The 72089-nt window shown below is 42.3% G+C and overlaps 2 protein-coding genes across 2 annotated transcripts in view; both read right to left on the bottom strand.

Annotated features, from left to right (window-relative positions):
• Positions 1-21749: 21749 nt before the first annotated feature.
• On the bottom strand, positions 21750-54350 carry BBOX1 (gamma-butyrobetaine hydroxylase 1). The gene is made up of 7 exons (XM_009480236.2): positions 53967-54350; positions 52156-52270; positions 34326-34524; positions 26262-26367; positions 24413-24609; positions 23574-23740; positions 21750-21910 (listed from the first exon to the last, which is right to left on the bottom strand). The coding sequence occupies exons 1-7, from the start codon at positions 54348-54350 to the stop codon at positions 21750-21752; spliced, it is 1329 nt and encodes a 442-aa protein (XP_009478511.2).
• Positions 54351-71746: 17396 nt separating this feature from the next.
• Positions 71747-72089, bottom strand: part of FIBIN (fin bud initiation factor homolog) — a 627-nt gene continuing 284 nt past the window's right edge. Inside the window, exon 1 of the mRNA XM_075713240.1 lies at positions 71747-72089. This exon is cut by the window's right edge and continues 284 nt beyond it. Coding sequence (XP_075569355.1) covers positions 71747-72089 — 343 coding nt within the window.

Genomic DNA, 72089 nt, shown 5'->3' with positions numbered 1-72089 from the left:
TAACTTCCCTACAGCAGTCTCACGAGGATGCAACCACAGCAGGGACTGACTGAGGTGCAAGCCCTAGGATCATTTCTAATATAGTTACAAGATTCTGCTTTCCTTCATTAACCTTTGCCCTCCAAATACCTGGGTTGCAAGTCCCACTGAGACATGGCAACGTTGTTTGATAACAGAAGAAAGCACAAGGGGAGTTAAAGCTGCACTCTCAGTTGTCACCACCTTGTTTGCCAAAGGCGTGTGGTGATGGTCAAGGGGCAGGCGTTGAAAACACTATAAGGATTTTTCCCAAGGCAAAGCTAAGCATGAGAATAAGGGGGATGTGTCTGAAGATCAGTTTTGCTTTGCATGTGTTAGCAGTGTGTTAGAGAGGATGGAAGTTGGAAATGAGACTCTTTGGCTGTCTAGATATCTGAGGAAATGTAAGATGTACTATTTTCTGACCTATGCTTTTGGTAAGATGTGTTTTTGTGGGCAAATTCAGACTTTTTTGTTGTTGTTAGAGAATGCAATGTTAAATTACACACAAAATTGCTGTTATGGTAAGCCAGCAAAGTAGCGGTATCTCCATCGCAAATCTCAGTTCTTCAATAGTGGTATCTTTGTAGCTTTCTCTCTTTTCCCTCCACCTCCCCGCCTTCCCCTTCATGTTTGGGGATGTGGTTACCCTTCACCTCTGCACTACCCGTTTTGTCCTACTGCACTGGGGCAGTTGGATGGGGCGATTCAACTTAGTTTACTGCCTACCAGGACAACTGTCTGAGGATGAGGCAAACATGGTAGCTCCATGCTATACGGCTCTTGGTTGCTTATTTTGGATAGTGGGGACATGTCCAGTACTCCATATATTTTGGATAATTGTAGAGTCCCCTTGGGCCCTATGATATATGGTGTAGAGTAGATTGATCTGCGGACTGCCCTTTTTTATACTGGCTGCTGGATCAGTGCCTGAAAACAACCAAGGCTGGGAAGCACAGTTGAAATCCAAAATTTGGGTCTTGGGGCAAAGCTGTCTTCTGATTTTAAGCTGTCTTCCATAATTCACATCCCTCCAACTTGAGTGAGGTTAGAACATGGATCTGGGTAATCTATTTTCCAGGATTTTTCTTAAGTAGTCAGAACTGAGGTAATACTCTCCAAAAAGCGTCAGTACTCCATAGGGGCTGTTTTAGAGAGGATGTGTCAAGCAGAAATCTTGAGAACTTCTTTCATGTTGCTATTCTTCCATCAAAGCTTCCCATTATCCTACCATTCAGATTAACATACCATCAACATAATTTCTCTTCTGTCTTCTTTAGATATTGTTGCATTTCATCCTGGAATTAGTGCCCAGTGCCACTAAAACTCTGTTCATTTATGTTCTGTTTGCCAGAGCAACTCTGATTTTTGATTGAAGATGTTCTTGGAGTTATGTCAAGTTCTGTAAACAGTTTGTAGCAATCGCAAAAGCAGTGAGACCAGATTAAACCCCACTGAAGTTAAGAGGAGGGTTTCTGGCGATCTGCTAATCTCTGCATCTGCCCCAGCGTACATGGGAGTTTGGAGTTTGCGGTATGGTGCGTGCTCTATGTCAGGAATGAATAGCATGCAGTCTTTACATTGTATTTAGCCTCCTCCACATGCAGGAATGAGAGCCCAAGTACCTTGTCCCTTATCTTATGTGTTTGTCCCTTACTTGTCACTGTGTCAATTGTCAGCACTGCTGGTCTGGCTCACTTTTTAGATGGCTTCTTGACCTTTGACTCTTTAGTTGACATATCTGCAAATATGATGCTTTGGTAGAGAGTTTCACATACTTGGGATCTGAAACAGAAGAAAAACTTAGGGACTGAATGCAAGGCATTGAAATGACTTTAGAATTTTTTTCTTATTCAAAAGTTCTTTTTATGCTATATGAAAATGAATAAAAATATATATTTTAGCTTTAGCTCTTGGACAAACCTGCCCAAGAAACCTGGAATAAAGATTTCATGTGAATAAGTTGGTGATCTATTATTCTCTTGATCTTTCTTTAGCACTGAACTTATTTCTGGATTTTTATTTGTCTGGGTGGGGATTGATAATTCCCTTGATTTAGGGGTGAGTGTGTAACATTGCCTTTCAAGTGTAACCAGATCTGCACCTCTGAGGTACCATGTTTTCCTCCAAGTCAGAAGGAGTGAACTGTTTAGCAACTGCTGGTTCTTCGTTTACTAATTGGTACATCTTAGATGAAGATTTTCACTGTTTTGTTCCAGATTGCTTAGCCAAATTCTCGTATCTGGTCAAGTTCCTGTATTTAAGTGAACTGTGTTCCATTCAGCATGCCAGTTTCTAGGACAGTTTTTGAAAAGAAATACTTCACAGATATTTCTGTTTTGAGGCATACGACATTCAAATCTGTTCAGGGTATTGGAGCATTGACATTTGTCATTCCAGGGCTATAAAACTTTTAAAATATTTTTACGTGGTACTACGCATAGTAACTAACGTGCATTTAGAAGGCAGGAGGAGGCAATAAACTTGCTATGCCCTTATCAGGGACAGACCAAATGCAAGCTTTTGCTCTTTCTTGAAGCATTTAGGGTTAAAATGTTCTAGGCAGCTTCTAGAGAAACTTTTTTCGCCATGTGCCTACCACTGTGTGTGTATGTGAGCCCAAATAAGCAGCAGAGCATTCTTAATAGGCAGTCAGTCTCTTAAATATTTCCCTTTTAATCAAGATCAGAAAGTTCAACTGGATGAAAATGCATTTAATTTTTTTAAAATAATAACATTCTAACATCAAGTGAAAGAAAGTAGTGAAAGACATTTCAGACAGAAACCTGCATGCTAACTGCAGATGAAAACTTCTGAGGACCTCCTTTGACACTGCTTTTCATCTCTTCACATATTAAGACAGAGCAATTTGCTCCATCATTGAGCCAATCATGTCAAAAGTAACATCTCTGCCAGCAAAGAACTTCAATATATATGATCTCTTTTGAAAGCGATGCCCCACTTAAAGGATTTTTTTTTTTTTTAGGTTCCATTGTTCTCATCTGTTACAATTAGCCATTTAGATTAAAAAAAAAACCTCAGAAAATAAATCAACTTAAACCAAATCTTTAAATGAACCAGTTTTAATGTTGAGAGACTCTTGAAATACTTCATGTTCTTGAAAACCAAGAAGAAAAAACCCATATCCTTGAATCTACAGAATGATTATTTATTTATCTATCTATTTATTTATTTATTTATTAAGCTAAAGCACTTCTTTCCCCCAAATACCTACCCCAAAACCACTTCATGGGAGAGCCAGTTAATTATTACTGCTTCAGGGAGCTTTAAATAAAAACACTGAGGCTGTTTTAACAATCTTATTGCTGAAAACATATGGTTCTATTGTCTGTGTCTTGCATATTAAGTCCCAAGAAAGTTCTGATGGATTGTGAAAAACAAGTTATTACAACTAACTTCGTTGGAATTCCACTTATTGCGACAGTTGTTTGAGACTATGTTTAGCCAACCAAAAACCATCATAAATTTTAATAAAGTTTAATTAAACTCAGTTATGCTTGTTGCTTCTTGGTGTATTTAACTTTCCAACAGATAAGATATATAGATAAATATAAAAATATGTGTATGTATGCTGTATCTATATGCAGATATATCTGCACACACAATTTAAATTTGTGGAAGAGTTCTAATAAGTAATTAACACATGAAAGTTACAGTATATAATTATTACTGCCCAGGTAAAAACTGTTACAGAAAGGTATTGCAGAAGTCATTCTACACTGTAGTAACCTCCCAGGTACACTTTTGCACTGTGGTGACAACTAGGTATCCTATATGTAATACATATCTGTGCCCATACTGCTGACTGCTATCTCCTCTTCTGATGATAAAGTTACTTAAAGAGAGAAGTGGTTGCAGACATCCAAACAGCACGCCAAGTTTAGGCTCCGAGTCATGCTTCTGGATAGACAATTTAGCTGCAAGTCTATGATGGGAACCAACCAAATGGTATAACTGTATCTTCCTTCTCATACTTCCCGCCTACAAACAAGATAATAAGAGCTGAAGAAACTCTTTCTAGCAAAGAAGTAATGTGATTAACTCATATAATTCACAGTTAATTTGCGAAGCACTCAGAGATGGGGAATGGCACCTAGAAGTAGGACAAAGCATAAGCCACGGTCCCTTTCTGCTGGCTGTTGTGCATCCTGCCTTCCAGGTTAGCCCAGTCTTTTGCAAATTGTAGCACTTGGCTTTTTCAGAGACTAGAACTGAACTAAGTAACATTTCTCGTTCTACATTCCCGAGCTTCCTCATCTACACCCAAAATCTGAGGATAACACAAATTGTTTGTTTTCTCTCAGCCTGATTATTGATTAAAACCTGTCTTCTATGCTTTTATGTGTTACCCTGCAATGAAGGGAAAAAGAACTTGCATTTGAGTCTAAGTACAGTTTTTTGAATTTATTCATCAGTTGAAAGAATGGATGATTATAGTTTGTGAACCTATTTAAGACTCAACTAGATTTTTTAAAAAAACACGTTATGCAATATGTCAAGCAGAAAAGTCAATTTAAAGAAAACACAATAACAAAAACCCTCCCAGGGGGATGAAGACTGCTACAGAGGGCTGCCATTTGATGGCAACATGATTTTCCAGTGATCTTGAATACAAAGAGTGAGGGAACACTGAGCAGTAGACTGTCTCAGCAAGTGCTTATGAAATATGTTTTTTCCTCCCCTGCCCAGTCAAAAGCTCATGCTATTCACACCCCCTGAGGGCAGTTACTTGAAAAGACATTTAACTCCCCGCTTAATCCTCATCAGAGCGTGTTTCTGTAGCTGAGGCGCTTGTGGGCAGGACTCGGCAAGGCTGAGAGTAAGCGCGTTGCTTTAAGTTTCCCAGCTGCCCAGGGTGGGTGGAGTGATGGCAGAACAACGTGGGGCAATCCTGCATGGCCGTCAGGGTAGCGAGAGGGACAGGCTGCTAATAAATACCTGAAACCCAGTGCAGTGATGTGAAGCTCTCCCGGTTGTTTCACACGTCCTCGCTCTCACGCCCAGCTGCAGAAATGCCAGGCCTGCCCGAGGTGCCAACACACCAGTTTTATATCTTCAACTGATATGCAAGTGTCTTCCTTCTATATATACACTGGCTGAAACCAGCTAGGTTTATTTATAGTTGGTTTCCTTCCTCCCCCACATTTGTTCATCCTTACCAAACTCACCCTTTCAAGCCTTTCGTGAATCTTGGGTGCAAATAAAAAATGGCTTAAGAAAGCAAAAGCTTTGCCCTGAAACTCATGGTGTTACCGGTAAGCACGCTTTGGTTCTGGCGAGATCCTTGGAGCAGGGACAGTCTCAATTTTTGGCAATGCTGCTAGTGCTTCTGTCATGCTAAATGTAATCCTGGTATATCAAAAGACCAGCTTCTCTGCTCTGAGCTTGAAGAAATTTTCTTATAATAAATAACTCCTCAGAGAGGTGAAGGTGGCCTAAGTAACTCAGAGAGAAATCCATTTTCTGCTGCTCCCTGAAAGATGGGAGCGCTGGCACTCGGCCACCTCAGTGATGTGAGCTGTATAGAGGCTTATCTGAACTTTCCCTAGTGGAAAAAATGCACTTCTTTGCTCCCGCTTAATAAAACGTACGATGTGAGATGTTCAACAGCACTATCGACTCGGGTTGCGTCTAAGAGAGTAACAACGCATTCAAGTGAGGCGGTAGGATTGTGCAGCTGCTGGGCCAGAGCTTCCGAAATGCAACTGCCAAAGGACTGACCCCGTCTCCTCCCAGGACAGGGACCAAATGCTGCTCCCCAGCCACACTGGGCACTGTGCCGATGTCTAGTTTTAAGCTGTTGAATAAGCCTCCTGACTTCAGGGAGGTGGTTCTGGGCATGCAGATGAAACGTATGCTCAAATATGGTGATGCAGAAGAGTCCTGATTTCCTTGGGAGCTCCCATGGGGAAAATGGCAGAGAGCATGTGCATGTGCACGTTAGCATTGCGTGGGGTAAGATACAGCACCACAGACCCACGGCGTGCCTTTCTGCAGCAACTCTGCTCCTTGCAAACTGCAATAGGGAAGTTTTGTAAGGGCAATGAATGCCCTCCAGTGGCAGAAAATAGGGAAATAGATCGGTTCAATTTGTTTTTCATAATTGTTATGGAATTGATGTATATATTTCAATTTCAATTTATGCATGTGTCCACCCACAGTGTAGCGGTGCAGTATCAGTGGGCATCCTTGTCTCTGGTCTTGCAGGTCACAAGAGCACACAGAAAAGAGCTGAACCTTGGTCAAAATCTTTAGCAATAGTTACTTTTATAAAAGGCAATGGACCTCAGGATACTCTTAGTAACAAACTTGTGTCAGTGAGGGTCATGTAATTGGACTGTCCAGCTTCATGAGCTGCCTCTTGATACAGTTGTGCTTGCTGGAGCACATAGCGGAAGGAGGGGCATCCAGCATGCTGCAAGAGCCAGGCAGAGATGGGGAGAATGGGAAATGTGGGGTCTGAATGCGTGAATCTCTTGCACAGCGAGGTTTTATGCAAGTGGTGGGTTTTTTTCCGTGTTGTTTTTGGTTTTTTTTTCTTTTTAAACAATGCTGTCGTAATGTGTCCAGGCATATTTATGGGTCGGAGAGATTAAAGTACTTCCTGCTGGTTTATAATGTGAAAACATCCTTTAGAGGGCATCAAATATGTTGTAGCCTATTTCCATGTTTGTCATGGAATAATCCTCTTGTAATAAAGAGGCGATGTGGGATGGAAATGTGCTTGATCACTCTACTTTCCAAATTCAGAACAGGTTTATCAACAAACAAGAAGCTTTTATAACCATAAGCCAAAACCCAAAGGAGGGCTTGAATACCACCAGAGTGCTGACCCCGATGTGCCTGTTTGCTGAAGTGCCTTCCCCAGCCTGCAGATAGCTCCTGCTGTGCGAGCACCAGGGAACTACAGGGCATGTGCACCGGGGCCAAACAGTCATGTTTATGTCAAAAAGTCCATAATACTTCAGTGTTGTCTTAGGACAAAGTTATCTATGGGTTCATTAGAGAAAGCAAACCTGGAAGCCGTTAGCTCCGTTGTTCCTGTGTCCAAGGTTGGTGTATGGGAATGCATCAATCTGATCACACTGTTTGTTGGTGGGCGCTTTTTCTTGTTCCATGTTTTAGCTTGTTTTGATAGCCAGGCACCTAGCGTGCAGCCTTCTCCCAGTATAGGCCAATAGCCTGGAAGCGGAAAATTGGCCTCAAGGACCGAGTCCCGCCCAGCATATTTTCACTCTGAGTTGTCCCAGAGTTTCAACATCTGGAAATTACATTACCATGAGCATCTTTAAAAAGAAAATTAAGCAGTGCATTTTTTTTTGGCTATGTGAAGCACAACCCTTACAAATATTCTGCAAATACTCACCTCAGAAAGGGCTGATGCTAACATGTCTTTTCTCTCTGGTTGCCCTCTGCCATGCCCGGTCTGGCCCACGCTTGATTGCTCTGTGGTGGAAAGACAGTGGTCTTGATCAAGGCCTTTTCAGTTGGTTTTGGTAACTTTACCTTGTTATTTGCAACACTCACAGTGTTGCAAGTCTTCACTCAAAACAAAAAGGTGATGCCTGAGCTCTAAGGTAATATTTTTGGGTGATACAGAGGCTGTTCTTTTGGAAAAGAGATTAAGCTGCGCTGCGTGTACTATGTGAATATCGGCACAGGTAAAAGAAGTAATTTGTACTCTAGCTGACCCTGGATGTTGTCTTGGGAAATATTGCTTTTCCAGAAAGAATTTTTTGGGTTCATCATCATTTGGTGATGGCCCAGGAAAGAGTGAGATCAGAAACTGATGCAGGCGTTAGTGCAAGACACATGACTCTGTTGTAAACTGTGGCTGGTTTGCTCTATAAGTTTAGTACATGTTATTTCGCATTTCCAACATCTCCATGGGTGCCTCTGTACAACCAACTAATAGGGGACTGTTATTTAACCATGCATCACTTATGAGGATTACACTTAAAATATCTGTAGGAACGAGACTAATAGTGTTCATATTATTTACGTTAGTTCTCAAGTGCACTAAGAGGTGTGCCTTCCTTCCTGGTTTTAGCAGATCATTGATTTTACATTTCTTCAAATATTTTGCTCAGTTCAACAAGCAAATATACAAATAAATTTTTTATTTTATTGTAGGAAATGCAATAATCTATTGGATTAAATAAATTACCAGCGATACTAATTTAAAGAACTGGTTATCCTTCTTTTGAAGGATATTCTTCTTTTAAATGATTTAGCAAAGTCCATGAAGATATTAAGAGTGGTATAGACCTAATCAGTGCAAAAAGAAAGGTTTTTTTTAAGAATCATTTATTATTAATTTTTTCTTCTTTAAGGCTGGTATTATGAATGCTTATAACACATACATAAATGTATATGGACACACATAATATTAGTAGCAATTCAAGAGTAGAATAGATCCTTCATTAAAGAAAAACATATTTTTCTGCTTTCTTCAGATTGATTTCCAAAGGCAATTTCCACCTTGATCCAAATGATATTTGTCTGCTGTTGAAGGTGCTCACGTTAGAAGTCAGAAAACGTTCTTCACAGGATGCTCTGACAGAGCTGATTTCATGCTTATGGGTTACAGCTGAAAGTTAAGTTTTCAGTTTTCAAACACAAGTTATAACAGCCTGTTCATTCTGCACAACTCAAATAATACAAGTGTCCAAGAAGTAATTCATGTTGACTTTCCTGTTGAAAACTCATGTTCTCAAACTTCATCAGTCAATATTGCCTTGTGTGCGTTTGTGTGTATTGACAGGGTGTCGGGCTAAGAGGAAAACATGAGCTCGTGTTGACACAGTGTTACGCGGAGGAAAAGGTACATATCTGCTGCAAGAGTCATCTTTAATGAGAGAAGTGGCATTCGACACCATTACTCATGTGAAATCAAGCACCACAGTTAATTTGTTCAAACAGCAGGTCCACAGCCTCCTGTGAATTCTTGCTGTGCCATCAGCCTGATCCAGCTGGGCTGGGTGAAGTAGTAAAGGTAGTAAAACCAGGAATCTTTGCCTTGTTTGGTCCTAATAACCCTGTCCAGGACCTGGCTCTGGTGGAGACATGGTGCAAAGCTTTCAGGCAGTGGCATCTCTGGATGCAGCACCACTGCCTCTGCTCCCTGCAGCCCGAGAGGGAGGATGCGGGCTCTGAGCATCAGCTGGACCAAGAGCCCAGCACCCTTTGTCTTTAACCCTGCTGAGCTCCGGCTCCCAGAGCTAAGGGCTCCTCCTCTAGCATCGACCTCCTGGTGACAAGGTTGTCCTCTCACAGGTACAGCTATTGCTCAGACAGCAGCACAAAGTTGCAGCTGTCCCTGTCTTCAAACATACTGTACGCTTGCGTTCCCTGCAGTGGTTATCACTGGGATTCATAAAGTCTAAGTAAGTTTTAGTGAGCACTTATCTGTATATCTAGCCAGCTTCAGGGTCATGCTGGTACCCTGATGCCAAAGGTTATGTTGACCCAGAAAGGACCTGCAGTGCATCCTAACTCCTCTGCACTCAGCTCACTGATGTATTCAAATTAATAGGGAAACTGCAGCAACCCTGAGTGTTGAACACAGGGGTTTTCATTCCTGGTTTAATGTCTGTGCTTAACACTGTGATAGCCATCTCTCACAGTTTTGTGGTTTACGATGTTTCCCTTGCCCTTTACTGAGCAGTGTTGTAGCCCTTGCACAAGTCCTTGTGTCAGCATCTGTGAGCAAGAGCATGCAGGGGATCTCAAGTGGCAAGAGGCAGCCTTGCTGTTTCAGATCTTTCTTGTCCTTCATTTCTCTCTTTTACATTCTGAAACAAGCCCTGTGAAGGAAAGGAATCCATGAGCTCATGCCACTTCTATGTTCAACAGCCCTTTTTGAGAGAGCACTTTTCCCCCTCCAGAAGGAGCAGTGAAGGATGTGTTTATGAGCCAGGATGGTCGTGCATGGCAGCAGAAAATCTGAGCTCATCCCATCTCTCCTTTCCTAAACAAGAGCCTAAAAATACTGCCAAAATAGCTTGCTGCAAAACACAGAATACAGCTCCTCGGCCATTTAAAAGCTGACTGGAGCTCTGCCTGTTCAAAATGCTTTCAGATTTATAGGCTGTGTGGACTAAACGAAAATACTTGGAAGGAGAAAGGAGGCTTTCAAGGATTATTGATTCTTTGCCTTATTCTGGGCCAATAAACCTACGGGTTAAAAGAGAATAGAAATGTGTTTACTCAGATGAGACATTTGATCTGATAGGGAGAGGCAATTGCAGAACCAAACTCGCCCTACGTGCTGTCTAATCTCCAGGAGATCTGGGCTGCAGATCAGATCCATTAGTCAGTCCATAACCCCGGTGAAGCCTCCTGTACAAGGTAAAAAAAGGTCAGAGAAGACTGTGGCAACACTTACCAATCCTTAGCCTGCACTATGGTGATTTTTTCAAGTTGGTCCATGACTTGGAAACCCCATTTCTAACCTATGTAAGCCAATGCTAGTACACACCAGGTCATCGGCATCTTCAGCAGCTCTGGGCTTTTGAGTGTCCTGCAGCGGGGACTGGAGCTCTGCATGGCCAAAAGGCTCTGAGAGCAGAGCAATGCCAAGACGGATGCCAGAGCTCCCCCTGCTTTTAATGAGAGACAGTTAGTGCCTAACATGGGTTTCTTCTCCCTGCTGGGGAGGCAGAAGCAGGTGTGGATGGCGTTTTGAACACCTGCATGGGTGTCTGGTACAGCACCTGAGCCTGTCGGTGTGCACCAAGCTGCTGGGGAGGCGTCTACTGGTTTTGGCCCATGGGATGGTGCTGGTACCACTCTTCTCTGGGATGCTGGCAGATGAGGTAGGGTGTGGTGTCAGGGGCACAGGCAAAAGTGGTTCCGGGCATGCAGGGGAACTGAACTTGGGAGAAGGTGCCTTGGGAGCTTTGAAGTCAAACAGTGGGATGGGCGTGTCGTGAGTCTGGGCACCTTCCTGTATAGGCAGAGGTGGGGAGGCTGTTAACCAAAGTTCTGGAGTGAGATGCTGAAGATCTCTGGTGGATCCATCTCTGGATTACACCTTGCAGTCTGTCCCCTGTTGTGTGTTTCCCGTGACTCCATATGCGCAGTTCTGTGCCGCTCCAGCTGCTGGGCTGCAGCCCTCTGGGCACCACATAGGGAAAGTCCTGTTTCTACCCACTGAACCAGGATTGCTGGGTTAGGTTCCGGGCTGTTTGACTTTATATCTCACTTTCCCAGGATGAATAATGTTAAAAGTGGATAGTTTTACGAGGGGAATGTGCATCCATAATTTAGAAGATTATTCCCGAGGTACCTAGCATTGGGTTTCAAAGGGAATATTTCAGTGCAGAGACAGATATGTTGTTGTGCTTGCTCATGGGAATGAGTTGCACATGTAGAAAGGAAAGATTGATTTCTTTGCTGCTGTTGTGACCATTCAGCTTGGAGCTTGAGTGCAGACTAGGGCTTCCTCAGAGAGCTGATGCTCAGGTGAGGTTTGGTCATGCACCAGAGCATCGTGTGCAGATGTGTCTATGGCTGCTAGTGCCAGCTCAGCACGGTGCTCTCCCACAAGCAGGTGGGTGAGCCCAAAGCTATGTGAGTAAAAGTACGAACCCTGAAACTACCCTCACTGAAATGGAGATGAGTCTGGCTGAAGTATCTCTTCTTCATCTAGCTCACAGAAATCCAGTTGCAAATGAAATGCTTGCTGTATGGACAGCAGGATAACATGGGAAAAGTGGAATACTGTTACAGCTCCTCAGCTCTTCTGCTATGACCGGTGCCACATGTGGAAAGAGAAATACTCTAAGTGGTCATTTGCAGTGATGTTGAAACAAGGATGTAGCCAGGATAAAGAGCCCAATGGGAACACAGGATTTCTGGATACATGCTCAAGCAGGAAACAAGTCTCATCCTCACTGAACATGCTGTTTCTGAATGCTCTCCTGTGTCAAATGTGGAGGCCACACTTTCTGCTGTCACTACCACTGTATCTGGCTCCCCTGGGGAGTAAGCAGGACCGTGCCCAGCCACCACCTTCCTCTCCAGAGAAGAAAGTAAATTGCTGGTGGAGCTCTGAGTGTAGGACCACCAGGAAATCAAGGACTGCAAAATGAAGCATCAGGTTGGGAGCATGGTGTCACCACCCACAGGCCCAACCTCCTTATAATTCATGCTCAAGAATTATCTCAAGGGGAAATCCATATTTCTACATATATTCAGGCTGAGAGGGGCATTGGGCAAGCTTGGTGCACACCTCAAATTACTACCAGACTAGGAGGATAACTTTGCTGCTAACGCAGCAGGTATGACCAAAACCAACCCTGAAGAGCTTGGCCCTGCAACAGAAACTGCATCCTTCCTCCTACTGTGGTTTGATTGGCTCCTTCCAACCATAGGTTTCTTAAAATATTAATGGCTGAGGTTGCCTGCGGTGGGGTAAAGGAGTTTCTCAGTCCAAATGCATCTGGGTTGCTGAGGCTGTGGGCTTTCCCCAGAGCTGCTAGATGGAGGTCCTGTCTCGTCAGCTGCAGCTAAAACTGAGGAGGCCACCTTAGTATAAGGGAGACAAACCAAAATTGGTACTCGGACCTTGGCACATGATCCAAGTGGTACATAATATTAATGGGAGTCTTGTCCATTGGCACTGGTGGCTTTTCAGCCCCACACAGAGGAAGTCCAAGGGCACTGGTTGCTTCTTTTTTTCCACTTGTGTAATGTGCTGGTCCCAAGAGGTCTTGAAATGCCTGCTCTGGTGAAACAAAATACTTCCAGTGCTGTGGGTAGTCCTTCCTATCAGCCAAAATAGGCCACTCCACTGCATTTTTAAGAGGGGGAAAAAAAAAAAGTCAAAGCTACTGGAAGCATGTATATTTCTAAATGGCTACAGGCTTTTTATTCTTCTTTAGCTTTTTTTAAACATTTTCCCATGAGGTCATCAATAGCACTTCTTATTCACGATTTCGACAGTAGGTACTAGAGGCTTGTCCTGGGCTGGGCAGTCCTGGTTTCCCTGTGGGGTAAGGGAGTGCTCCTGCTGCAGGGAGAAACTGTCAGCAAGTTGCCGGTCATCCCTGTCAGCAAGTGATCCTGCGAAGAGCTGTTGGTGCTAATTTGATTAAAAATTGTAGTGTTATGATTAAGCCAATCTGTACCCCTTCCAAACTTGGGCCTCTGCTGTTTCTGGGCTCCCTCTGCTGTCGCAGTACGCAGCAGTGATAACGGGAGGGAGACCAACCATCAGGAGCATCCTAGACCAGAAACCCAGCTGACTGCAGAGAGATGTGCAGTGCAACCTGCTCCTCAAGTGCAGCTCCCTGGCAATGCTGCGGTCATCATTAGTTGCCCCAAAGTAACTCTGCAACTTCTCTGGCTTAAACCTGTCCTTGTGATGGCAGCTGGTGCTGGGAGACTCACTCGCCCGCAGAAGGCAGGATCCTGCGAGCACCTCGGGAGCTGCGCTGCCGCCCGCATGCCTGGGCAGCTGCCTGGACAGCCCCTCAGCCCGCATGGCGTTCGGCTCTAAGGCTCTGCGGAGGATACATACGCTGGCAGCCAGGATAAACCACCCCTTCCTCGGTGATACGGCCATAAATGGAAAAACCTGAAGGGAATGCAACAAATCTGTCCTAAATTTTGCTTGGTGTTCTGGCTCCGTGATACATCCTGGGTCTGTCTGCGAGGGTACTGCCCGCGAGCCAGGGGACAGTGAAGGTTTTCGCCCCCTCCGTGAACTGCTTTGAACAGTTAACATAGAAAATGTCAGGGAGGATCACCCAGCTGGGAACGTTAGTATTAAGTGGAAAACTTTCAGGGGGCTTTTCAGCTCCTTGGCACATTAATGTGATAAATCATCCGTAAAGTGCTTTTCCAGCAGACGTGGCTGTGCAATGTGCAATGCATCTGACAGCAAACATCTGTCTGGGCTGCAGCAACAATGTGGTCTGTTTTTCCTATCATATTGGTTTACCTTACTCATCTGGTGGAGATGAAATTCCCCTGAACCTTGGCTTCCCCTTGGCTGCTGTGCTTCCCGGCTGAGCACCCTCCATCCCGTACAGCACAGCAGGGATGGTGAGCAGACCGAGGGCCACTGTGGCCGGGTTGCTGCTCTGCTGCTGGACGAGCCGCTGGCCAGGGATCCACACGGCTTCCAGCCTTGGGGGGGATTTGAAGATTAAAACTTAGTTATGAGAATTTAACTTGGCTCATCTTGAATTGGGTTGCAGGTTGCATCCAAAAAAGGAACGGGGCTTACTGTCTTCCTCCACCTGGGCTAAAGCTGTAATCTCACCAGCCATACTTATTCTTGCTGGACCTTAGCAGACCTCCCATAAGATGTTGATCTCATTATGTTTCCACAAATTTCATCTGAATTCCCTTAAAAGCAGCTGAACACCTGATACCCAAGGCCCCAGTTTAGCCGCAGACGTGTCCTGCACATTAGCTTTTGGCCTTTACTTAGTTTCCATACAAAGAAAATGGCTTTGTGCTTCAGCTTATGTTTGTTTTGTTGCTGCGATGAGGCTGCAAACGCTGAGTCCAGGGAAAGAAATTCAAACAATGAAATGGGAATCTGCAAGGCTGGTTAAATCCCACAGAGTGGTAAAGGAGCTCTCCCCACAGTAGGTGTAGCCACAAGCGGACTCTGAAATATGTGGGGTTACCCCTCTGCTGCATCTTCTTACTCCAAAAGAATTAATCTGACTGGGGGGAAAAAAAAAAAGTCAGAAGTAAGTCCTTAGGTCTGGAGATGAGTGAAGTGCAGTAGGGGAGATGATGTTTTGCCCTTGGACACTGATGGTTCCTTTAGCTTTGATAGCTACTCATTATGAAAAAACAATTAAATGATGCTTTTTAAATTAATAATGATGGAAATAATGGCAATGGATAAAAAGTAAATAGTACATAAATCATATAACTTATAAATAACAATATCCAGAGCTAAAGAATCTAGCGGATTGCATGCGTCTGGGCAAAGGGACAATGTTGTGAGGGCAGGGGAGTGACGAAGTCAAGGAGAAGCTGCACATGCAACACACAAAACTGCCTCCATTTCCTTGCACGCCGTGCCTGTAAGAGAACCGCTGCCACGTGGCGTTGGGGAAAGGCCAAAGGATGCGGACAGGCTCTTTCTAAATCTTTGCAGTTTCCCCCTCGAAGAAAAAAAAAGAAAAAAATGACGCGACTTGGCCGTGTAGCGTTTGTTATTCTTGGCAATCTTGTAGAGGAGCCAAGCAAGTGAATGGGTAGGGTTTTCCTCCTACCTACCCTGGTCTAGTGTGTTTACTTGTCAAAGTGAAAACAAAGTTGCAAGGGAGCAGTGTGGGAAAACTGAATCGTGAACAGGGTATTGAAGACAGCAAAGGGCTGGCGATAGCTGTGCACTTGGGTGGTTAGAAGCGAGAGTCGTGTCCTGCTGTGTTCCGGACACGCTGTAGGGCGTTAACCAGCTCCTCTGTCACGAGCAGCGTTTCAAAGGTATGCTGCCGCAGAGCTCGCTGCGGCAGCCTGCTCCTCACCCGCTTCCTTTCAAGGGCATTATATGGCCCTTAGCACATTTTTGTAGCAACATTCCTGTTTCATTAAAGAAAAAAAAGCAAGCCAAGATTTCAGAAATTGAGTATGTCATACTCTGAAAATTGCTGTATCTTCTCCATGTCCATTGCTCTGTGATCTTTGCTGCTTTGAATGCTTCCAAAAATAACTTGAAAGGGATGCATGGCTCGATTATTGCCGACACGGGTAGTTATTGATCTAGATGACTGCTTGGAAAGAAAGGACGATAGAGAAGCCACACTCTGCTATCCACATGTTTAGACCTCCTGTCTCATTTTGCTTGAGCTAATGGGGAAAGGCATGTATCATGGCATGGCAACAAAGAAAATCCTCTGCCTGCTTTAAAGTTATTGGGCACTTTTACATATTAAAGTCATTACAAATACCTAAAACATTTGACTTCAAATATATTTTGCTAACTAAACCAGCTCATATCCTACAAAACACCCCAAAAGCAGCTCCTAATCCTTTGGTTGACCAGATGCCCTTGACACAATGCGGAGCAGCCTTGGGGCCACTCTGAACTGCTGTGGCTCTGCGGAAGGTCCTTTTAAGTAGCTGGGGAAAAGAGCAGCTCATTGGTTGCTCCAACCACTCTTTCTGTTCCCCAGGACTGTCCTGGAGGATGTGTTGCAGGAGGCGAGGAGATGTGCCTCCCCGCTCCCTCGTGCCCCCGGGAGGAGCTGTACCCCGCTCCTGCCCACACCTTGGTCCAGCACCAGGGGGGAAAGGGTGGCTGCAAAATGCCCTCTCTCCCTTCTCTTAGCTCTCATCCCATGTCCAACAGTGAGATTGGTTTCAGACAGAAACATCCCGTATAGCTGCCATGTCTATGCTTTAGTTAAAGTTTGACACTGCTTTGGCTGTTTGGAGGTACTGTAGCTAGGTCCTTGGCTTTGATCATTTCCTTTTCTAGACTTTAATCAGACATTATGTGGAAAAATGGGTTTCATACTAGCAGCTGTGATTTACTTTCCTTTTTGTTTTGGTGTGGGGTAGATTTTTTGTTTGGTTGGTTTTATTTTTTGTTTAAAGGGGAGGTGCATTTCTGTGCTCCTTCGCCATCTTGGTCTTTACCATCTTTTTGGCGCTACTGGACTGGCATAACACGGTGGGGGGATCTTTTGCTCTAAGTTTAAAATGTGTGTATAAAATATACTTATTATGTGAGCTTTTATCAAAAGTAATTTCAGATTTCCAGCATGAAACTTTCAAATATGGACTTGCCCTACACAGCTTTATAAATGTGTAGATTAGAATAAAAACTCATGTGCCTTAGGGAGAATTTGAGACAAGATCGCTAAGCACTTTCTCTGATTTGTGTCAGAGAAAAACACACTGTAGAATAAATACATATTTTCCAGGAGTAATGTATTGCACGTGAGATGAAAGGCTGCATTTAATTTGCTGTGAATTTACATAAGTGTGAATCTTAAACAGCAGTATGTGCTCTATACTCTGTCAACTTGTACAAATAACTTAGAAGCTGAAGGTATTTTAGAGTAAGGAAGAATCAGTCACGAAGTGATCATTATTTTAATGAGTATAACTACTTCTCCAACTTACAGTAAAAATGAATACAGCATGAAAGTACCAATGGAGTTTGAGCCTAATCACTGAATGTCTTTTTGCATAGAAATATCTGAAGAGCATTAGGGAGCAGCCAGCGCCTGTGTTTCCCGCTGCTGCGGAACAGAGTCTGTTGGCTGTAATGTTTTCTCATTTGTTACCCCACCATCATCAGTGGGAACTCTGCTTAAAAGATGCTGGTGTGATGTGACCCTGCAACAGCAGCCACATCTGTTCCAGGCCTTCGTGTCGGAGACGCAGAAGCTGTACGCCCTGCGGTGTGTTAGACAAAACCTGTACGTGAGCGTAAGCCTTCTGCACCTTCTCACAGCCAGTACGGACCCAATGTGAAATAGGACGGCATCTGTCTTAATGCCTCTGGGCAACATGACTCTGTGTGTGTGTATACGTATGCATACATTACATTTTAGATATATCTGGACATATATATAGCAATATATTTCAACTTGCAAAGCTGGGCAGCTAATTCGGTGTTCTTCCCACAGTAGGCACTTGGAAATCTCTCTGGACTCGGGTTTGCTGTCCACCCAGCCAAAAGAAATTGGCACGCGCTGCAGGTAGCTCAGCAGTGGCTAAACAGGAGCTGTGCTGAAGGGATCCACAGAGGTGTGAGTCTACTGGTACACCCAAGACACTGCTTGCTTTCAGCATGCTTTAAAAACTAGCTGGAAATCTGATACATAAAAAATACTTTAAAAATTGTACATGAAAGCAATTCCATGGGATTGGATCCAACGTCCATTTTTACAAAATGCCATGGGAGGAGAAGAAAGCTAGGACAAAAGAGAAAAGGCATTTGCAAATAATAAAACGGATACATATTTTTCCTGTTTCTCCACCTGTGCTGCGATCCCACGAGGTGCAGGCAGTTGCTGACCACAGGCTGGATAGTTGATGTATCATGAACAGCACTAAGTTAATGTGGCATTATAGCTTTGGACTACAACCAGCTAAGTGAAATCCTGTCCACTAGCACCTTCTGGATACAGCCCAAAGCTTCTTCAGAGTTGTCCTGCGAACACTTGTTAACCAGCTCATTTTTCTTGCTGCTATAAGAGGGTAGGGACAGTTGGGCTTGGTAGTCTATGGCCCACACGTGTCAGTGTTGCAGGCAGATCAGAAACTAGACCTATCTGAAAGCTTTGCAATGTCATTCTTTGGTGTGGATTTGGAGACGAAGGGGAAATAAACCCATCTTGGGTGTCCTGGTTTTGGCTGGGATAGAGTTAATTTTATTCCTAGTAGCAGGCACAGTGCTGTGTTTTGGATTTAGTAGGAGAAGAATGCTGATAACACACTGATGTTTTAGTTGTTGCTAAGTACTGCTGATGCCAGTCAAGGACTTTTCAGCTTCCCATGCTCTGCCAGGGGCACAAGAAACTGGGAGGGGGCACAGCCACAATAGTTGATCCAAACTGCCCAAAGGGCTATTCCATACCATACAGCGTCATGCTCAGTATAGAAACTGGGAGGGGTTGGCTGGGGGGCAGCGATCGCTGCTCGGGAACTGTCTGGGTATTGGTCGGCGGGTGGTGAGCAATTGCATTGTGCATCACTTGCTTTGGATATTATTATATGTTATTATTATCATGATTATATTGTTATTATTATCATACTATTTTACTTTATTTCAATGATTAAACTGTTCTTCTCTCAACCCAGGAGTGTTTCTCACTCTTACTCCTCCAATTCTCTCCCCCATCCCACTGGGGCAGGGGGAGCGAGCGAGCAGCTGCGTGGTGCTGAGCTGCTGGCTGGGGCTAAACCACAACGTCGGGCTTCCTCCATTATTTAGTCTGACCAGGTACCAGTATGGTCATCAGGAGACCTGCTTTGCAGACAGTTACAGAAATACTCTCTTTTCCCAGTATGACTATAGTAATATGCAAACATGTCTAAAATTAAAATTTCTGATAAAGACAGTAGCTGGATCCTAGAAGTTGAGCGGAGAGTTGGCAGCCAGAAACGTAAGTTTTGATTGTGCATCAGGTTTGGGTGGGTAGTCTGACCCTTTCCCAGTTAAACTGGATAGCGTGCCATCGCTCATGGAGGCGTTGCAGGCATTAGATTCTGTTTGTGCAGGACTTCGCATTTCCGCTGATGAACAGTTTTTATCATTATTTGTACTCTATTCTGCATGAAATACTGTGTTGAGTATATAGTAGCTTGAATTTTGTTTATATATTTAAGGATTTATACACTGCAAATTGCACTCAAGCAGAGCGATTGTGCTGTTGGGAACCTGGAGCCACCACACTCCTACACGCGCTCTTCTCCTCTGTGTATGTGGCATACGCCTGCGATCTGCAAAGCTGCCTCTCTTTTTTAATTATTATTATGTTATTTATTTAACATTGAGAGTACATATTTTGGAGAAATGTGGACAGTTCAAGGAGGTGTGGGTATGTAAGTACAACATATCGCAGGCATAAAGTGTGAACTTCAGGGATCCCTTGTGTGAGTTTTTAATAGGGCACGCTTCGCTGACAAAAAATCCCAGCAGTGTAAAATTAGATCCATTGAGAGCCTTGATTAATTTGGTTTTTGTTTTTTATTTTCCCCAAAGCTGTTCAAAGCTATGGGTTTAGTTGTATTATAACTCTATATTAAGTATACGGGACAAACCTGGATGGATCTAGGTCTAATCACATTTACAAACATTTGTAAATAACAATAATGACTTCATATCTGCATGCAAGATGTGTGAGATTAGGTATGAGCCCAAAACAGTAATCAGTTCCATGACAGCTTTTAATAAACAGAAATTTGCATAAAATGGTTTTTAGAAAAGTACAGAATAAGAGCAGAAAATATCTCTTCCCTATTAACCATTGGTATAAATCCCAAGATGTCTTGTTTTAAAGTTATAAGTTGCAATCTTCACTAAAGCGTTAAACAGAAAATATCACAGTTAAAGCACAGTACTGCTGGTGTCTTACAGAATATAGGTATTAACCTTTCCTCATCTTTTCCCCCTTTTATAGCAAAGGCAAAAAATAATTTCCTCATGTTTCCAAAATTAATTATTAAAGGAGGCACTCAGAAATCAAATCACCACTAAAAGCCAGTTCTGTTATGCTATGTCTTAATGTCAAAACTTTGATAAAAACTTTTCAGTACTTACTAAAGAGGAATGGATTTGAACCACACTATGCTAGGTCATGACCAAATCCTAATTTAGTTTTATTTGATTATTCAGCTGAGATATCTGTTGACTGTTAATGACGAGTAGAAGCTATGGAAGTGTTTGCAAGCTTATGTTAGAGTTCTCACTTATGTTGGGATTTTTTCTGTCAACAAATTTAATTCTACAGTTATTTAATTCTGTAGTTGTAGTTCTACAGTTTTAGCCTACTAGAAAGAGGCTAGGATTTATTTGACTTTCAAGGAATAGTTTGAAAATAAACAGTTGAACAGAGACTATCCGAGGGTGGATGTGTGGTTATTTTGTCAGTCTCGCAGCATGGGTGAGAGGGCGTCCTGTTAACTCTGCAGCTATAAGGACAGTGAAGAATAAACTCAGTGGACATATTGTTGGGTATAAAGCCAAGTATTTTAAAAATCTTTCTCTTTCAATTTAGCATCTGAATGTAGGGGGAAACCCACTACTTCAGCTGCAGTAATTTTTACATAGCATGATCTCTATTCAGAATGCAGCCTAGAGGAAAATATCCTGCAGATATTTGGTATTTGGTGTAACAAAAATGGATCTGAGTCCAGGCGCCACTTCTCTGTCAGGTGTGGAGTCACTAACCACCTCTTGTGCTTTGTGATTTCTAGCCACAAAGCAGCATCAGCATTCATTCCTCTTCCTGACTTTACTCAAACACCTGTCTGCCCTGCAGATCTTAATTATATCTGTGCACAGCATCTGATGGGATTTCTGACCCTGTCTGCCACCTCTGCACTGAGATTTATTTCTGTTCCTAATGCAGAGGAAAATTAATACGCCTTCTCTGGTAGCTCTGTGGTTTCTGAGCTTATGGACTTAGAAATGTAGTAAAAACTATTTGTGGCTGTGATAGTCATCACATGTACAGTGGGATATACAGAATAGTTGAACGAGATCTTGTATTAAAGTGGAGTTCTACCTAGAAAGGTGTGTATATAAAAATAACTCTGCAGCAGTGGTTGCTTATTTTGATAACGAATTTTAGTTATGATATCTGCAATAAAGAATGCCCCTCTGAAAATAGAGGAAGGTACTGTTCATAATAAATCTTTAGTAATACTTATAAGCTCTATTTTGATGCTCCCTTCCAAGCTTTCTAGGGAGGGAAGGTATATTTATAGAGGAAAATTAAGGTATTGTGATACCCAGTCAGCCCATTAAAGTGATAATCTTGCAAGACATTTTGCCCACTGATTTTAAACAGCAAATAAACTGACAGAGGTAGCAATGGATTTTATAGATTCAAACTCCAGGGCACAGATAAATCTTAAATTGTTATTAACAACAGGTTTCTTAGCTTATGGAACTCAAAAATATATTTGTGATGTTAGTTTCTGAAAAGAAAAGACAATTTTTTTTTTTTTTTTAGGTTCGACAATCCAGGTTTTGCTTGTTCTCGTTAGAAGAAAGCTCAGTCCCTATTCAGGATGCTCTTCCTGAGGAGCCGGAGCCTTGACATGACCACGTCCCAGTCTGCATAGGCACCTTCCAGGTGACGAGTCACTTCTGATCCCGACTGGTAGCTTTGGCGCCCATGAAGCACGCGCCAGTTATCAAACGTCACTATGTCTCCTATAAAGAGATTGCACAATGTTTAATATTTGGTATATTATAGTTGATTCCTTCAAACAGGTAACATGGAGGTAGATTTATATCAACAGTTAGGAGGCAATAATTTGAAGTAGCTCGGCTGGAGATACACAGCAACGACACAGTAATTTTAATTGAGCTGGTCATTCTCAACCAGAGAGGGCAGGTCCCTTAGACCTCTACTTCTTTTCTTGTATAACCAGGAGTTAAAAAGCAGAGCGGCAGGGGAGTTCATGCTGAGAAAAGCAGACTTGAGGGGAAAGGACTACAGAAAATCCACAGGAATGATAAAAAGGGTGAAAGCCACTAGGATGCTTTTTATTTGATCAATTTGGTACTATTTGTGCTACACACATCCTGCATTACTATCCCTGGTAAGAGAATTTTATGAGAACAAAGTCAAGCCATTGAAAGTTAGGAAATCACATAATTAAGGCTAGAATGCCATTTTAATTTTTCTCCCTTGTGTGACACCATTATGATAAATTTCTAATTAAATAACCTTATAGTCTTTCTTTCCTTCTCCCCCTCCCTTCTACCACTGTTTTGGTGTGTTAATTGATTGGATGGATGGTACTAATGTAATGTGAGGCACTTTTTTTTTACCGTTTATTATGTGATCTTATAAATGATTTTATTGCATGTTCCCAATAGAGAGAGATTCATTTTCTCATAGACATTTTAAAGACACTAGCATCACAGTACCTGAGGCAGTCAGATACACTAATGAATTTACTTTTGTAACATCTCTCGAGAGATGAGGGACTATTCATATCTTTATTTTATAGCTGGGAAATAAAAGAACAGAGATTAAGGCCAAAGTAGTTAAAATATGCATAGACTGACTTTTAAAGAATAAAGGGCATTTTTACAGCATATTTTATGTTCAAAATGCAGCCCTGTACAACTCTATCTGAAGTTTAGAGCACTTAGCACTTCTGCAAATCTGCCTCCAGATGTCTTGCGTAGGCCACCCAAAAAAGCAGCGCAGCAGCAGTGGCCTTTGGTAATTCACCCAGCATTACGCTGGCATTCTGGTGGTGTCTACGCTGGTAAGCAAAGATGAACGACTGAATTCCCCACGGTGCCGCTCAGCTTCCTTCAGCGTTATGTGTATTATGCAACTGTATCATCTTCTAGATGTTCTGCCACTCCTGCAGCCATTGGGAAGGTGCCCCACTAACAAATTAAAGTGTCATAAAGAAAGATGTATCATTTGGCTTAACGTCTGTACTCTGCATCAAATGAAGCAGAGGAAAAAGTATGTGATTGTGTATCATTTAGTGAACAGACACTGAACTGGGATGGCACCGCAGTCTTACGCATGATATTTCCCGTCGGTGGTGCTATCGATATGACAAGTTACAATTTCCTATATGGTATGGGGTTTTGATGTAGTATAAAGATACATTGGATTAATCAATAGATAGACTCTATTACCCCCTGCTTTTTTTTTTTCTTTTTCTTTTTAGTGTAACAAAGGCAAAATAAATCTATGAGACAAATGTCAGGATGCAATATGAAATAAAATAGGTGATAAAAGGACTGAAATTTCCTTTCGGTACCAGTGCTAACAATGCTAAAGTGTTCTGACTGTTAGGAAAAACCTGTGAAAAATCATTGCGAGGAGATGCAACTTGCTGACCTGGTTTCAGCTTGTAAGTAAACTTGTGTTCTGGACTGTTTAATAAATCATCAAATTCCTTTAGAGCTGCATAAAATGGCCTCACTTTTTCAGCTGGTATGTCAAACACTGTGTCTCTTGTTGCATTATTATAATTGATGCGAACTGCTTGGCCTCTGGAATCCACGCTATGAAACAGAGAAGGAAAGGAAAAGGAATGTATTATGTTGTTACTGAAACATTTTAAGATGGTTAAACAGCAACTGAACTCTCCAGCTGGAATTTCAGTATGTTTCTATAGAGAAATTCAGCTTGTTATTGGTTTGGATTTTGATAATTAAGCCTAAGTAGGAAAAGGGATAATCAGGACAAAAGTGGAGACACTTGATTTCCTCAAACATCTATATTCTACACACTTTAATTGTAGAGTTGTAAACTCTTTAAATTTAGAAGAGATTATGATAATTTGCATTTGATCTTTTTATAATATATAGTTCTTAATCTAAATACTTCAAATTATGATCTCTCTTTGACATGATATGGATGTACATTGGCTGGAATTTAGTAACAGACCCAGCTGCTGTTAACCTATGTCTGTACCTAGGAGTTCCTCTAATTACCACCACTGCTTGCTAGCATGTGGCAAAATCAAATAAGGAAAATTATGCTGTGGTGGTACAAAGCAAAAACAAGTAATACACTGGCAAAAAACCCAAACAACAAAAAAAACCCGAAAGTAACTACAGACTGAGTCAAACCAGTGTTTCACCACGAGGTGGCAGGAGCAGACCTTCTCCTGCCAACACGTACTCCACCATACAACAGGGATTTTGTTTTTCGCTGTTGTTGAAACTACTCACTCTATAATCCTCTGTTTACATTGCACAGCAAAATCACAGTAGTCCACCCCAACATCTGTATAGTCTACAGCAGTAGAGGACAGGATCTGATACGCTTGAGGATTTTGTTTCTTCAGCTTGTTGGATACGTGAAATCCATCTACAACTTCACTTTCACCTCCTGCAGCTGTTTGCTTTATACAGTGGAGAAGCTGAACCTGGAATGAATTAACATCTCACTGTGAGAAGAATTAGCCTGCATATTTAACAGTTCATTAGTATCCATTCCCTCATATCTGTGGTTCTGTTTTTTTGTTTTGGGATTTTTCCCCCCCACCCCAGCAAAAGCCTGAGTTCCCATTACTGCAGCTTCACAGCACTTTGCCGTCACTATCACACAGGCAGAAAATTGAAGTAGCATGTTCATAAATCCATCCCATTTGGGATACCTTCTAACACTTGCAACCTGTGAGTCAACTGCAAAGCTCTGGTCTCACTTCTTTCCTTGCAGTGCCTCTTTGTGGCAGTCATATAATTTTAAATGCATTGCAGTCTTATCTCAACAGGAGGATTAATTTTGTCTTGCAGAAACAAAACCTACTGTGAATTATCGGCTCACAGAGGGGAGAAGGTGGCTCTCGTAGAAGGCAACAGGCCCAGTGTCTCTATCATAAAGTAGGTTTAAGACAGTTTCATTTCACTTCACAGTGAAATTGCCAAGGCGTGAGATGGAGCAGAAAGTCTAACCTGGGCTCTTGGTTGCACCAGTGTAAATCTGAGCTGCTGACACAGGCAGTAAGACTCCCCGTGGCATTAGAGAGCCCAGCATCACACAAAGTGTAACTGTTCATCTCGGCCAAACTACACAAAATACATCTGTCATACCAATGGTATCAGCATTCACCTTTCCTTTCCATGACAGTGAATTATTTCTGAGACCACTAGAAGAAGAAAAAAAAAAAAAAAAGAAGAAGAGGAGAAAAAGAAGCAGAGAACAGGGTTTGTCCCAGAATCTCCCCACCAGCCAGACCCACAGACCTTGATGATGGTGATGAAAGGGGAAACTGAAATCAATTAATTAAGCCCTATTCCACCCTTACTCTACATTAATGAACAGCATCTAAATGATTTTAATAGGTGATGTTAGTGTGAAGTATTTGGCACTTACTTGTGGGTAAATCACATTGGTTTTTTGTTTAATTATAGAAAAAACTGGTAGAAAGTACTCTACAACATGAGAAGAGGAAGTTGTAGGTATGAAGCTTATAGATGCAAACTTTCCCAGGGTTATCTTTGTTCCTTTGTACTGTTCCTACTACATTTAGGTTCTCCGGTGAGTTATGCGGATTAGGCTTTGATATGACAGGGACTAAGTGAAAATGTATTTTCTGTGGTTGTTATCCAGCTTTAGAAAATGCCCCTTTTTTGTCTAATTATGAAAGGGCAGATAAGGGTCTAATTTCAATCAATTTATAGAAAACAGAATACAACATCTTAATCATATTTCTTCTAATACGTTCTCCTCCTGAGGTGAACAGACGTGTCCTAAGCTGTCACAACTTGACTACAGCCTGTAGACACCCAACTTCTTCAATATAATGTAAGCAGCATCAAAAGCACATACAGGACCCTAATGCTTTCTCATATGGTAATATTCTCAATACTTTGTGAGTTTTCATTTAAAAATCATAGCATAAATAGTGGGCTTGTTATGCAGAACTTACATCATAATGTATATATTGCATACCTATGAGTAACAGATTGTTATTTTCACACTGCTCCTTTAAAGACAAAATTCGGAGTCACTGAACGCTAGCCATATTTCACACTATAGGAACATTTCCCTTTCCCCTTGGTAGATTCACCTTACCCCAGGTGGATACTGCAGAGCAGGGTAATCAGTGTGAAAACATAGTTTCCCGGTTGTATAAGCCACGTTGTTAGCATCTACTTTGTCTTGCACTTGCCAAGTTGGTCTTTATAATGAAAGGGAAAAGAGAAAACATGTTAAAACAGCCAGCCAGCATGCCAGACAGTACACATTGAAGCTGTGAAATCACAGTACAAAAGAGTCATTCCATCTTTGAACATGAAAATATTGTAAAATTATGAGGAAGTAGTAATTTAGTAGTGTTCCCCAATCCCAGCAAAGAAGGCTTATTTCAGCAGTCCTAGATTCAAGCTAGAAACTTAAGTGTGCCAAGGGACACCTGGCCCAGTGTAGTATTTAGGAGAATGACAGCTTTCCAGCAGCAGTACTTTGCTGAATGCAAAGATCAGTTGAAGACACTAACCAAGAGGTCTCTGCTAGGATAAATCATCATCTTACTACTGAGGCTTCAGAAATATGAGAGTGGAAGTTGGCCCATTTCTTTTTATCAGCCTTTCATTTTTTCCTGCCAGGTGGAGCACTTTATCAATGAAATATGAAATTGTTAAAGGCTATGTAACTTTCCCCAAAAATTATTTTTAAAGCTTTATGCTCTTAGAAAATATAGAGTAGCCTTTGCAGGGTTTTTTTTTTCTGTAACTTGAAGGCTTGCCGCTGAAGGAAAATGTCTTGATGAAAGACTTTGTAACTTCTTCCCTTTCTTTGATGCTCTTTCTGAGAACTAACCCCATTTATTTTGTTACATAGTTTCTGTCTTGAAATTTGACAAAATTCAGTCAGAAGTTTGCTGACAACCGCAGGGGGAAAAAAAAAGTCTTAGTTATATGACAGACATGAATATATCACGTTGCAGCAGTATCAAAATCTGTTTTGAGTGACACACCATGCAGGAGAATTTAAGACCAAGAACAACACGTTTTGTTTGTACAGAGCTCACATGATTGAAGACAATCCTCAGCAGATGCATGTTATAGATCCAGACGTTTGTCTGGAAAAATGTATGTCACCATACGCAGCCCATGTAATCACAGGAGCATAAGTGATTTAAAAGAAAATATGAATCTAATTTTCCCTTGTGAAATACTATAGACCAAATATGTTTCAGACGGTGTGTGTCTAGCATTACTTCTTAATAATAGTTTAAAATGAAAATAGGCTAAAGAACATGCAGACCAAAATGATTTATATACAATATACAAACACTTTTGTTCTAGGAGTGGTATTTAGTATAGAGACTATGCAAAATGCTAAAACTAACTTTCTGAAATTGCCAGGGGCAAAACCCCCTTGAATATTTGCAAATGTGTTTAACTGCCTGGGAGAAAGAATTCTTATTATTTGGTACAGCACATATTCATCAGTACATGACTTCAGTACTCAAGTATGATAATTTCAACCACACTTCCATAGTTCCCAATTTTACAGCCAAAAAATAGCCCGTTATATCATCCTTGTCATTAGTGTTGAAGGTAGCTAGGTTCACCATATCTTTAATTTAAAAGGCTTGTCACTTGATGGTTCTAAAACAATTTAACACATTTTAATTGTCTCATTTATATGCAACAGATACAACTGTTGGAATGGTAGTACTTTATAAAATCATTGTAAGGTTTTGCAAAAGCAGTCAGTGTTTTCGTGCTGTTTCACTTTGTGAGGGGAGCTGGCCCCCGGGAGCTTTTCTTCCACGCAAGTTGCTTCGGTCAAAGCTCAAGTTACTGACTTGAAGTCAATGCTAATACGGAGCTCAGTGCCGAATGTGGAAAAAATCAAAGTCTCAACTGAACTTAAGTATCAACTCAGTCATGGGGAGAGCACACGAGAAGTAAAGGAAGAAAATGTGGGTAATGTCAGAGGACTCTTGGCCCTTAGGGAGAGCAAAGCAGGGTGGAATGGTTTATGGTTTAGTAATTAGGGTCAGATTTCAACATAATTGCTCAGGCTGTTTGACAGAGGAGGAAATTCGGCACCAGGCAGGTATAGCAATTTTTTGCATTAAGTGGCAATGTGGACTCAGTCTCCCTGAGCAGAAAACTAGCCTGTCTGTTACATCCTTAGCCTTGCAAAACTGCTGCACTAGGAACTAAAGCCACACTTGAATCATCTGGTCTTGCACTTTATTAAAAAAATCTAAAAGTCTCATTCATAAGAGGTTTGGGACCCATGTCCTTCTCTTGCAGGTGAAGCCCTCCGGGAGGTGCAGATGGTTTGGCTATTTCAGTGGGAGTCCTGGGGTCCCAAAGGAAGCCCATCATGGCACTCCAAGCCCTGGACAAGGCTTCAGAATAGGGCAGGAGCTCAAGGTTTAGGGCATGAGAAGTTGGAGAAATGAATTGTGGTATGACTGGAGACCCTGTTAATGGAGTTGTGCCTCCATAAGGTAAAGAAAAAGGTTAATTTAAAAGTGTAGAACCCTTGATGTTGTTAGATGGCTGATACAGAGAATGTTTCCACTTTTTACAGTAATGGCATTTTAGGTAGAATGTACCAAACATCTAGACAAGAAAAAAGGGGTTTGTTTTTCCATGTGTTGGGGTTATATTCACTGCTGTTACATTTCAGTTTAAAATTCATGGCCCTGTTGAGGTAATGTTTTCTTTGGCAAGCTTGCCAATTCCAAATTTATCCTTTTATTTATAATATTTGGTAGGCCTTATATTTGGCTGCTAGTGAAATAGTAAGGGAATTTTACCCAAAGTTATTATTTTATTACAGTTGTAAAAGCTACCTCAGAATAGGATGCCAGTGAGAAATGAACTTTTGTTTTACAGGTGAAGAGATGGACTGTAAAATGCTGCTCTAAGTCTGTTGTTAAGACTGAAAACTCAATGGAGTTTCTGCTACTGCAAGAAATGTGTAAGAGCAACAAGACCAGGCACTACAATAACTATAGTTGAAAATGAAACAGGTTAAAAGATACTATAGGGAAAGAAGTCTTGTCTTCTCCATAATACTTTTTAGGCTGGGTTCCAGCTATACATGGTAAAAGAATAAGAAATTTGTTCCTTATAAAACACTTACCCCCCTCCCCACCAAGTATCCAAAAATAAGCCAAAACCATTGAAATCTTTTTCAAGGCTTCACGTGACGAATTACACATTTAACACTGGGTTATTAAGCTGATTAGATACAGTTCTCTAATTATTTGCTGATATGTTTAGCATGTTATCACTTCGTAAACATCTGTATTAAAACATTTGAAACTAGTTTTGTGACTTAACTTTCAAAAAATACTTTATGGATAGGTTCTTGAAACACTACACGTAATAACACAAAGTTTATGCACGATCATGCTTGTATTTTCCAGTACTTGAAAAATTCCTCTCTTTTTTTTTAAAAAAAAAAACCCAACCAAACAGGGCTTTTAAGGAAAAAATGTAGTCTGAAGAGTAATTAAAAAAAAAAAAAAATTCAAATCATTAATCATTAACATTACCTGTATGGCAATGAGAGCAGCTGAACATTAAGATGTCAGGCTGCAACATGTGTGCCTCTACATGTGTGCATGTGCACAGAGAGGAAGGAGACTTGGTTGATGGTGCAGTAAAATGGAGAACAATTCTTTTGAGCAGGTTTAGTATTTTGCAACCTAGCTTTCTATTTACAACCTTTGCAATTAAAGAAACTCCTCTTAAACAGAGGAAAAAGATAAACCAACTCCTCCTTACAATGTATTGAGAAGACAATGCTCAGTAGCAGTGTCTCAAACCATGCAGTGGTCTGCAAACCATACAAATGCAAACAGATGATGCTTTTGTAAAACATTTCCTATAAACTTCATCCAGTGCCAGAAGAACTCAATGGCAGGCAATATCCTTCATCTTGTACACCTCCTTGGCAGCATAATGGGGCTGTACAGTTCCAGCAGCTTACTGCTGTATTACTCCGAGTGTTATGTTTGAATAGGTATGCTTTTACCGTGTAGCCTTAATAAAGGCATCCTTACAGTGCATCTTGGAGACAGCTAAACAGTGTCTGATCTCTGAACTGGAGAAATGAAAGCCAAGATATAAGGAATAGCAGACTCGCCCCAAATCAGCTCATTGAGTCCAGCTCTAAACTCCAGAGCAGGCTGCCTTTGTGCACAGCTACTTTCTCTCCTTGCAAGCTGGCAACATATTCTGAAAAAGAAAGTGAGTTCAACAGTTTGGGTTCTCCCCCCAAAAGTCTTGGCTCTGCTAATAGGCACACTGTATCATACGCATCTGACCCCTTTTATAACTGTGCCTTTCCTTTAGCAGACATTGGTCTGTACGTAGCTTGTTGACTTCACCCTGTGGCAGAGCTGGGTTTTGTTACTTGAAATCCAGATTAGTTTGCAAAACTGGTCTTTGGCTGTCAGACTCTCTTTGACCTCTTCAGATTTTAATTTAATATTGCAAAGATCAATCTAGTCATACACAGAAACATAATTAGCAACTGTCAAATGACCTAGAGTAAATGTAACCATGGTGGCTCAACTGGGATGATGTAAACCAGACTTCAAGACTTTCAAATACTACAGCTGTGTTTAAAAAGCAAAAAAAAGAAAAACCCAAAACTCAACTAAACTAAATATTCTAAGTAAGTATGTTTTCTTTTGAATGCAGAATTCTTAGTCAATTGGAAAATTTTCGTAACTTTGAAACCTTCTTTCTGCAGCCTAATACATACATGAATTAGTAAATAGGTTTTGGAAAAGCAAGGAGACTTACAGCCTTTTATTGTTCCTTTATTGTGAACCCTAATGCTTAAGGAAACATTAAAAAAATAAAGTTTAATCAACACCAATAGTAAATCTGATTTAAACAGTGAAAGAATCTCTAACCCTTACTTGCTCAAATGGTGTGGACCAAGGTCACATTTCAACCTTGATCTTGTATGGAACATTAATGGGCAGGAGGTTCTTTGTAGGATGTATTAAAACACTTTTAAATATATAGATATATCTATCTCAAAGACTGAGAACTCATCCTGACAAATTACTTTTATTGAAACCATCTTTAAAGAGAGTAAACATTAATTCAAGCTGACTTTAAACAAGGTGAAGCATTTAATAATCATCACTGTTTATAATTGTATTAGGGAAGAGTCAGTGAAGGGCAAGACTAACTTTTTTCAATTGGAAAAAAACCATCCTGCTGACACAACTGATAAACTGGCAAGTCTCCCTAGGGCAGTCCGAATCTCTTGTTTGCTGAACTTAGCCAAGGAAAGTATATCCTAACAGTTAATGCACATTTATACAGTGAGGGACTCTTTGGTCTCTTTTAAACATAGCAGAGTTATCACAAGCTGGATGTTGCAGACAGCTTCAAACAGACAGTGGGCAGTAATTTTAAACAGCAAGGGTGATTAAAAGCTGAGGCAGAGTGGTAGATTTTTTAATCTTGCAATGCTGCTGAGGTAAATATCAAAAAACTTTTGAACGCCTTAGTGAAAACATGTTACAGGGCTCAGCAGATGGACCACAGGTTAAACAGTGGGCTGCCATGTCCAGAACATTAGTCTGGAAGATTTAAAGATCATTTCCAGTTTTAGGATCTAGGAAATTGTTCTAGATCCAGTTTCTCAACCCTGAAACTTAGGAAAGCAACTAAAGGTTCTGTTGTAACCCAAATACAAATCCATGGTATACACAGAAGGGTTGGGGGGTGGGGGGGAGTTGTTGTTTAGGTATTTTGGGTTTTCCCTCCCCTCCCCTGAAGTATTTTGGAGATACTATATATTTTCTTTTAGTGGTATGCTTTAACAAAGAAGCAACATTTTTTTTGTTGTTATCTGGGGCTTGCTATATTCGTTCCTAACTCAAAATCCTGTGCAGCTGTCTGGACACAAACAGAATGAATGTTTCATCCTTCAGATACCCCAGAAAGCTGGGAAACACCCTCAGATATGATCAGGGTTGGATACCCTCAAGAATCTCCTGGTATCTCTTATTAGGATCACATCAAAACAGAAATAGAAAGCAGTACTGTTTTCATAACGATGCAAGTTTTAAATTGAGACCATAGTAGACTGCCAAACACAGAAGTACTTGACATTAGGAATGCTGTTAATGGTAGAAAGTGTTCCGTAGCACTGGATGAGGTTTCTGAGTTGAGCAGGGGGTTGTGCTCCCATTTATTTCAGTAGGATTAACCTGACTGAATCCCAGTTAACTTTGCAAACCACTTTCCCTTCTGGCACAGTAAGCAGAAAGAGGAAACCACACCTTAATGAAAGTACATTATCTTAACTACACTAGTACATTTATACATTACTCCCTTTAAAGCTTTACAAATATTTATCATGGCTGCTGATGTATGGATTTTAAAGCAGTTATTCCCTCCATGCCTTCTTTTTGGAAGACAATAGAAAAAAAGAAGAATAATGACATTTGCACAGGCTGTTCTACATGCTATGAATTCACTTCAGTTTCTGCTAATTTCTAGATTTCTTGAGCCAGCTTTCCTGATTTGAAGCATGGGGAAAAGTTCTGCACAAACAGGCTGACTTTCAACATAAATGAAACAAAAATGAAGGATGGAGATTGGGTCAGAAGCAATTTATACACTGCTAGAAGTTGCTAGTATATCACAATAGCTATTTCCTCTGCCTCTTAGAAATTGTTCACTAAATCTAAAAGCCAGCAGCAAAGACATCTTTTTCCATAGCTGATAATGGAACAATACTTGCAAAATGAAGATGTAGCAATGAGTCTTAATAAGCATCATAGCTTGAAGAAGGGACCTTTTGTTCGCCTTCCTCCTCGCCACCTCACAATTAATTTTCTGAGTTAATGTATTTTTCCTGGCATCACAGTGCTGCTTTTACCAACCTCACCTGCATTGCGTACTCCAGCAGAGCTCACATGAGCCTTCACACAGGAGTGTTAAGGGGCAGAAAATCTTTCCTTCTGACTTGCAGTCTTGAGGGAATGTGGTCTTTCTGGCCAATGTTGAAATTTTTTCCCCACTTCTATTTTTTCAGCTTTGTTTTTAGACAAGGGAGGAGACACTGGTTATTGCCCACATGGTTTGTTATCTCTGCTTCAGAGAATAAGCAAAGTCAAAGTGAAGGACAACTCTTGCCATAATTTTTATTATCTTTTACTCTATTATGTGGGAGAAGAGACCTTTTCAGATGGGAAATGCTGAATGTTCTAGTTTTGGTGGCTATTTAGGCACCAAGAAATCACAATTATGTTTAAATGTTACTATCTATTGTTATTTTTTTTTTTTAAGAATAAGCACACATCCAATTAATAAGTCTTTTTGTGTACATTGTAAAAAATTACATGAACAGCTGGAGGTGAGAGACAGGGCAATATGTTAGCTAATAATGCTGCTCCTTGGCTGGATGGAGATCACTGACTCAGCTCAGAAAGATGGGAGCTATCATCACCCTTTGTTTACTCGCCTAGTAGGTGCTTGAGGAGTTAGAGGTTCAGTTTATGACCTCCTGGCATAAAAAGGATGATTTACAAGTTCCTGCTTGCATTCCTGCAGGCTGAGCTCTTACTTTTGCAAAAAAGCAGTTTTTTTAAAAAAAAAAAAAAAAAAAAAAGGTTGCTGGGACTGGTTGTGGCTTTCCAGAGCAGACTCAGTTGAAAGCAGGGAAACAGGTATTCTGCCCATCTTCTTGGTGATGTGAGACACAATAACATCATCCAAGTCTTACCTATTTCCATGACTCAAAATCAGGCTAAGAAAAAGTTTCAGCACAGATAACTTTATTCAGAAGGGGACTGGATTAGGGATTTTTGATTTTGTGCATGGTATAGATAAGTACAGCTGTCTTCTGGTTATCTTTTATTTGATATCATCTGTTTTCAGGCATTTTTCCTTCTCTCAGCAGTTAGTGTTATAGCAGCTGCTCTTTACATACTCTGCCTGTGATAGCAAAGCAATCCTCTCATACAGAATATTAATTGACACGTTTTCTAACATGCAGAGAAGAACAAATTTCACCTTGTTAAAGTGAAAAAAGGTTAATCCACAAAAGAGGCCCAGCAAGCTGAAGTGGAATACATTAGAGGTGATTACATAGCTGGCAAAGCAAGGATACTAAAAACCAAAAACTCACCCATAAAAAGTGAGACGCAGGAACCCAATCCTATGGCCAAGTTTAACCAACTCTCCCTGCCTAGTAGCAGCTCCTGTTAGTAGCACAATTCCTACTTTCTTTAGGGTGCACAGCCACTTGTATGCACTTTCATCATTGTACATGATTTCTTCAAAAGGTATTTTGGGAAGTTGCAGGTCTGAGCCCCAGTACTGGCATTCTGAAAGGAAAGAAATGGAGAAACAATTGCTTAGTTGTTTTAGCATCAAAGCTCAGGACACAGTCAAAGTACGAAGTTAATGGGATTTCTATGCATTTGTGAATATACTGTCAATCCTGCAGCCAACCACCTGAAACTGAGTCCCTGAGTTTGCATGGGTAACAAGCAATCTTTATGATGAAATTCTACAAAACGTTGCAGTTAAGAAGTTTAAAATCAGAAGTTGAATAAAAGACCATTTGAAATAGATTTTTTTTTTGTTAACAGTACATCAGAAATGTGCACATTCCTTTTTCTGTATGTACTGGCAAACCACAAGAGTGAAAATTTGAAACTGAGACTGCTTCGAAAGTTTCTTGTCCAGGATAAAATAGCATGGAGCAGCCTGAGATCTCCCTCAGAGGTATTATTGTATGGATATATAATAATGAAAAGATTATATTCCTGATGAAGGAACAAGAGAAGACACACATCGATATAACAGCTTAGAAGTAGAGTAACTACATCAGTTGCATAAGTGACCAATCAATTTTCTTTTGTAGATTTGTCTACATGAAATCATATCCAGTTACATTAAATTCTGCAGGACAGTGTAATTCCTTGTCTTTTCCTCTGCAGATTTTTTTGTGAGCATTTATCTTATTTCAGGGAGATGCAAATGAGAGCTCAAGATGTTAACAAATCCAAGCACTGCCAGAAGGTAAGGAAAATGATAGAAAGATTGAGTCATGAGCAAGAAGTTATGTCATGCCCATTCTCAAACAAAATTGATTATTATAAGAGCATATGACAATAGAAGATTGTTAGAACTGCTATACCTTAATCAGACATCTGCTTGCTGAATAGACCTTGCGATATAAAAGGTGGAAGCCTGCAGCCATTTGTTAGAGGCAGGTAGGGACTTGCAGGCAGAATGGAAAGGGCTTTTGTGCCTGGCTTTCCTTCAGACCTTCTGCTGTTCCCCTTTTCTTTCTTTTTGTCCCCTCAAACCTGCAGCAGCTGCACAGTACATCACCCAAAGCTTTAAAAGTAGTGAAAATCTGTGCAGCTTTAAAATCAAATGCTGCTTAGCCTCATCCTTTTATGTATTTACAGCTGCCCAAATACTGCTAAATCTGTACCTTTCTCTAACAGTATGTCTATACCTGTATCTATAGATGGGGATTTTTAATGTGTGACCAATTCTTATTACTGTTTTCTAGTATCACAGTTCTATAATGGTTATTGGCTTTGCTTTAATAATGCTTTTTAAAAATTTCATAGCCTATCCTACAGCAATCATATTCTGGTTGAGATGGAGAGTTACCAAATAGATGTTACCTAATACAGAGAGAGGAAATAAAGCTAAGATACTGAGTCATAACTAGAAAACAAAAACAATTCTTTTAACTATTATTTTCTGGGGAAGAATGTACTCTGTCAGACAACATGGCCTTGTATCCATTTGTAACGATACTCTACAGAAGAGACAAGCATAAACATACAGTGACAAAATAAAGTAATAATTAGATATGATCATGAAATCTAGGCAGATTTTTCACAATATGAAGGGCTACACAATTCAAATCTCATCTTCCAACATGAGTAAGTTCTAAAAATTATGTCTATAGTATTCTGCATTCAACAAAACTGTACACACTTAAAATTTTGATCTGGATTACAGTGCTGGAGGCTGCATCTGGAGAAGGAAAGGTTTCTAATGTGTCTAGCCAGGCAGATAGACACGAAGCCCCCAGGCACGCCACGGGAAGGCACAGCGGCTGCTCGCAGCGCAAGTCTCACTCTACCTCCTGTAAGCGCCAGCATACGTCCCTCACCTGATTGGGCTTCCCCAGAGGAGACCACACGACTCCTAGCATTGATCTTGGCATCTGATGGCCACTGAAGGCAAGGGGATGATCTAGCCACAACTTCAACTGTTGTGGGCTAGCTCTTAGGGCTAAGCCCTTGGTTGTCCCCTCTGATCTCCAGGGGCACACGCTGACTGTAAATCCCAGTGTGTCACTGCAGGCCACTTGGGTGCACGCCGGCAACCAAAACCAGCGTCCCCTGAACTGCTGCACTAGATGGGAAGACGACGGCTCCCACCAGGCAGAGGGAGAGGAACTCAGGAACTCAGCTGAGGCTAGCTAGCCCTGTCTTCCCAGCAAGTATTTTTGCTCTGCTTTGCTAAAACCCCTGTGTCTGGGCATTAAGGCAGGAGGCTGTCCCCAATCAGATTCTGGGCTGTGCAGTTATATATTACTTCTTGCTTTTCTTCTTCTTCTTCATTTACTTTGTGTCCTCTTTACTGTGCATTTCCTTCCTTCTCCATGAGGCAACCTTAGATTTTGAGACCTTGACTCAAGTAGAGATATCAGGACTGGGATTTTCTCTCTCTCCTAAGATTTTGAATACAAAGGTAGGCAGGAATTCCTATCAGTGGGTCTAACGAAGAGCGGGTTGCCTTAGCCTGTGTTGGAGGCACTCTCAATTCCAGTGTGAGCCACAAGAACGGCCTGAATGCTAACAGAGCTAGGCAGTCCCTTCGCATGCACCTAAAAACCAGCTTTTGCTTTCCTGCCTCCTTTCTGCCCCAGGACAGAAGTCCCATGCCTTCCACTTTGTTTCTCCTAATTTCAGGCAACATTCATGTTTCTCCAGGTGAGATGCACACACAGAGAGATGAAGAATTTAGAACTTGTCTCTCACTGCTCTTTGTTTTCAGGACTTTGCTCATGGCAAGTGGTAAGAAAACGTGCCCACACTCGCCCAAGGGTGAGCCAAGTCCAAAGACTCCCCTGAGAAATTCAGAAGTGCAGCCAGGAGGGAAGTGCAGGCAACCGGCTCCCCTAGGCCTCACCAGCTCCTGCGATTCTTGCAGAGGTGTCTGAGCTCTGGCCCAGAGAGGAGAAGCGTTAGGCAGGAGAGCAGCCCTTCAGGTCCACAGTGCTGCTGGAGCCCTCCTTTCAGAGATGGTTCAGGAAAAGGCAACAGCTGCTTTCCACTTCTTGTGGTCTACAACAGCCGACGGCAGCTAACGGGGGAAAGCCTGTCCAGTTATTCATGTCTGGGGACATACAGAACTGAAGTAAGTCCTGGGAACCTGCTGCGGGAAAGCCTCTCCAGTTACTCATGTCTAAGGATATACATGTCTAGAGCAAGGCTTGGGCAGCCTCTCTAGGATGACATTTTCTTGATATTTTCCCTCAAGTAAACACATAGCCCTTCAAGAAGGCTCCAAGAGGGACCTTCACCACCGTGGCTGAACGGCTACCCACCACAGAGCAAGGCAGCCAAAGTGGTGGCCTGTTGCAGACAAGAAGTAGAAGCAAGTTAAGCAAGATACAAGACTTGTCTTAAATAGAGACATAAGCACACTGAGATAACGTAACCAGTGACTGTATGCAAGCACTGTATAGCATGGTATAAATCCTAACAGCAAATTCAGCAATTGGCATTTTATGAAACAGCCAAGAAAAAACAAACACAGAATAAGTAAGCACAAAGAGGAAGGTAACTGCACATGTGAAATACAGGAAACAAGTACAAGAAGTAAAGTGTAAAAGAGCTAAAAAACCCATATGTACAGCAGGTAGAGAAGATAATTGGTGAAGCCAAAGTAACCCCACAGGACAAGGGGAGATGTCCTAAAAAAAAAAAAAAAAAACCCACAAAACAAGTCCTGGTTGCAGAAACAAAACAACTCAGTCAAGAGGAAGTGTGCTGCCCCCCATCCTGTCAAAAGAAAAAGAAGAATAACACACTAGCAAGCAATGAGAAAAACAAGGAAGAAAAGACAGTATCCTCCTCCACGTCTGGTCTCCTTCACCAAAAAGTATTCTTCCCCCCCCTCACCTTGAGAGCTGCCCAAACCACAGCACCAACTCCAGGGCACAACTGCTAACCCCAGCATCCTGCTCGCTGCTGGTTTATACTGGTGGCTAATTTAGGAGGAGCTTCTTAAGGACTAATTGGTCACCTGGATGTTGATGGGGATTAAGGACTAACCCTGGGCACTGCACGCTGTTAACAAAAGTCAATCCAGTAAAGGGTGGGTTTGAAGTTTCAAACTGCGCTGACGTCTTTTAAACATATCACTAAATCTGTAGCGCTGCAGGTAAGGGTACCTATGGGCAGATGTACACAGGGATTCAGCTGTACCCGACAGAAAGCTGGCGCTGGAGCTCCCAGCGCAGCAGCAGCCTCATGTTCCCAAAATGAAGGCGGGCGGTGCTGCGGGGCGGGCAGGGGAGCAGAGCTCCTGCGTAGACGAGGCGAGAGGCGCGGGTGCGAGCGGGATGGGGGCACAACTGAGGCTGAGGGGGTGGGCAGGGTGGTGGCCTCGCAGAGGGGCTGGGTCCACTGAGCTCTTCACAACCCACTGCCCGTGGGGCCAGGAACCCAGGCGGGCGGGCAGCCGGAGGCCAGGGTGGGAGCCGCGCTGCAGCCGCCGTGCAGACACGGCAACCGGCCTACCGCAGAGCGACAGAGCCGCTTAACAAATGGCTTCCTTCATGTGACACAGAAAGGGAAAGACTAGGTCAGGAGAGCTAAACAAGCTCAGGTTCGAGTTCTGGGAATGATGCTGGGGTCACTTGAGGTCAACCTATTAGCCCCTGGGGTTAGCTGAGGTCAACCAATTAGCCCATGGGGTTACTTGAGGTCAAGTGCCTGCTCTTGGGACCATGCTGGGCTCACTTGAGGTCAACCAATTAGCCCCTGGGGTTACATGAGGTCAGGTGCCTGCTCTTGGGACCACATTGGGGGGTCATCTGAGGTCAACCAATTAGCCCACGGGGTTACCTGAGGTCAACCAATTAGCCCATGGCCTTACTTGAGGTCAAACCTCATGTTTTGGGCCCATGCTGGGGTTCCCTGAGGTCAACAAATTAGCCCATGGCATTACTTGAGGTCAAGCAATTAGCCCATGGTGTTACTTGAGGTCAAGTGCCTGCTCTTGGGACTGTGCTGGGGTCACCTGAGGTCAGCCAATTAGCCCATGGGGTTACTTGAGGTCAAGTGCCTGCTCTTGGGACCATGCTGGGGTCACCCAATTAGCCCACGGGGTTACTTGAGGTCTCTGGGCTCATCTGATACCATCTTCCTTGTAATGGTATTAATATTTATACTGGAATTTTAATGATTTCATATTTCCATGCTTTTTTTTTTTTTTTTTTTTTTTTTTAAATGGAAGTAAAGCTCTTTAGTTTGGTGTTTTGTCTCCCCCCGGCCACTGAGAACTGGCAGCCTTCCTGCCCGAAGGCGCAGGCGTTGTGACACTGGCTGGCTGCCTTCCCCCTCCCCGCGCTGCAGCGTTGAACACGATCAGCATCAGCTCAGGGAAAACAGCCATTCTGGGGGAGGGGGGAAGCACACCAGGACCAAGAACATTCACAAATTTTGTATGTGCCAGCATGAGCCAGGTTTACAATAGTTTTCAACAAGAGCTGTGAATTGTGTGAAATTTCTTCCCTGCTGAAAATTATTTTTAAACTCTTTCTTAACTAAAGGTTGCCCCTTCTGAAACCAAAGCCATTCTATTTTAATGGCCAAGGAAAGATGGATACAGGGAAGAATGAAGAGTCTGACTCTGCACGGCTGAGCTCCACATGGTTAGCTCTGAGACCACAATTGGAGATACCCAGGACTTCCTCAGTGGACAACTATGGATCTTTTTTCCTCAGTCATCCTGAGTCTTACCCATATGGTGCAAACACGTGTATGAGCCATATGGGGTATGGTGGAGAAAAATGTTTGCCAGTTAAAACTTCTGGTGGAGCTTTGGGAAGAAGCTCGCTCAATAACGTGAGGCCAGTGGGTTCAGTTTCCCTTGCCCACGTACATGAAATATTTTTTTTTTTGTCAGCGAGCACAGCTGGAGGAGCTCTCTACCACTGGTGCCACCTCGCACCGCTCTATTGGAGCATTTCACTTGCTTGCAGCTTGGGTAAACTTTAACCATTTGGGCTGAGGTTTTTCCATGGCAGCATCTGCCGAAAATAATTTTGGGAGCGCTTCAACAACAATGAAAATAGATCAAAAGCCTCGGCCAGTGAAAAATGAGTGGTGTAGCCAAGTCAAGATTTCTACATTGGCTCAGCAGAGAAGTTTGAGTACTATCATTCTTTCAAGTGTCATTTGGCAAATAAGTTGTTCACGTGTTAGGCATGTACATTTGCCATTCCTGTGAAACTAGTCAAGTTTGGCCAATGGTTACAGCTTCGGAAAAATATCACCTTGCAGATGCTCCACAGCCTTTTTTTCTTTTTCCCCAGTTTGGCAGCAAAATTGTCCAAATATTCCTTTCACACTGAGTATGTGCTAGACCTTGGGTGAGGGATATAGCAGGACCATTGCAAAACACAAGATGAGGAAAGTAATTTCCACGTAAAATCAGCAGGCTCACAGGAAACAAGGCCAAATATAGCACCAACTGTGTGCTTCAAGAACTGTGTAATTCTAAGCTTAAACATCCATTCCCCTGGGACTTCTCTCACCTGTTGATTTCAGAATATTCTAAAGTTTGAAGAGAGATCTAATACGATCATTCTTCCTCAAGGATGGGACATGTCACTGACTTCCCCAGACTGAGGTAGCATCACCTCAATATTCATACTTCTGTTATTCCACACATAATTTTGTGCAAACTCAAATCATGTTCATATCATACCAGTCACATGCAAGAAATTTAGAAAAAAAAACTACTGATAGAGTCATTTGTCCATGTCAGGAAGCTAGGAAGAATCAGGATGCTGCAGGAAGAACCTCATAGCTAACCATCCATTTAAAACTACTTCAGCCAGGTATAGTTTAAGATTTCTTTTTTTTCAGAGACATTTACAAAATCAAATTCATTTTCTTCAATAAAAGGCAGTGCTGTAGCCATTCACTAGTGCAGGCAAAAACCACATAATAACAACTAAACCCCATAATTCTTTATTTTGGCCTCAATATTCATAGGCAAAGATCACTCTGTTAAAATAATCAAGATTATCCCCCCACCACCACCCTTTTTTTTCCCCCAGACTATTCCTGCCGGGACCAGTTTTGCTAGACAACACTGAAACAGCTAGCACCCAAGTTTTAATGGCTCCAGTGCAGTCAGCCCACAACTCAAGGGATCGGTAACATCGACAGAAAGCGAAAAGGTAGGAAATCAGTCAGGGATCCCAAAGCACAGGTTCTCACTGGGACGCTTTCTGGAGTCTGCCAGTTGTTAATGCAGTTAACTTTAATTTAATTTGCCTGTGCTACTGGCAGAGGACACTGGAATCCACAGTTGTGGCTCACATTTGGTACTTTACAACTAGTAGTGATTTTCTTCCACAGCTGAAAGAATTCCCAAGAAGAACATTCTAAAATACCACACGGTGTCCATAGACCACTGAACCCATCCTGGTCTTTTGTCTATTTGTTTATTCATGAGGGTTTTAAAATAGTGCAGGGTTTAAAGCCAAATGAAATGCTTGCCCGTGCACCTGAAAGAAAGCTGCTACAGACACTTGGTAGTGATTTTATTGTTACTAATCACATTTGTAAGCATTGTTAGTGCATTAAAACTGAAATGAGTACAGGTGAGTGTAAATGACTCTTAGGTCAACACATAACTTTTACTAAACTGCCTTGCTAGAAAGCATCATCGGTAATTGTTTTCTCCCTTGTATTTGCACTACCACTTATCTATGTATATTTATGACAGCACGTACACGCACCACACATACCAGTAGTTATAATATTGAAAAAGTTGTTAGTAATAAGTGGTGCTAAGATTTCCTCAGAAATCCATTTTTCTATTCAAAATTCTGTTTTTAATGCCTATAACTTCAGCAAAATACAATCTTTTGGGCTTTTTATTTTTTTTTTTAATGCTGAAGGTTTCCTTATATTGAATTTATGAGGAGAACAGTCAGTCAAAAGGATCGGCTGTACCTTGGAACAAAACTGAGCACGGGAGTACACTTTTTGCTCATGTTTGAAAAACTTCCAGCAAAGGCTGTAATTCCTCTAATTTTGGTGACTGAGGCGATGTCAGAAATATGTTTTGGTGAATCCCTCCTGGCCCCCTGAGCTTCCTGAGGTACAAGTCCACAAGGAGTCTTAGTTACAGACCTTCTTACAGCTGAAAGTGTCCCCACCGCCGTGCGGCCCAGGGCCCCAGAGGAGGGAAGATGTGAACTGAAGGATGAGAGCAGCTGTCAGGGAGGAGAAAGAGATACATTACCTGGGGGAAAACTCGGGGAAACTGAAGCAGTAGGGAACTGGGTGGTAGAAAGAAGGTGGGTCTGGCGACTGAGTAAGAACTGCTGCTGGCTGCAGAGGAAACTGGAGTCAGGGAAGGGGAGCTGGGGTACCCGCTTGGCAACAGGAGTTAATAGTTTAGCGATAGCAGCCTGGCAGCAAAGTGAGAGAGCTCCAGAAAACACTGAGGCTCCTGTAACTGAATAATCAGACGGCAGACCCTTTTCCCCCGCTTTTGTGTAAATGGCCAGACACTGCCAGCAGGTGCCTTGCACTGAGACACGATCGGCGACGCTCTCATGTAATCTCGGGAGTGAACCCCCCCTGCCCAGGGAGCAGCGTACTTTCTCTCCCAAGGGGTGACTAGAGCAGAAGGTGCTGAGGGGAGGGTGGCCCAGGCCCAGAGAGCCTCCGGCTGCCAAGCTCCCCGGCTCCGCACAGCCGTGCCCCCAGCCGCTCGATGGACTCTGCCCTGCTCCCACCTCGCACACCGCCTGCTGCCACCCGAAACGTTCGCACAGGGTATTCAATTCTAATACACAGGAAAAAAAATCATTTTCTTGTTGAACAGAGAGCATGCAAGCCTTCATAACCCTCCACCACAGGAGCACTCTGCGCCCTCCATTGATTTCAGCCGGGCTGGCTGCGGTACCACGAAGCGGCAGCGTTCGACCACCGCTCTCAGAGCGGTCAACTGCTGTGGCTCAGCTGATTTCAGAAGCAAAACAACCCTGGTGACTGCGATTCCCCAGGCTCTTTGGTAGCAACTTCGGGTCTTACGTATTTCAGACTTTCTGTGAGGTATTAATAATGATACATGTTAATTTGCAGAACAAGGAAATGAGGTGTGATCTGCTCACTTGATCTGAAAGGCAGTGCTGGTGGCAGACACAAAAGACCATTTGGGCAGATACACCTGCCCTTCAAAGTCACTGTAACACACAGAAATAGATGTGGGGCAACTACTTTCCTGTATGAAAGACCTGTTTCAGATTTATACGCCTCGACTACAACACTGCCTGCCTCCTGGCTCTCTTCTCGCTAACTTCCACTTGTAATATCTCATAAGTTTGCCAGTTTACTGGTTTGTATGCACAATAAACACATACACATATTCAAACCAAAGACGTTGCACAGTAATGGGTAAACAGGACAAAGATGCTATTTCTTACTTTTTTTTTGCATAAATTTATAACACACCTATACCTCTCTTTATTCTAACATCCCTCCGACAGAAAGGCCCAATAAAAACTATTACATACTCCAAGCAGCTTTCAGAATGGGAGTTCTGGGGGATTTCACCTGGTGACTGAGGGACATGCTGCACTGCAAAGAGATCTAAAGGGCCAGGTTTGGGGGCTTTTTTCCCCTCTCTCTAGATACAGGTAGCAAGTACAAAATGCAACGTGCTCATAAAAAAGTGAACCCAGACACTACATAGTTACAACATTTTTCAACAGTTGCAAAGTCTGCAAATTTCCAACCACTAGTATTCCTCTTCCCTTTGGCAAAGGCTAGTTCGAGACTGTCCAAGAAACACAACGCACATACCCAAATATAAGCTATCCACATAGACCATCTTTTATACTCTACCCGGTGTTTCAAAGAAGCTGTAGTATGATTGACAAGCTGTTGAATTTCACATGTTCACAAAATGAAAAAAGTGCAATCCTTGAGGAGAGATATAATCACACCTCATTAAATTCCTTTTTGAGACCACTCCATGGCCTGCTACTCACTGCTCCAGTGTGTTTAACTGAATATACATCCTTTCACACACTTGAAAGATGGGGAAAAAATAAAATATGAATGTTTTCCTTTTTCCTCCATTAAAAGTTATGAAATTAAAATAGCTTTAGGTATGCTGTGTGAACTGCCAAGAATATCCTTTGAAAGACAAATTTAGGCTTCAGTGTTGGTGCAGGTAAATAACCATGTGAAAACTAATGGAACATTTTAAGTTTCAACTTTTCCTTCCTAGTCTTTCTTGCTGTCTTGCTAATAAACATTTTCCTAATCTTCCTTATAGAAAACAAGGAGTAGAGGAATATTAGGAAGGAAGGAAGGAATATTATCAAGGAATATACCGACAGATTTTTCCCCACTTTGGGAAATAAATATATGCATCTGGAGTTTAACTGCAGCTCCAGGAGCCCCAGGCTTCCCTGAGTACACGGACCGTAGATTCCTCTTGTTCAAGTTCCCAATTCCTACTGCGCTTGCTATAAGTTCCACCTAGTATGGGATGCCCCTTCTGCAGCCAATGGACATGGGCTGCGGTGTTGGGTTTTGGGGTGGTTTTGGCTTTTGTTGCAAACACCTGCTTTGCCACAGCACTGCAAAACAGCACAGACTCATCATACCTGCCTGGGACTGTCCTCGAGTTCAGCATAACAGATCTGCCAACCCTTACAGCTGACCTGTGGAGAACATTCAGGAAACAATAACCCACTTGGTCTTCCTCCCAGCCAGACCTGCAGTGGAGGCCGTCATCTGGCCTCACATCTCCAACTCCATGAAGCTGAGGGAGACCAAGCTAAATTCAAAATGTTTCTCTGAGAAAGCAATCTTTTCTCTGTGTAAAAACTATCCATGATGTGAATCCTGCTAAGGTACTGGGAATTTACCCTTTCCTGGATTCTGCAGTGTATTCAGGAGTCAACACTGCCTACTAACTGAAGAGATGTTTAACCTTTACTGTACCACTATGATGTAGAAATTGCAAAATTTCAAGGAAACTGAACTGTTCACCGATACTCTCCAGGCAGCTAGCAAAACTGAGAAATGGTTCTAGTAAAGAAGCTGCTTAGGCTTTTTTTTGATGTTTAGTTACTTTGTATGAAAAAAAAAAAAAAACAAACCCAAAGACAGACAGAAAGTGTAGATATAGTTAAATCCTGCCTGGCGGGGCTATAAACTCTGTCCTCCAGGTTCCAGTTCTCTCACATTAATTCACTTCCAGTGACAAGTGCAGCCAGCATTCTTAGTGGTTTGGGTTTGTTTTTCTTTTTTAAAGGTGCCGGCTGGTACACGAATGCTTATAAATCCTACCTCATGTTTCAGAGAAGAAAGGCTCCAATGCCCTTCAGTGGCATCTTGCTGCAGCCAAGAGCTTAGTTTTTGAGCTACTGCAGGAGTAACCTTTCGCCCCTGACATTTGCCATTGTACTCTGTAACGGCACTGTGGTAAATATGCCAAAAGCTGAAAACGTATTGTGTACAGCTCCAAGTATTACTAATCTTAGGAAATGAATGGAACGCAGCAGCAGTTGGTATCTGGGAGGAAAAAATAATCCAGTGTGGCTTGTAAAATTATTGCTATTAAAAACATGCCCTCGCTTTACATCTTAAAATTTTCCTTTTAATTTGAAACTTTTAATAGTTTGCCTGAAGTCAAATTTTTACCTATTCTGAACAGCATTAAGAAAATCTGTTCACATATGTGCACATGCATTTGTATAGTGATGCACCTACCATGAACATGGAAAACAAATGGTTCCTTCACTCCCTCCCCTCTCTGCCCCTACCCCTTGATTTCTTAGATGCTTCTAGACCACTAATCATGTACAGTGCTTTCCAATGAGCACTTTGCAGTCTTCCTTGATGTGTGGTGCTCAGAAACGATACACACTACGGAAGCCTCCCTCCGTCAAATGGAACAGAAAGACTACTTCATCTCTTCTGCAGGTTAGACTTCTCTTTGGGCTCAGTTGAAAGGAATGTTTGCCTTGATCCCAAACCAGACTGCCAGCATAGGCTCACATTCAGCTTGTGACCAGTACCAACCCCACCCAACCCGGGTAGTTATTTCCCTACCTTGCACTTGAATGGCTGCCGAGCTGCAGCATCCTACAGGAAACCCTGATGCAGTGACCATGGATGCTGAAGAAATGTGAAGGAAATGGACTGCAGAGAGTGGCTTAGCTCACGTGCTTTTACTACATTGCTGCTGGAGACCGAGTATTAGGCTAGAGGACATAGTTGCTCAACCCATTAAGCAGTTTTTATTGTTTTTACCATTTCTCCTATTTCTCAAGGTCATTTAGAGTTGTAACCCTGGTCCTTCAACACACTTCCAGTCAACCCCTAGTTGGTGTCATCTGCAAATTTAATGTGGCTATTCCTTTCCATCACAGTCATTGATGAAAATAAGGAACAGTACTGCATAAAGCACAGACCTTCGCAAAGCCTATTTTGATATATCATTCTGTCTTGATGGTAAACATTGCAGCTACTCTTTGACTATTTTTTAAAGATGACACATTTCCTTAGCACATTGATGAAAATTTCATGTGCAACAGGGTCAAATGCTTTATGCTAAGAATATGAATATGACCACTTTGTTTAATACTAAATATGCCAAAAAAAATGATGAAAAACAATCGAAGAACAAACTTGCATATTTAGAGCACAAACCAAACCACTGTCTTTACTGCACTGCATAAACCTTTCAAAACATTAGAAAGGCATAATCTCCATGAACAGAAAGAAGCAGGAAAACATTTTAGAACCATGACTAAAATAAAATGATTCATGGCAATAAAGCCATTCAAAATGGGAAGAAACTTGCAGCATTTCAATATCAGCTCAAGACTGTATGCATAATAAATGTTTTTACTATTAGCAAAGTGAAAATTGGCTGACAATGACACTGGCTTTCCGCAGTTGACTATCGGATGTTTACTTCTACCAGGTGCGTATACTAAGTTGCAGAGCGTAGATTATATGACGACTTCCTCATCATTTTAGCACAGAATTTCCTACAGCCTTTTTAATCTTTATGCTTTACATATTAGTAATTGGGGGAGGGGGGGTTCAGAGAGATCTTAGAGCTTAATTCAAATATACTGGTGCCAGTTTTAATCCTTCTAGTAGCTGCAATAGATCTGAGGTCTACTTTCTAACACTTATGTCTGATATATGCATGAACTACTTTTAAACAACTCATATTTGTATGAAAAGCAGCGAAGGACTTCCTCTCCTGACCTGTCCCAGAGACCATCACAGCCAGGTAAGGACAACACTAGTAGGAGAGAGACAAGTAATACGTCTATGCTAAAATAAGCAGCATTTATAAAGATTTCCTTCTCCTCAGCCCCAGACAAAAATGTTATATGTTGTCCAAAATTTACAAATTTGACAAATTAGGAGGTCCATAATTCTTTGGAAAAAGGGACAGGAAAGTATACATCATAAAACCAAAAAGATCCTGTGATGTGAAGATATTTACGTTCTTCCACTTAACAATATTTTTAAAAAAGTCTATATGAAAGTCTTAGAAAATGCTGTGCCCCGCAGGGCATGTTATTCTCCCATATAGCGAACAACAGGAACTTTATTCCCATTTTTATCTGCAAAACCCCTTCAGCCTGAAAATCTACCAAGAAGCTGCACTGAACAGGGGCTGTACTCTTTCCCGGTATTTCCTGGTGGTAACTGATCCCACTCATCAATATTTTCATCATGTCAGCATAGCACGTTTTTTTCCCACTGCATAACCACAGTTAATGTAGTTTCCATTGTACTATAGTAGAAATCTAAGAACATAAGCTCTAAAAGCTGAAGGGGGAAGAAAGATAGGAATGAGCCATTAGTGCCTGGGCAGCCTCAGGTCTCACTTGCACAGCACAGTTGCGGTTGCAAAATTAAAAATCTTTTGTGTTTACAAATGTAGCTGAACAATTCATAAGGGATAAAAACAAAGGTCTTGTAGAATTATTTTGTGTCTTTATTGACCATTTATATTATGACTAATAAAACCCCAGACCGATGCGCTTTTCCAAATCAGAAGAATGAATTGCTTTTGAGAGAATTAATGAGTCACTGCCTCTTTCAATTTCAGAGCGATAATTTGAGGGTGGAAAAAAAAAAGAGAAAAAAAAGAATTCCTTTTTCTGATCATACCAGGTTAGTCATAAAAAGCAATCTACATTAGTGTTTGTAAAAAATGAGAAGATGGCCTTTGCCCAGTTCGTGCAAGACAATGCGCATGCACCAACAAACACTTGAAATTATTCAGCATTAACTATGCAGATTGGGACAGTGCAAAACCTTCTACACTGGAGTCATATGGGAAAGAAAGTCTAGGCATCATAGATTAACTTACCTCATCTAAAATTATTTTGTCTACGATGTGAATTTTAATGTTTGTTGAAGACCAAATGTATTTTTGCTATATTGTGTATTATGTATATAGCAGCCTATATACATACTCATGGGTGAAGCTCTTACTAATTATTACTACAGGATAAATTCAAATGACCAAACTCTTTTAGTAAAAAACAACTTTTAACTTCTTCCTCTTAACATTATCATCTCTCAGGACTTAGTAGAGAAACTGAAAGCACCTTTGATGCTGTTAACATCCTGATTCAAACTTCAGTGGAGCTGGATATATATCCAATATCATATTATCACGTTTTAAAGGACCATCATCATCTGAAACCTTTAACCTTAGGTTAAAACCATAACCTAACCTAAGGTTAAAAATATTAATTATGGGAGTAGCACCAGGTACTACCTCTGCTGAATCTTCTTCTCCTCCACCCAAAAGGAAAACATCATTGTTATCTTATTTAATCTTTTTTTTCCCCCCACGTCCTTTTGTTGGGGTGCCAGGGTCTTTGAAAATGAGCCTCAGCAAATGCAATGCAATGCAGTGAGAGGCCTGATACTGGGAAGCACCTGGTATACTCAGTGTCTCCCACAAGCTTCTTCTACCAGACACAAAACCTAAGTTACAGAGAGACTTCACAAGGTGGTAATTCATTCCTGTGACGTTTGTTGGGGAGAAAACAAGTAAACAGTAGGGAAAAAAAGAGTATCTTTGAGACATCAGAGCTGGAGAAGTAGAAGATGGTTCTTTTGCTGCTCTTTTGGAAGTATCTTGGAAGCTGGGCTGAAATGAGCCTCAATATACACAAACAGCGGACTTTGCATACTACATGGATAGGATCTGGCAGTGTTTTTAAAAGGGGAATCTTGACATATTGCCATAGAGCTATTTATAGTCCCTTCCATCATACAGTGAAAATCTGACCTGCTCTTCTTTTTGGGTTTGACACGTCTGACGTAGTTTTTTGAATCAGAAATTATAATGAAAAAACATCATAAAAGCAACATGAAAAGCAAATAACCACTTGTAAGAAAAAGAAAGGAAAAAAAAGGAAAAAAAAGCCACAGCTATGATAATGTCAGCAGTGAAGGTTAACCTCTAACTACAGCAGTCTGGTGATCTCGCTCTCATATTTGTTGAACCAGCATGCAGGGCCGGCATTCCATATCATCGTCTGTAATACTACACTGCTGGGATATGATTAGCAACTTAAGGGCATGTTATTTGCAGTGTGTAACTCCACTGACCAGAAGGAAGTGAATTCTAAACTTACCCTGATACACAATGAGAAACAGGTTCTTAAACAGCCAACAAGCAAACTCACATGCTTTATAACTGCAGCTTTTTTTGCAACTGAAACCTGAGAAAAGCTGGGAGAAGCTGTCCATCATAATGAGCCAAGTCTTCTCTGAGAATATGAGGAAGAGCAGGATGACACTGCTAAACAAAGCCAAAGTTAATGCAGGACCTTATTTAGCATAACTTTTAGAAACATATTTCTTCAGAGCTACCAAACAGAATTCGCAAAAGCATTGCCCAAAGAGTAGAAGGTATCTTTGGTGTATATTTTACCTGGATGGCTCCACTGGAGAACAGTGATAGCAGAGGGGAAAACTGGCCTCCAGAACAAGCATTGTATTTAGATGCTGAGAATAAGCACTGTGTAAATGTGTGCATACGAAGGCAAATCACAGCAGAGTTAGACTTCATAATGTGGGAAAAAAAGTAGCACTACATCTGAAATACTAAAATCTCGGTTACTGATACCTTTGCTAATAAATGTAACCAGAGATCTAAACTAATTTGCCTGGGCATTAATTAAAGCAACATTCGATTTGCATCGATACACTCAAAGGCTACAAAATATCTTGCTAGCTTCCACAGCATCTTCATTTTTCCAGACAAAAATTCTTACTACCTGAGAAATCAAGTCTAGTTTCCCTGAATGAGGTTTGCATTTTCACCACGTTCATTCTGGGAACACGCCCAAGCCCCCAAAACAGTAAACAGTGTAGTTTATTCTTGCCAAAGCTAAAGTAGACATGAACTTTTATATCACTAGGGGAAAAAGTTCCATTCTGAACTATGAAGAGTCTGTCATATGATCCACTGAAATGAATGGAAATATTACTCATCACTTAAGTTTAAGCCAGATATAAAAGGCTGAATCTTAAGAACTGACTTTTGTTACAGGAGAACAGGTGCTAGGAGATAAGGAATATTTGACCTGCAGAAACTGGGAAAGATAACTGGCCCCTTCACTTGTCCCTAAAGTGCCAAACAAAGCTCAGATAGGTGCAGGAGATACCTAGGGCCACATATTTTCCCATTTCTCATCTTTCAAGGGGGAAAAAAAACCCCAAACAAACTTTCTTTTCTTTGTTAGAATAAAAAACCACCCAAAAAAAGGAGCATAAACCAATCACTGATTTGCCTTTTGCTGAGCTCCGTGGAAACTGATACCTGGATCTGAGTTTCACACCATTAGCCTGCCTCTAGTTTCTTTTTTCTAAAGCAATATCCTGTTTTAACAGATACCATCTTAGCTCTGAATATAGATCCACAACTTTCTGCAACAGCAGACCTCACAGGAACACTGTCAAGAGCAGCAGCAGAAATCTTGCAAGTTTTCACACGTTCCATGCTCACAATCTGAAAGGCTGCCAAAGAAATGATGATGTGCATCAGGAGAAACCTAGTGTGTTTATAATTATTCACTCAAGAGGGTGAGTGATTTGTACAGGGTAAATGTTACACCGCCAGTTGCACAAAACGCTTCACGACCAAAAGGCGGTCAACTACCGCAGTAAGTATGGGACACAGAGCAAACACAACCTGAACTTCAGCCCTGGACGTTGCTATGCTACACAGTTACTTTTTAACAGAAGGCCATGAAAAGGGAATTTTTAAAAATTCAGTTATAACTCCCTTGCAATCTTTCTAAAAATAAAAATTTAAATAATTTAAACGCTGCACACACACTTGCATTGTCACATAGACCACTGCTGGTCCACAAGGCTCATTTTTCAGACCTACTAACCCTTTCTGGAAAGAAAAGGCTTTTAGGAAAGTAAATGCAGCCCAATCAGCTGAACTCCTCTCAGATCCAGAGAAGAGGGAAAGGGTAACCATGGGTCCCTGTTGTGCACGCACAGCCTGGCACTGGGCACCAAGAGTGGTTGCCACTGCTCCAGCTGGGTAGACCTGGTCCTCACACAGGGACCTCTAGCCGGGACTGTCAGGGTCAGACCCCTTGTATTTGAAACAAGCATGACAGATGTGGTTTTAATTCCTACCTGGTAAAAATAAATCTTCTTGCATTTCTGCTCTGGCTTCTTCAGAGAAGCATCGTTTTTTCAACCACTCGGCTTCATATTCGCTTGCATGTTCATCGGGCCATGTAATAGAGATCTTTCAACAGAAAACAAAAGATAATTTTAGAACACAAAAATTCAAACCCCACCACCTAGAACAACCAAAAAAACCCTTAGAAATTGAAAAATTGCAATGTTTAGATCAATAATATCACAGTTAAACTTTCCCTGGAGCATAACGGCAAACAAGTAATGAAAACCCAACCTGAACATCATCCAAATTCTGACACCTTTTATAAATGGTCATTTTCACATGAACCCATGACCTAATTTGCTGTTTTGTGGGGTCTGCTTTCACTGTGGGAGCTGTGCTTAGCAGAAAGAGGAGAATCACAGAAGCTGGCACATATCACTGGGGAGAGCGCTTCACCACAATTCAGAAGAGAGCAAAAATATCTTCCAAAACACTGTCAGCTTGTAAAAAAAGAAAAAGGACAAGAAAGACAGGCAAAAAAGAAATGCTAGAAGAGAAATCCCTTTCCTAGTTTTGCAAAGTCTTCCCTCTTTCAAATAAATTTTAAAAAGGTGTTGGTTTTTTTAATTCCTGAAAAAACATGGAACGAAAGCATATGGCTTTGCTTATCATGAACTGAAAGAGCTCAGTGCAGCATGCACCCTCAGCTGTATTCTCAAGGCTGTTGAGTAGGTATCGATTCCCTTTTCACATAATTCTGCTTGTTCACATGATGGTAAAACACCAGTATCAGTTTAGGATTAGTGCTGTGCTTTCATCAGTACCTGAGTATAAGTGGAAGCAGACAATTCCTCTACTATCATAATATATTTGCCTATTTAAAGCATGACTTTACACGGCATTAATTTTGGTAACAAACAATCAACTCGGGAGCCCAGAATTCCTCAGTACAGACCCTTACCCTGCAGTGGGCCATGCTCCCGCACGGCTCAACCTCTGCAAACTCACCCTGCAGCGCGGCTGCCCCAGCTGCTACAGGGCTGACTGCTGCATCTTTAACATGTTTGAAACATCTTTAATTGTAAAATGAAGGAAATGAGTTTGCATATCAAAGGAGCCATGTACTGCTTTTAATAAAACCTATAAAATCTAAATGATATATTAGGTTTTTATATGGCAGGAAAGATTAAAAATCATAGGGAGAGCAGTGCCTATCCTCTCTTGCCCAATAGCCTTCTCTTTTTCATGAACAAATGTTAATGTAGATAGGTAGATACAGATACAGACACCAGGCCAACTCTGAATATTGGGTTCAACTTTGGTTTGAGTGCTTGCTTTAAGATGAAGTCTTTTGCACATTGGAAATTAGCTAATAAACTAATATTTTTGTTATAGATTAAGGTCATAATCACTTTGTCATTTGTGTTTCTGATTTTCAAGCCATTTACTTATAGAATAATGAGGAAAAAAAAAGTGCAAGTGTAATTAAATGTGTGGGGAATGCCTATATTTTCTTTTCAACATCTGGTCATGGAGAAACAGAGCAGAATTTTAAAAAGCATAGTTATATTCTAAAAACTGAAGCCTGGGTTTCTGCGGCCGCTGCATAACATCTATAAGGTGAAGTTTCATATAAACGGGGGAAGACCCGGGTTCCCCAAATTGTGATTATTCCTAAAAGATTTGCAAATACACGGTAGGGTTTGCGGATAAACAAACTGCGATTAAAGTATAACCTGGGACTGCCTCTAATTTACAGATTAACAAGCATTGTTAGACAAGTTTCACGAGAGGGCGAATGAAGGTTTGCTTCAAATACCTTTTTTCTATCTGCCAGAGCGACTTCCTTCACCACGATGTTCACGTCCAGGTCCTCGAAGACCAGCTTGCGCGCCCTGGCCGAGCGCAGGAAGCAGCGGGGGCACTGGCAGTTGTCCCTCAGCCAGACGCAGGGGTAGCGGCTCTCGCTCCCATCTTCCCACTCCACGCGGACGAAATGACCTGCGCCCGAAGCTTCCACCTTCTGTATCCCTGGGCTCATGCTGAGCAGCCGGGCGGCACGGACCCCCGGCACAGTGCCCCGCCAGCGATGCCGAGGGGTCCCGGTGAGCAGGCTCCTGCCCTTTTGTGCCGGCAGCAGGCAGCACGCCCGGCCTCCAGGGACTTTGGCCCTCAGCAGGACGCTAGCCACCGCCCTCCACATTTTGGCTTCTTTAATGAAATCGTGGGAGGGAGAATGCCTTCATGGAGTTCCTAAAACACCATGAAGAGCAGTTTGTTACTGAAGGAGTCAGTATAGCAGAAAGACGATTTTAAGATGATTCTCCCCTCCCTCCCTCCTACCTAAACCTTTAAGAACATTCATTATCTGTTGCTTACATTTATTGAGGCACATCTATTAAGAAATCCCTTAGTTTAGCAGGGTTTCAATTTGATTCATCATCTTGGCCATCTTTTGTTTCTGCAGTCAGTTCAATATGTATCGGACAAATAGTCTCTTTTAAAAAGGCACCTGAAGATGAGTTCCACAAATCAAAAGCAGGAGCTACTACCAACCACGTTCAAAAGCTAAAGCTTTAAAGTACACATACCTTAATTCCTGCTGTGGCTATTATGGAAAAGAGAACACAGAATCCATCTCTTGTAAACATGACTTTAGCTACAGCAACAGAGTTCTACAAGAGCTCCTTTCTCCTTTCACAGCCAGCTTTCTATAGATACACTCTTTTATTTAAAGCTAGCTGCATACTGTACTGCAGAAAGATGATGCATCCAAATCTTAAATTAGAAAAGAACTTCTGGTCTAATGTTTTTCTTATCCAGGAAAATACTTGGCCTCCCCCTGAAACAATAAATCATTAGATATATTTTTAATAGAGTGCTTAACCATTTCAAATATTGCATATTTATTCAGTATCTTTTCCTGTTGTATTTGTTCTTAAGCTCACAGGGCAAAGTATTGATGCCCTGCCAGGATCAAAGTCTCCCCAGCTGTATTTGCACAGGAAAAACCTCATTGTTTTCAGTATTTTGACTCCTTAAGACCTACTGGTGTTGTCAGAAGGTGTTTTTAATTTTTTCCTTCTCTACAAGTTAGAACTAGGTTGTACAGGACCCTTGGGTCTCCTTTTGTTTTCTTTCATTTGACTGAGTATAGCAAATCAGAATATTGATTTCTACTCTCTCGTGTGCACACAGCAGTCCCATTGGAACCCAGCAATTACCAACCTTCACTTGCAATGCAGTCCAAGCTACAGCTAGTTTTGTGCATACAGACCTAAACCTCTTTTATATCCAGATTAAATGTATTTCCTTTTATATATATATTTGCATATGTATGTTTGTGTACATATATATACACATATATATGCGTATCTTCAGCTTAATTCCAAAGAATTATTCACGTAACCCAATTTTCCTCCTAACTGTAAAAATATTTATACCACAAGATTGGCTGCAGTCTCCTTCTGAGATTTCTTGGACAAGGTTTTATTACGTATGAGTGCAAAAGATGTGGTATGTTTTAAGGATTTTAATATGTGATAATTGGATACTTATTCCAATCTCCTTGAAACAAAAGACAAGTACTGGAACACAATGAAGGTTTCCAATATACTGAAACTTTAGAACATCTGGTTTCAAAACAAAAAAAAAAAAAAAAAAAAAAAAAGAGGATGGCCATTTTAACCCACTGTAAACTTTTGCTACATCTGTACTGGTTTCAGGACAGTTCTCTGTTCAAGGCAGCAGATTACCTGATGGTAATGGGTCAGATCCACAAATAGACTTAAGCAACCAGAATATAGTTTAGATGGAATTCAGACAATTAAGATGCAGTAGCGCAAGTCACAAAACTGTTGCCTAATTGCTTAGGGAACTCAGAGGCTGTTGATACTTGCCCTTCTGCATATGAAGTTATCTGAATCCCTAAAATGCTAGTACTACCCATATCCAGCATGATGCAGACAGAACTGAGTATCCTCACATGCACCTCTTATCCAGTTTACCTGAGATATTGGTGAACAGACAGCTGCACACCAGAAAACCTTGCAAGGCACGATAGGGTAAGTAACATCAGAAAATGCCTGACATCTGGCAATGCTGAATTGTGCAGCACAAAGCATGGCACACACATCCACTTGAATTTAAGAACACTGCTGGAAAGCATATGAGCAACATCAATGGTTGGATCAACTTATTCCACCTGTCTTTCAGTGTATAAGGAATTCAAGCACACACAACTCTTCCCAAAACCAACTACCCAGCTCCTCTGGGGATACACATGCTTTTCTCCATGTACTAAATATAAGTAGGTATTTCTGTAGGTATCTGCTTAAGGCAACACCATGAGAACCAGAATTTGCTTCTGAAGTTTAAGGCCACCAGAAAGCTCCTCTGGCTTACCAGAGGGGGACAGGGGAAATTCTGACAATACATAATACACATTACATAGTTTGTCCATAATGTATTTCATACATTCATTACATCCATCCATCCATCCAGTAGTTCATGTACTGGTTTTGTACACAATTTTCTCATCTCACTTGAGTGGCTTACCAAATACTTCAAGTATTATTCATATGCTCAGTGTTTAACCCAAGAAAGGCTCTTCTTCTTTTAACTTTAGCATCGAGGTTGTAACTACCTGGATGTTGCATATGAACTTATAAATATTTTTCTTCAAAATGGCAAAACAAGGGACAGGAAAAAATATTTAAGCCTTTACTTTCTGACTGTCTCTCAGAGAAGGTGCATCACTAAGTTTCAAGTCCTGCATGAAGCTTGCCAGATTCAAAGGGCTTCTAGGCATCTATTTTACCATTCAATTAAGAAATCTGAACTTGCTTCTAAGAGACTCCTCATAACACTAATGGTAATAGAAAACCACGTCAGAATTTTCTTTTATGGCAAGAAACTGAGGTGAGTTTATTGTCTTCCTATCACAGAAGTCACTTAACTGGTATTTGTTCACTGGGTAATGGATAACTCAGTCACACAAAGCGCATGTCAAACAGAATCTCTTCTAAATCTGTGACAGTAAGTTTTGTAAATGCTTTAGAACAAAAGTTCAACCTTATAAAAAAAAAAAAAAAAAAAGAGATGCAAGCAATCCTGCCAGACACAATTTCTAGATAAAAAAAAGAATAATAAAACTTCTGGAAGATACTGAGGTGAGTTACATGTAATTTATGTTACAATGGCAAAGGCCATAAGCCAAATGGGAATTTTCGCCTTTGCTTGGATGTGAGAGGCTTGTACAGCAGGGTTCACATCACCTAACTTCGGACATGTACCATAGTGACCTACACCTGAGCATCATGTGCACCATCCCCAACACTCTTAACTAACAGGCATATCTGGATCACAAGTCAGCTGACCTTGCCAGAAACCTGCTTTAGGATGAGAGGAACTGAACCCTTATTTCTCTCCACTAGCTCAGCAACTAGCTCCAACACGGATGTTACACTGTCGGTGTTTACATTCAGCAAGACTACTTTTCATGGCATTAATTTTATGATTAACTGATGATTCTGTTTACAGACAACCATTGCTATGTACAATTCACTAAACACAATGCTGCTGGGAGAATCGTGGATGGTGGCAGCTCTGAACTTTACTGCCAGACAGAGAAAGCCTACACTACTGTCAGTGGTAGTCCTATTCCACGAGACTGCAGTTTTTGGTGTCATCAGTCAAACCTATTGTTCCTCACAAAGTACTCCCTTGAAATACTTCCAGTCCTCATAACCAGAATCTGAAACAGCCACTGCATCCTGCAGAGAGAGGGGAGGATCTCCTTCACAGGCTGCAGCAGGAGCCTTTGATACATTTAGGATAGGAAACAATTCCACTGGGCACTTTGCAATATTAATAAAAAACATTACATGTGGCTTTTTAATATGCAGATCTACTTTGTCTACTGTTACTCTGCCCCAAGACTCCTGGACCTGTTCAGATCTTTCCTTTATGTCTATTTATTGAAGCCAATGAACTTGTACCTGCATAAGACCACTGTTAATTAGGAGAGAATTGGGCCCTCCAGCTGTAATATTATTCAGTTTGCTGGTTATGCAAGAAGCAGCCATAAAAATTATTATAGCAAAAAGATTTCCCTTGTGGTGAAGTTAGTATTTGCTCTTTAAATACACCACAGTGTTAGCATTAAACTTCTGTTTCCGTCTTTGCTGTAAAGCAATTTTTCGGGTTAGCCACCTACCAAGAGAAATCTTGTAACAATAAAAAGGCTGTTTACTGTTTTCTTTGAGTTGGTCATATCATGGTGTCATTATTAAAATGAAAACCCAGATGACAATGATTAAAAATATCTGCTACAGCATACCCTCTAGATGTTTTTCGTCTTAGATACACAAATTAAATAGATCTGCAAGTCTAGTTTTTGTCCCATACACACAGAATCACAGCAGAAACTTATCCCTTTGTTGGCATCTTTCCCCAATTTGCATCAGTGGGGTGGCAGAGTATTCTGGGTCAAGTTCTCTACAGAGGCCACCTCGCATGTCTTCGCTGGACTACTCCAATGAGGCATTTCACACCAACTGGGGATTTATCCTGACTTCTACTACTGTGCTCAACCTTCCCAGCTGGGACCTGTGTGCCAGGTGCGTGTCAGGCACATTGAGCCCCCGCTTTCTCACCTGCACCGTGCAACACCTGGATGGTCAGGCTATCCAGCTGCAGGTCGCAGACGCAGCACCCAGCCACTCTGACCCTCCCAGGGACCACCAGCCTCCAGCACTCCAAACCAGCAAGGGGGAAGAGGGTAACTACCAGCTCCTGCTGAAATGACAAAGGCAGCCTGGTGCTGGCATTCCTCCTTCCTGGAGCAATGGATGACAGAAGGCATAGAGCTGGGATGAAATACCCCTCGAGTAGCACTAGCAAGCCCCTAGCTGCCACATGAACAAGAAACCCCAGCCTGATGGCTCTGCCCATTTCCAGCATGCTGTAAGGAAAGGAAAGGTGATTATAGACTGGGTGGATTTGTGTGGAAACTTGGTGTTATTCCTGGTTTCTAATTAAGTGATTTTTCTTTACATTGAGCACGTATAGGACATTAAGCTGAGGCTGCAAATGGCAGTGAAGAACTTGGAACAGTTCATACTGGTATCTTCAGAAAATCCTGCAGTTGCCCACTTAAAAGTACCACACAGAAGCCAACTACTACCTTCCCACTCAATGACAAAGAAAACATTCTTCCCCCCTTATGAGTAAGTGTATCTGTAAATGGTGTAACCGGGTGAAACAACCATTTCCATTCCTGATCAGTAATTTGCACAACTATAACTACTGGGTTATACTGCTGTTTTCCCAAATGATAGAGAAATACAACTTTATGTCTCAAAAAATCTGGAGTCTGGGACAGATGAGCTACTGGTAAGAAAAACAAATCCAAATGCCTGAGGCTGATGGTGCCGGGCCACTGCAGAAAAAACAACTCTTATTCTAGGAGGCTATTGAAGATGCTTAATGGAATCAATAACACAACATGGATTCTCTTATCATGTTCAGTGTAGTTTTTCAATTCTTGATGGTTGTTTAGAGGTTTGCCTTGTTATTTCATTTTTTTTTTCCATTTTTACAATAAAAGTAGGATGCCAATCTCAAATTAATGGAGGCTAAATTACCAGCAAGAGTTCCAGGAGTTTTTATCCCCTTGCCCGCTCAAAATTTTCAGGCAGACACTTATCCCTATGCTGCTATTTTACACTGGAAATTGCATTCTGTACTAAACTAGAAGCAGAACTCACTGGTTCACCTAAAGTTAGCATGCTTATAACCATGGTCAAATCGAAGAGCAACTGATAATGCAAAACAAATTCTCTGCATCACAGCTCTCCGTATTTCTTGTCTCTGAACTACTGTCATCTGCATGAACCTGGAAGACACCATACATAACTCTGCTCTCAGTTATCAGACCTCAGATTTGCATAGTTTAAAACAAACACTACCAATAGCTCCTATGAGTCGCACCGTCCCATGTGAACACCATCCTAGGCTCAAGGATTTTCTGTCCACGTTGTCATTATGCACTTGTAATCCTCAGCAGCACGACGAGGGTCAGCCTGGATGCTGACAGGCAATTACAATTTAAGGTGATCCCCATCACCTGGAGGCTACACTTTCAGTCTTCCCCAGCTCTCCAGTTAAAAGGTAATGCTCACTATTCTATTTCTCCTTCAGTCTCCTCAAACCTCACGCACTAGACATCATCCTGACTCCCCCGTTTGCTGACATCAGCAGTATGTTTGTCAGCTTTACCCGCACAGCTGCTTAAAAGTTAATTAATTCCGCTTAATGGTACTTTAAGATAGATGAGCTACTTTGGATAACATATATTTTCCTCACACAAGGTTAAAAAGCTGCAGAGAATCGAAGGGTATAATGAGTGTATCATAACCATGTCGTGGTTTAGCCCCAGCCTGCAGCTCAGCACCACGCAGCCGCTCGCTCGCTCCCCCTGCCCCGATGGGATGGGGGAGAGAATCGGAGGAGTAAGAGTGAGAAACACTCCTGGGTTGAGAGAAGAACAGTTTAATCATTGAAATAAAGTAAAACAGTAATGATAATAATAACAATATAATAATGATAATAATAATATCCAAAGCAAGTGATGCACAATGCAATTGCTCACCACCCGCTGACCGATACCCAGCCAGTTCCCAAGCAGCGATCGCTGCTCCCCGGCCAACCCCCCCCAGTTTCTATACTGAGCATGACGCCATATGGTATGGAATAGCCCTTTGGGCAGTTTGGATCAACTATTCTGGCTGTGCCCCCTCCCAGCTTCTTGTGCCCCTGGCAGAGCATGGGAAGCTGAAAAGTCCTCGACTAGCATAGGCAGTACTTAGCAACAACTAAAACATCCACGTGTTATCAACATTCTTCTCCTACTAAATCCAAAACACAGCACTGTGCCTGCTACTCGGAAGAAAATTAACTCTGTTCCAGCCGAAACCAGGACACTTTAAACCAGTTTCCTGCATCAGAAGGTGGCCAATGTAACCAGGTGCATGTAGGATGTAGCAGAATTTAACAGGGATCCATAAAAACTTAGACAAATGCGGGAAGAGTCCGAACTGGCGTCAGTTTGCACTGAGGATTTTTATCTTGTAAGCATTGCCCGAGTCAAAAAATAATGCAAACTTCAGAAAAAGAATAACCCTAGACTAAAACCAACACGTGTACCAAGGCTCTGCAGGAAAACATTTGCCTGATGGTCTTATCTCAGACTACAACAGAAACAAAGCAGCAAATACATACCATAAAGGGAAAAAACCTCTGCCCGTTTACGGTGCTTCACCTCCACATATAACTGTGTATGAAGGCCCGGGAAGAGACAGCGTCTGAAGGATTCCTGGTCGGGAGTCTGGCTTCAGTCCCACTCCAGCTTTCAATCTTCTAAATCAGCGTCAGGAGAGTAAACGACAGAGCCGCTCGCTTACGGGCAGCTCCTGCACAGGAGACGGGATGCAAACGCCGCGCCGCGCCGCGCGCTTCCCCCGCAGAAGCGCGAAGGACGCGGGGCTCGCGCTCCCGCAGCCGGGGCCCCGCTCACGCGTGGGGCCGGGAAGGACGCGGGGGCCCACGGCCGCGTTAGCGGCTCCGCCACGGGCCGCCGCGCCCGCCCTGCGCCCGCTGCTCCGCGGCACCGGGCCGGGGCCGAGCCCCCCACCCGGCCCGGCTGCTCCCCGACCCGGCCCGGCTCTCCCACCCCGACCCGGCCCGGCTCTCCCACCCCACCGCGGCCCGGCTGCTCCCTGACCCGGCCCGGCTGCTCCCCGACCCCGGCCCGGCCCGGCCCGGCCCGGCTCCCCGACCCGGTCCGGCTCTCCCACCCCGGCCCGGCTGCTCCCCGACCCGGCCCGGCTGCTCCTCGACCCGGCCCGGCTGCTCCTCGACCCGGCCCGGCTCCCCCACCCCGGCCCGGCTCCCCTACCCCGGCCCGGCTCCCCTACCCCGGCCCGGCTCCCCTACCCCGGCCCGGCTGCTCCTCGACCCGGCCCGGCTGCTCCTCGACCCGGCCCGGCTCCCCCACCCCGGCCCGGCTGCTCCTCGACCCGGCCCGGCTGCTCCTCGACCTGGCCCAGCTCCCCCACCCCGGCCCGGCTCCCCTTACCTGACCGCCCGCCGCCCGGCCCCGTCCGTGGCGGGTCTCGGCTCGCTCGGCCCGGCCGCGGTCCCCGTCAGGCCCGGCCCCGGGCAGGCCCCCGCCGCCGCCCCCGCAGCGCCCTCCCGCCCGCAGCAGCCCACCCGCGCGTGGTGCTCCCCGGGGAATTCGGTTCGGGGATGTCTTTCGCGCTAAGGGGGATCTCACGTAAATTACTTCGTTCACAAAACACACCGTGGAGAACCGGGCTCGCTCGCTTCCTTGTTACCGCGGCGCTGACCTTGCGCCTGACGGAGGGATGGATTTTAAAAAGGCATTTGGCCTTGATTTGAAGACGAAGGGGTGGGAAAAGCCATCATTCCCCGTGGCTGCTTCTCCCCCGTGTGTGACAAACACTTCCCAGCCACTTCAGGCTCCCGCTTTCTGGTGAGGAAAGAGAACAGACTAAGAACCCTCTTTGGACCGTGCAACCAAAGCAAAGACCTGGGAAGAAATATGGCACAGAGTGTCCTGGCTACCCTCGCTCGGTGTGAGGAGCCACATGCCCTTAGAACAGAAACAGAAAGAAAAAATACAGGAGGAAAAAAAAAAAAAAGAAAGAAAAAACCAAACTGGGGTCTTTATATGCCAGCTGTAGCCCACAGTAAACATCACTGAATACAGAAGATGGCCTTTACAGGCAAGATTTAGTGGGACTATGGCCAAATAGAGCCTATGTTGTGGCGTAAAACAACCCTGCTGTTTCAGATGGAGCGGCACTTGTCTGTATCTTCAGAGTTAATGGTACGGATTTGTACCAGAAATAGCGTGGGAAGTGATTGTGCCCCTGTACTCGGCGCTGGTGAGGCCGCACCTGGAATACTGTGTCCAGTTTTGGGCCCCTCACTACAAGAAAGACCTTGAGGTGCTGGAGTGCATCCAAAGAACAACGAAGCTGGGGAAGGGTCTGGAGCAGAGGTCTTATGAGGAGCGGCTGAGGGAACTGGGGTTGTTTAGTGTTGAGAAGAGGAGGCTGAGGGGAGACCTTATCACTCTCTACAACTACCTGGAAGGAGGGTGTAGCAAATTGAGTGTCAGTCTCTTCTGCCAAGTAACAAGCAATAGCACAAGAGGAAATGGCCTCAAATTGCGCCAAGGGAGGTTTAGATTGGATACTAGGAAAAATTTCTTCACAGAAAGGGTAGTCAAGCATTGGAACAGGCTGCCCAGGGAAGTGGTTGAGTCCCCATCCCTGCAGGTATTTAAAAGACGTGTAGATATGGCACTTAGGGACATGGTTTAGTGGTGGACTTGGCAGTGTTAGCTCAATGGTCGGACTGGATGATCTTAAAGGTCTTTTCCAACCTAAACAATCCTATGAGATGATTTTACTGTCAAGCAAATCTTGTGAAGCAGTAAGCTTCAGGCAGATGAGCTTCCTGGGAATAAATTTAAAACCAGCATTAACATACCCTCATTATTTAGTGCCCGATAGCTTCTTGGCTGGCAAATATGTTAATGCTGCATTTATTTGAACAGTGTGTTTGTCATGGTTGAAGGGAGGGAGGTTCTAGTGGATAGAAACATGGCTTGTGTAGTTGAAAGCAATGGTGGGACGTGGCACCTACCAGTTTTTGGCTGGAGCGGCTCATGTTGGTCTTCAAGTTTTCAGCTTGTACTGGACTGGAATCCCCACCTTCTTCAGTATGCATAAGCTGGTGGCATGACTGACATGAAAAAGAAGAGCTGAACTAAAAAGGAAAAGGAAAACCTTTATTTTCCTCCTGATGGGAAGCTTTTTCCCAGCTGTGCAAGAGGTACCTGCTCCGCTGGACACTCAGCGGCCATACTGTGGTCTGCAAAGCATCCAGAAAAGAACTGGTGCCTCAGTATAACCAACAAAGGGAAAACCTTCAACATAAGTGTTGCCTAAGCTGCACTTTTCACAGACAGTAAAGCATTCACGAAGATGAAAAGTTGGCTAGTTGGATGGAAACAAGTATATACAGAAGTGAAAATATTCAATGACTGTTTAGAGACTGTCTAAGTATTTTGGCAGTTAAAAAAGGCTAAGACTGACTCTGCAACTTATAGGAAATTAAATATTTTTGTTGGTAGTTATCATTCAATATCTTCAATAAAAAACAACCTTCACGTGCCAAAGCAGTGCTGTAATGCATGGAGTTGGATGCATGACTTCCTTTTCAGGAAAGAGTAGTAGGATTTAGTTGCTTTCAAATTAGATCCCAAATCCATTTTCCACCTTTCTTTCACATTCTTGCCTTGGTTTTTTTTCCCATTTTCTCTATGGAACACAGATATTCTTGTTTGTCATGGCTGTCTTCCTGGTTTTTTTATTTTTTAATATGTAACTAATGCATGTCGTGTGGTGTCCCCCCTCCCCCCACCATTTAAATACATTATTTGAAACCAGGAGCTTGAAAATTCTAAATTACTTTCAAGGTTTGATAGATGGGATATCTGGCAGATAATTGGGTTCCTGTCTTATATACTGTTTACAAAATATATAATGTTTGCAAATTGCTTCATTTATTTATTCCAGAATTTTAGTTACTCTTCATTACCCCCCCCCCCCAAAAAAAAAGAAGATAATTCTGTACTTGCAGTTATTTTATTTTATAAAGAGTACATACCTTATTCTTTGTGTCAATCGCTAATCTGCAAGTAGTAGCTCTTAGGAAAGGGCAATGTGAACATTCTGCCTATGCTGAATATAGATTGTTTCTTGAGAAGCCACAGTTTTTAATTTCCTGACTCTTATGCTGTTGGCTTTACAACCTATTACATTACACCAGGTTTCTCAAGTATTTTCGCTTCTTTATTTTCTTTTAGAGCCAGTGCACATGCTATTAAATGCATGCTGGCTGAAAGAAAACATTTTATACTGTATACATTTATAATTCATTTCTTATTTTTACTAATTAAAGGGAGAATCAAGTGAATCAATTTGTTTCAAGTGTGGAGAAACAAATCAAGTTGTGTCTAAATAATGTATTTAGAGGTTTTTAATGAGTGAAATCTGTTATTAACATAAACTAAGTATATAAACACACATATAAATCCCCATCATGCTGAAAAAAAAGAACCACAAGACATTTTGTTTAGACCTTAGGAAGAAAAGCTGTACATAGACCAAGAACAGAGGCTCCTTTTTTTTTTTTTTCAAGCCAAAAGGGGAACACTTTGAAGTATTGTAAGCATAATAAGGAGGGTGTGAGAACTGAAACAGTCCTAAGTCTCATTCGGTAACAGGAGCACTCCAAGGTGTTTGCAAGACCGGGTCTCTATTTTTATAAGGAGTGTTACATAATACGCAAGTGGAAAAGTATCCTACCCGAGTGGAAATAAAAACAAACTGCCTTCAAGATGACATAACTCAGCAAAATATGAATCATTAGTGTGGTGCTAGTATTTGCTGAGTATCTATAAAAGAAAGAATTTTAAAAGAGGTATGTCAGAAGTGCTATATAATGAAAATCTGGACCTTATTTAGTTTACAGTACATTGCCATGCCTTTTCACTGTCACAACATTGTTTTGCTGAATCCTGTAGTGCAAGAACAGTTCACTGATTCCCTTTGGGCTTTACTCTGTTGCTCTCATTCATATGGGGAAGTATGATACGGGGGGGTTATGCCATAGGTTTCCATGTGCCTACTAGTCTATGCAGTAAGTTACTGCCAAATAAATTTAACATTGGCAGCAATTCGTAGGTAAAAGGCATTGCAAAATTTAAAGTCACAGGCTAACATGCAAAGAGCATAAGAAGCAGAACATCCTTAGGAAGCCAACGCTGATGTTCGTCCAATAAATTTGTTACCCTGACATGACAGTAAAAGGCTATGAACTAGACCAGTATTCCCAGTGGAGTCAGACATACCAACAATAATGATGTTTTCCTGGTCCTGTGAGCTTCAGCTCTGCATGCGTTCTGAGGAGATATAAGCAGCAACTTAGAGGAGGCCTGAGATGTCTGTGTGGCAGGGCAGACTGAAATGTAGCTTAGAAATGTAGAGGAATTAATATTAAATTCAGTAAGACTATGTAAGTAAATAAATACCATGCAGCCTGCATATGGCTGTGGAACCAGACACAACGATTAGGTTGACTAGGATAGGAGCTATAAATCAATATATATGTAAATAAATATATATATCAATATATATATAGCACAGGGGGATGCCTGGCTTTTTGAAAACCCTAATTGCCAGAGAAATATAAATGTTAGAAACAAAACTGGGCCTGGTTGCAAATTGGCCTCTAGGGTAAATGAGCACAGGATGAACTTCAGTTCATTCTTGATGTACATGGTCAGATTTATTCCTCTGCGCTCATCTGGCAGTTTGGCAAATCTGCCAAAATTTGGCAAATCTGGCAGTTTGGACAGTCTGTCTATAGTAAAATCTCTACTATTTACACTAAAACTAATTTATGTTGGTAACTCCTGTTGCAGTGAAATTTTTGCCGTGTGGAAAAAGTGTGGAAAATACGATGCAAGTACGTAGCTTTTTCGGTCATCCTGCACTTGCCAATATCGAGCGCTGGATAATGAATCTCTCCCTAAGCCAACCTTCTGCAAGGACTTCCCCCCCCGCCCCCGCCAAAGAAAATTCAGCACACAAACAATTACTACTACATAGGCAGTTTCTAAGCACTTGAGAGGTATACATACAGCCTAAGGAAGGTTGTCATCTGAAAAAATACGATACACTTGGCATTGTCTTTTCTTAGGAAAGAATGTTAATGGCATGTTGGAGACCATCAGCGATATCCCCCCAAGGTAAGGCAGTTTTCAAGGACGAATCACTCTACAAGCCATGAATGACTCTGTCCAAGCCAAATCATTAAAAATGTAATGATTATGGAGACCATATGTTTTTCTTGTTACAGAATTAGTCATTAAATTCTGCCCTTTCCAGTTGTAAACTGATCTTGTAGGCAGGATGACAACTTTATGAAGAAAATAAAATAAGCACAGAGTTATAGTCTTTTTATACATATATATTCTAATAAAAGCTTTTTTAAAAAGCATGTAGTGGGGTCAGTATTTTTTCCAGTTTCACATACTTCAGGAATGAAATATGGGCCCACAAGTTATTCAATTTTTGCTAATGGCTCGCCAAAAATCAAAATAATAGAAAATAAATTCCCCAATGGACTGTAAGTAAAACTACATTTTAAAGACAGAAAATGCCAGATTTTGAACATACAGGATTACTTCAGGAATAATGGCTGTCAAATACATTTCACCCAACAACACTTCAGTGTTAGCTGAAAACTTCTTTATCAATCACAAAAGCGATACCCAAGGGAGTATGAGCCAGAAGCTGGTACAGTAACGTGAAGCCCATCTAAATAAACACCAAACCCACAGCAACAGACACGCCCAGTAGAATTTCTCCACAAAATACATGTTTTCTAGGTAAGATTACAGTCAAGAGCTGATGCTTTCTCTGTAGCTCACCAGGTTGTTTCTATTGACTAAGGCAAGTATATTTTTTGCACGTCTTGGCACGTCTTGGTACACGTCTTGGCAACCTGCGTCCGAGCACGTGACAACTTATAGGAGCAACAACTTAGCCTCAGAAAATCCATACACCCAGCTTGACACCCGTGGGATTTTTGAGAAGCTTACCATGTTTTTGAAAGCTTCCCTCGACTTCTCTGTTTCTCAGGATGGTCCTGGCTAGGTCAACCTGTGAAACTTTGGAAGCTGCAATATAGAAAGCCCCAATTTGCACACCCCCCCCGCGCCCATTCCTAACCATTGACTTGTCACAAGGCAAGCACAGCCTTTTCTTTCCCAAGCTTTTATTAGTGCTGATGTGAGACAGCACAGGTTGCTCTGTATTGACACTCCGAGCTCCTTCCTCTCCACGTGTGTATCAGCAGAGTTGCGAATGTCCCCAGCAGAGTACTGCCTTCAAAAGCAAGCTACCTGGGGAGGAGTGGAGGTGTGTCTCTTAATGCCTTGCTTTGACTCTTGATGAGTTAAATCACAGCCTGAGTGGCAAAGAAAATTTAAGGATTAAGTAAGCTCTCTATGACTGTTCCAGCTGTATTACTTTTTTTTTTTTTTCAGAAAACATTGTCATCTGCTCTTCAGTACCATCAACTCTTTAATAAATTCAGAAAACAATGTACATTTCGAAAATCTCCAGAACACCACAAAAAAGACCAAGTCAGCTTAATCTTAATTCAAACTTCTGCATTTAAGAAAAAGAAAAAGAGCCCGATAGTGATGCAATATTTAAACACAACAGGAGGAGCTATTGGGTCAAAATAGCTACTACAATCATCCTTTTAAAGGTCTCTGCTTAAAAAATCTTTATTGAGTTTTCAATGATAAAAAGGCCTTTACTATTTGAAACAGGCTGTATAAAACCAGAGGATCTTCATCTCTTCTAATTAAGTTTTATCAGATAAAAAAGCAAAAGCAGGAAAAGATTGCAAAGAGGATTGCAATATAGTTTTCATAGTTTTTAAAGAACTATTTTGAATTTAAAAGTTTAAACTGCTGGATATCACTAAACATCCAGTTCTTGTAGGTACTGCAGATTTATAAAGGCCATTTAATGTGTCATTTAATGTATCAGAATTGATATGTTTAATATAGACATTTGTTTAGACCGCCCAAAATGATTTAAATCAAATTCTAGTAGATTTAAATGTCCTAAAAGTGTTTTGTACTGGCTTCATCAAATCCACATAAGACTGACCCTTTTTACTAAACATGCGAACTTACGCATAGACCAGACTCAGATGTACACATTTTCTTTTTGAAAGAGAACATTTAAAGCCTTTTATAATCAATATTACAGAGCAGAATTCTGATTTTATTTCAATTTCAAATATAAAAATGTTTGTATTTTGCTGAAACACAAATCAATGGAAATATTTATCAAAATATTCATATTTATGATATGAAACATTAGTGTGGATTTTAAAGAACCATGGTTTTGTCTCATTAGATGACAACTTACAGACAGGGATATTGAGCTGAATGAGTTATACTGTCAATCTCCAAAGGTCATGTAATCTCCTGCTTTGAAAAGTAAGCGCTCTGCAAACATTTACTCTCTTGGTATGCTGCGTACATTGGGATAGTTTGAGCTTGACTAAAAGTTTGCGACTGCAAATAGAATAGCCAAGCTGCTTAAAGCATATTCAAGGAGCTGTTTTATACTACTACTACTACTATTTTGCTATTAGGATTTAAATATTGCTCTCATATGGCTAAAAAACCAGCAAGGCCTCCCATTTTAGTTCCTTTACTGATGTTTACAATTCATGTTATAACCAATGACTCAGAAAGTGGGTAAGCAGAGACTAAAACTCCTTTTAAGAAGCATCTGGGCACAAATGGAATCTCACGACATCTTTGGCACCTACTTCCGAACGGGTAAGATTCGGAGAGAGTGGAGAGACTGGATGTGAAGGAAACCCTCAGGCACTTTTAGAGCGTGGCCCATCCCACAAATGCTATGTGGTTTGCTGTGACAGCAGACAGACAAGACACAGCAGCTCAGATGGCCCTTTTTGCTCCTCTGTTGTTATATCTAACCCTAGTGGCAAGGAAAGTATCACAAAGAAATTAATTTTTAAGAGCTAGAACCCATCATACCTTCTCACCTGAAAACATACTTGAAAGTAACACTGCATAGTTCCAGTGAAGTGAATCAAGAAAATGTTTCATTTTTCTCAGGGACACGAAAGGCAGATCTTCAAAAGATACTGGGGCTCTAAAGGTACAAATTGACATCTTAAAGTATCCTGCTAGGAGCTACGCTTCACTGCCTTTAGTGAAAGTGAGCTGCCTGGACGGTCCAGAGGTTCTGTAAGCGTGTACTTTCACCAGACATTTCTCGGTGCCTTCAGCGCTCTGGTCCCAGGTGACATGTTGACCCGCTGCACTTCGGAGTAACTTACCAACTGGATGGTTCACAGACCAAAGTATAACTGAAGGTGAGTAGGGTTAACAAGATCAGACATCAAAACTGCATCGAACAGCTTCTCTTCCAGTGCCATGAGACTGCTCGTTTCTTAAAAAGGCTTGCAAACGCAAGAAAATCCACCCTACGCACCCTTCTGTACCATTGCTTTTAATGAAACTTGCTTACCTCTTCAGTCGGTAAATTTTTATTTGTTTTTACTCAAAAGCAAGTTATTTCACTTGGCAGGATCTACCTACTTGCAATTTTTTGCTGAAAAGACATATTACAACAGCATGTTTTAAATCAAAGGCGTCTCAAGCAGAACAATAAAAGAAAAAATGCACTTTAACATTGTTTTCAAATATTTATTAAAACAACATATGAACTTTCTTCATCCAAACAGTGATTCTGCCTGCAGTATCTGTAACCTGGTAGCCATACTACCCCAAAGCGACAATTAAATAGCAATGAGTCTAAAAACCCAAACAATCCATCCCCTCCTTCCCACTAGGTACTTTTGCTATTGTCTGGGAGCACAAATAATTTTATTAATAGCTTAGCTAGCAAAAGTACAAAGGCACCAACATGAAATGTCACTGTGCTGGCACAGACTAAACCTTTTTGTCTGCTTTCGAAACGTGCTCTAAGAAACCTGGCTCTCAAATCTGGGATCTGAAACTACAACCACTGCAAGGGCTCCTTCTTCTTACTATAGAAATCTGCATCAGCATTCTCGGGGTCTGACATAAGCCTTTTTGGCTGGCTCTTGGGGTTACGACAGCTTAGAGTCACAGATAAGCAAGCCTGGAAGAGTACAAATCATGCCAGAATAGTTCCCGTCTTGCAAAACACAAATGGAAATCACAGCTTTAAGTTACGTAGCAGAACCATGTTTTACGTGCGTGGAATACATACCGTTACAAAAGTTTAAGAAAGTTAATAGAGGGCCAGAGGTTTCACCCTGGAGGAGAGTTACAACAAAAGCAATTTAAGCATCCGCTACACGCGAGTCCAGACGTGGCCGGCGAGCACCACGTTTTATCCACGTCTGCGGCAGGTGAGCCGCAGCAGCGCAGGCGATACATGCACCGACGACAGGGAGCGGGGGGCGGGAAAGCTTGCTTGGCTTTGCCACCACAGGTGAACAGCATAGCACGGGGCAGCTTTTTAAATACGGGCTATTAACTTAAACGTACCTCTAACCTCCCGCTGGATAGAAACGCGCTATTTGTTTAGGAAGTCAAGTGTAATAAATAAGTTTTTCCAGGAGGAAGGGTGCATCCGCGCGAGGAGGGGGACCCCCTTCCGGACGGGCCCCGGCGCTGCGCCCTCCGCTCGCCCCGGGCCAGCTGCCGGCGGGGCCCAGCCGCCCCGCGAAGCCGCTCGCCCCGGGCCAGCTGCCGGCGGGGCCCAGCCGCCCCGCGAAGCCGCTCGCCCCGGGCCAGCTGCCGGCGGGGCCCAGCCGCCCCGCGAAGCCGCTCGCCCCGGGCCAGCTGCCGGCGGGGCCCAGCCGCCCCGCGAAGCCGCTCGCCCCGGCTCAGGCGCGCAGGTAGTCGTTCTTCAGGCGGCTGAGGCGGGCGCCGTGGCTGCGGACGGTGAGGGCCAGGAGGTCGTGCTTGTCCCGCAGCCCGCTGGAGATGTGCCGCGTCTCCCGCAGCAGGGCGCGGGCGTGCAGCAGCAGCCCCAGGAAGCTGTCGCCCAGGCGGGCCTCCTCCCGGCCGCCCTGCTCCTGCCCCTGGCGGAACTTGCCCTCCAGCTCGCTCAGCGAGCGGTCCGAGCTGGAGTAGGCGTCGCTGATCTGGGCGGACTCGCGGCGCAGGTAGGTGCTGTAGCTCTCCTCCCCGTCCAGGTCGTAGGAGATGCTCTTGCCGATGCCCTCC

This window comes from Pelecanus crispus, chromosome 6, assembly GCF_030463565.1.
Source record: "Pelecanus crispus isolate bPelCri1 chromosome 6, bPelCri1.pri, whole genome shotgun sequence".
Taxonomy (NCBI): Eukaryota; Metazoa; Chordata; class Aves; order Pelecaniformes; family Pelecanidae; genus Pelecanus; species Pelecanus crispus.
Note: the sequence above shows the minus strand (reverse complement) of the source record. Positions and strands in the feature narration are given on the sequence as shown.

What these genes read in the sequence shown, in the direction of transcription:
- BBOX1 (XM_009480236.2), bottom strand. Translation starts at nt 54,350, where the DNA reads ATGTGGAGGGCGGTGGCTAGCGTCCTGCTGAGGGCCAAAGTCCCTGGA. An exon ending in AGAAGATTTATTTTTACCAG is followed by an intron (nt 34,525 to 52,155) that starts GTAGGAATTAAA and finishes CTTTCCTTTCAG; the next exon opens with AATGCCAGTACTGGGGCTCA. An exon ending in TACTTACAAGCTGAAACCAG is followed by an intron (nt 21,911 to 23,573) that starts GTCAGCAAGTTG and finishes ATCTCTTTATAG; the next exon opens with GAGACATAGTGACGTTTGAT.